A 72,089-nucleotide genomic window follows, 5' to 3' on the forward strand; every position below is an offset into this window, starting at 1 on the left:
ATTATCAGCGTTCATTATGTTTTTAGTCCAGCTTGCTAAAATGTGATTTCCTCGCTTGCTGGTTGCTCTAGGGGACTGAGTTTCTCCCCCCACACCGTTAGTTAGTGTGGGGGTTCTTGAAATCTCAGAGTGGATATTTTGTAAGGGTTTTTTACTGACCGCATAGATTCCCTTTTCTATTTTCTGCTATCTAGTATTAGTGGGCCTCATTTGCTGAATCTGCTTTCACCCCTGTGTATGTGCCTTCCTCTTACCTCACCGTTATTATTTGTTGGGGGCTTCTATATCTTTGGGGATTATTTCTCTGGAGGCAAGAGAGGTCTTTCTTTCTCTCTAGGGGTAGTTAGTTCCTCAGGCTGGCTCAAGACTTCTAGGATTTTTAGGCACGTTCACCGGCTACTTCTAGTGTGTTTGGATAGGTTCAGATTTGCGGTCAGTCCAGTTTGCCACCTCCCTAGAGCTTGTCCTATGTTTGTTACTTAGCTGGAGTAATTTGTGATCCTCAACCACTAAGGATCATAACAGGAACCCAAGGGATATTTTTAGCCAATCAGCCTGTTTTGGCTCAGGTATCACAAGGTCCTTGAGTTGATCCCATATTTGCCTACAGGTTGACCGCACAATGCCCGAAATTGTTGAGTGGCCAATCAAAAACTCCAGGTGTAGTCCTACAAACGACAATCCAGTGGTCAGGAAGCAGAAAGTGTAAAAAAATAAATATTAGGTAGGTTACAAGAGTTCACAAAAAAGATGAAGAAGCACAATCAGATTTTATATTTTCTAAAACATGATTAATGCTGTAAAATTCAAAATGTCCTTAGGGTGCTTAACTATAACATTTCACAAACTTTTTAAGATCTGCTTGTGACCTAATGTACACATATGCCTGAAGATACCTGCTAGAAACCAAAACATAAAAAAAAGATCATCAACATACAGTATGTGAGGGTGTTGAATACATACCGTAAGGTAAGGAGAAGATGCTCCTCTGCGGATATGGCTTTGTGCATCCTTGTGTCCTGATAGGTGATACCTGGACGTAATATCTCCAACAATATATCAAATGTAATGATCGTCATGCGACAGTAGAGATAGAATTTATCCGGATGTGCCCGCAGAGCTGTATAGAGCCTATGAAAATGGCCTTTAGTGAGGCGTTTAGTCAAAAGAGGATGCACCCACATTCTTCTTCTTCTCCTTCACGGATCGACAATCACAGGATATGGCTGGCCAAACCGAAGCGACAAGACCCAGTTAAACAAAACCCGCTGTGTTGGGCTGAAGTGCAGGAGGTCAGACATGGTGCAAACGTTACCACAACACACCAACAGATACACAACCACAAAATGGCCATATGGGAGGGTGCCACCTGTTGTAGAGGACTTAAATAGGGTTGCTGATTTAAATCAATTTCAGCCTCAAAAACCGTTAAATGTCCATTTTGTCAGGTTGCGTGAAAAATACGCATTACGGCTGTCATACGGATCACATACGCAACATTACATGCGCAAAATACGCCACCACACCTTGCATACGAATTACATACGGATCACTAGTTTTGGAATTTTGTGGCGTATTACGGCCATAAAATACGGACCATATTTCCCTACGCTGAGTGTGAGGCCGGCCAAAGGGTTAAGCTATGATCTAACTAACAAAAAAATGGCTATATACTCATTATATCTGTTTTACTTTCCTTGCAGAACAGGTAACAGATGGAATTATTGAATGTCTGTCTAGTTGCAGTCTTGCTTTGTTTTTTTTCAAAGTTTTATTAACATCCTGTGGACAAAATTGAGAATTTAATGGAAATAATTGGCAAAAAAATCCAATGAGCAATTAGCTTTTAACAATGTCTAAAAATTCAAAGAATAATAATAGTATAATGGAAACAGCTGTAAAGAGACTGTTAGAACAAGTAATTTTGCAATTTATCCCTCAATAAAAATGTATTCTGTTCCTTAAAATCTTTAGTTTATTCTGATGGTGTAAACTGCGACTTGTGAATTTTGCCCCTTGCTGACATTTGAAGTACTGGTGTGAACTGCAGAGCAGTCAACACAGTGAGTAGGATGCTCCCACTGTGTGAATCACTGGTGTGACAGGTCAGTTAGTGTATTTAAGCACTGGTGATTCTGGTGCTGTAGTGTTAGGCTGTCGTCACACTATCAGTATTTGGTCAGTATTTTACATCAGTATTTGGAAGCCAAAGCCAGGAGTGGCACAATTAGAGGAAAGTATAATAGAAACATATGCACCACTTCTGCATTTATCACCCACTCCTGGTTTTGGCTTACAAATACTGATGTAAAATACTGACCAAATACTGCTAGTGTGACGGCAGCCTTATACTGATGATGGCTCAGATACTATATTCATGCACTAGCTATGTTTCTGTTGATACATTCATGATGTGGTTGTGGTATCATGTACTGATGGTGGGCTGGTGCTGTATTTATTTACTGATGGTGGTTCTGATCCTGCACATGTGCAGCAATCCATAACTTGTGAGATGATGCGCTATATGGTTATATTGTTAGATTATTGTACCGTCTGACAAGATATGGATAACAACATCTGTAATCCATTACAAAATATCACACACTGCACAGTTAATAAATAAATATTTGGTAACATCAACGGTGCCAACTAGTGATGAGCGAATATACTCATTGCTTGGGTTTTCCCAAGCACGTACGGGTGATCTCCGAGTATTTATAACTGCTCGGAGATTTAGTTTTTGTCGCCCGCACGTGTATGATTTACGACTGTTAGCTAGCTTGATTACATGTGGAGATTCCCTAGCAACCATTTAACCCCCACATGTACTCAGGCTGGCTACCAGCTGTAAATCAAGCAGCTGAGTCAACAAAAACTAAATCTCCGAGCAGTCATAAATACTCGCAGACCACCCGAGCGTGCTTGGGAAAACCCGAGCAACAAGTATATTCGTTCATCACTAGTGCCAACCTTATTTCCAGTGATTTCATATATTTGTATATATGCATCGATAATAATGTTTAGCAAATTTTTACTCCTAAATTACACCTAAAGATAGTACATCTGAATAAGAAGAGGACATATAAAATATAATTCACCTAAGAACTGAAAAGTTATGAAACAGGAGATAATGTGAACTGAAAAAAACTGCACAGATAATTAATTGAATTTGCCTAAAATTTTACAAAAAACAAATTCTCATTCATCAGAATCTGAATTTCATTGTTAATTGCTTCTGAAAACACCAGTAAAATGATAAGTGGCCAATTGCCATTTTGTAAGATGACAGTAAGTGGTGAGAAAGTTTTTTGCAGCCAACTCTTTTCAGCACTTTCCATACTAGTCCCTTCACTTCAGGAACTCCAATTGACTATTTTATCTCCTGCCTTCTACCTTCCTTCTAGCCAGTCTTCTATTAACTATGCCCTATGTTGTCAGATGGAGTAAAAGGCACATCAATGACATGCATAAAGCCGCATGTAACCGTATCCACCGCAATGAACATCAGTGATGAGAATCATGGTCCATGAGATGATGTGGGCCCTAGTGAACGTAATACGTCAGAAATATGATAGAAAATAAAAGAACTCATTAGAAAACCAATGACAGCAGAAAAGGTACAAGGAGCACCAAAGAGAGGGGAACATAAGATTTTTTTTTACTCCTTATTATCTGCCCTAATAAAGTTTCTGGAAATTCATTCATCTCTACAAATAACACCTGGTGATCTATCATTGCAAATGCCAAACTCAGTTCTGCTTCATCTGTTATTATTCATAAATCTTACATAAAAATCTACACAAATTGACTATTATTCATGGGAATGCTATCATATATTAATCATAAAACACATTTTATTGTAGAAAATCTGTAAAGACGAAGACTACAATGGATCCCTGCCTGACACTGTATTATCCTGAACAAGCAATCAATCGCAAGATGTACCTGGAAGAATACTTCTCTCAAAGTGTTCCATTCTCAACTTTTAAGGAGTCTACAATTAACATGCAGAGATGTTTCTATAAAGCATTTAGCTCAGGTAAGTGAAGAAAACAGTATCTCACATAAAAATATATTAAATAGAGATAATATTTTTTTTATTTGAATTCCCCAGGTTTGGTCATTTTTTTCCCAAAAATGTAAGCTCTATACACTTCAACTGCCCTAAAAATGTATACAATACTCTGAGGTCTCCTAGGACTGTACCCAACCCATTGCTATCTTTTTAATTCCAACTGTCTTAGTAATGACAAAGTGGTGACCTCACCAAAGAAATGGATGGTAACAAGTAGTAATCAACAGTCCATTTAATAATACATTGCAATGACAGATTTTTCCCTTTTATTATTAAAAAATGGTCCAAAAAGATCTGTCTTAGTTATTTATTATCAGACAAATGTTTCTTTACAGAACACTGACTCAAGCTGATGGTGTCGCTGTCAGTGGTAACATCAGTCTGCTCGAGAGACTCATTTAGAGTTGAAATGGCAGAGTCTGCATTTTTGCAATGAAATAAAGGATTCATTTATCTACTAACTGGAGTGCTGTGAAACACTCTTTTTATATACCAGAGTTTCGAGCTTATGGGTCTAAGACTGACATAGCAAACACTCATCATTGCAGATCTTTGACTGCCCGACCTTTGTCATTTGGACCTGATTATGCGGAGCTGCTTTTTGTATCTTTACATCATCCTGTTGTGACTGAGATGACTGACGTCCTATATTTCAATGCATCCTACATTTCCTACTAATACTCTTACTGGAGACTAAGTAAAGTTATTGTGGCATATGGTTGGTGGTAGTACAACTGCGTGGATAGTTGGGGACAGAGGTGGGGCTTCTGTTCCTGCGGCTAGCGGCTACCACATTCTTAGCCATGATATGTTTTTTTCTTCTACAATACCTTGTCCATTACCTTTACCACTTTTCCCTTTAACATACATTTTGTACAATACTATCATTAATTTTTGATAATCTTTTCAACCCCAATAATTCAACCCTTGCCAAATTGGAAGTAAGAAATCCTAAACAGACAAGAACTTATACAGTAAGCAAACCATGGCAGCAGTCTGAAGTATTGATGTCACATCTACGGTTCATATATGATACTAGTAAAACAAGTGTGCAAAAATAGACATGCACAGCTAAATGTCTCTCATATAGAATAGAATGTGTGCTTTCAGCTCAGCTCTTAAATGCTCCGGTAGATCCATGGGAAGTACTCAGGTGAAAAATCCTGGTTGAAAAGGAACGGATAGGACTTGGAAAGTTAGTGAAATTCCCGCACTTGATTTCCACTGTGTATTGAAACAAAAACATTTATTGAAACATGTAAATTAAAATCATAGAAACATTAAAAAACAGGACATACTGGAGCAAAAACCTATGCCCTTTGAACAGGCATTTGTGTGTGGTTCTTATTCATGGCCATTTTTTAATCAAAGCATTTTTATTAACCACTTTACCCCCAAGGGTGGTTTGCATGTTAACGACCGGGCCAATTTTTATAATTCTGATCATTGTCTCTTTATGAGGTGATAACTCTAGAATGCTTCAATGGATCCCGGTGATTCTGAGACTGTTTTCTTGTTACATATTTTACTTTATGACAGCGATAAAATTTCTTCTATAGGATTTGTGCTTATTTGTGAATAAAAAACAGAAATTTGTCTAAATATTCCAACTTTGAATTTTCATGCCCGTAAATTACAGAGATATGTCACACAAAATACTTAACAAGTAACATTTCTCACATGTCTATTTTACATCTGCACAATTTTGGAACCCCAATTTTTTTTTGTTAGGAAGTTATAAGGATTAAAAGTTGACCAGCGATTTCTCATTTTTACAACACCATTTTTTTTTAGGGACCACATCACATCTGAAGTCCCTTTGAGGGGTCTAAATGATTGACGAAACCCAAAAGTGACACCATACTAAAAACTGCACCCCTCGAGGTGCTCAAAACAACATTCAAGAAGTTTATAAACCCTTCAGGTGCTTCATAGGAATTTTTGGAATGTTTAAAAAAAGGAACATTTCAGATCCAAATGTTTTTTATTTTCCCAGGAGTTGTTGTGCTCAAAAGTTGTTGTGCAAATTGTCCTGAGTACGCTGATACCCAATATGTGGGGGTAAACCCCTGTTTGGGCACATGGTAGAGCTCAGAAGGGAAGGAATGCCGTTTGACTTTTTCAACACAAAATTGGCTATAATTGATATCGGACGCCATGTCGTGTTTGGAGAGCCCCTGATGTGCCTAAATAGTGGAAACCCCCCACATGTTACCCCATTTTGGAAACTAGACCCCCTAACGTACTTACCTAAATGTGTGGTGAGCACTTTGAACCTCCAAGTGCTTCACAGAAGTTTATAACATAGAGCCGTGAAAATAAAAAATCATATTTTTTCCACAAAAATAATCTTTTCGCCCCCAATTTTTTATTTTCCCAAGGGTAACAGGGTAAATTGAACACTAAAAGTTGCTGTAACCCGAAATTTGTAATTTTTCTAAGGGCTAATAGAAATTTTTGTTTTACAACAAACTGAGGTACATTTTTTCCTGAGTGTGCCAATACCCTACATGTAATCTAGAAATATTTTTCAGGCACAGTGCAAAGCTCAGAAGGCAAGGATCGCCAGATTTTACTGTTATGATTTGCAGGTGCCATGACTCACTGGGAGAGCTCATGAGGTGCTAGAACAGCAGAATCCCCTATTAGTGACTCCACTTTACAAACTACACCTCTTAATGAATTCATCTAGGGGTGCAGTGATCATATTGACACCACGGGTGAGTCACAGAATTTTATACCATTGGGCAGTAAAGACAAAATAACTAAATTTTTACCAACAAAATTTTGTTTTAGCTAAATATTTTACATTTTCACACAAGAAGTGGGTAAAAATGGTACCACATTTTTCCCTACAATTTCTACTGAACGTGGCAATGCCCCATATGTGGATGTACAGTACTATTTAGCCATACAGAGAGACTCAGGAGGAACGGTACGCAATTTGCTTGCTGGAGCCCAGATTTTCCTAGAACAGTTTGCGGACTCCATATACATAGACCCTAATTGCTAGAAGAGCAGAATCCCTGTTCGTGACCCCATTTGGGAAACTATACCCCTTGGGAAGTTTATCTACAGGTGTAGTGATGATTTTGACTCCATGGGTATTTTTCAGAAACAAACAGCAATGAATGTTGCCGAGTGAAAATTGCAAATTGCCGTTGTAGTGAGCAGTACATTCTAGTGACCAGTACGTTGCAGTCACCAGTATGTTATGCCCAACCCTTGCTTCTGGAGGAATGCACCTGTAAGTTGGGTGGGCTCTCATCACTTCAGAAATGCCAAACGTGGACGCAATATGTGGTATACTGTGGGGCTCAGAGAGAGGTACATGCATTTGGATTTGGGAGCTGAGAATTTGCTGAATTTCTTTTGGCGGGTGAGGAGCCATTTTGCTTTTCCAGAGCCTTTGTGCTATCAGTAACGTGAAAGCCCCCTATATTTCCATTAACAGATGGCAGACCTGAGTGAGGGCTTGCTTTTTTTGTGGATTGAGTTGAAGCTTTCATTGGGAACATTTTGCATAATGTTTGGGATCACATTTATCCGTCACTCTACACTGAGTGACGTGATTCAGATGAAATCCCTGAGGTGACACCTAATTACACCAAAGCCATTGTTCTCCTGTATTGAAACAAACAAAAGCAATCATATCCCTCACCTGTCTGTCGTTCTGTCCTACGCTATAATCCATGTCTGTGGGATAAATAGTTTTCATCCTGGACGGTGCAAAGATGCAATCTTCCAAACTAAGAACCACTGGGGAATGAGCTGCTGCGGGCACAGCAACAGTGACTGGCGGTGACATCATCGAAGTTACCACCTGTCAGTGAGGCTGCGTTCACAGCCGGGCTGAACTGCGGTGACCTAGGTGAGATCCCGTGACCTCGGTGAGATGCCCACTAGCACTGTGAGCTAGCAGAGATCTCATCGAGGTCACTGCAGTTCAGCCCAGCTGTGAACGCAACCTCACTGACCTGTGGTAACCTCGATGATGGCACCACAGATCACTGATGCTGCGCTCACAGCAGCTCATTCTCTAGTGGTTCTCAGCCTGGATGGTCACATTCTGGCACCAACCAGGTTAAAAACTATTTCTCCCCCAGACATGGATTACGGCGTGGGACAGATTGATGGAGAGGTGAGGAATATGATTGCTTTTATTTTTTGTTTTATTGCAGGAAAACAAGGGCTTTGATGGAATTAGGTATTAGGTGAGCATAACTGTGTCTGTTATTTTTAAATAAAAATAAAAAAGTGTGTTTTATTTTATTTTTATAAAAAGTCTTTATTCTGGCTGTCTCTATATTTACCATACAACTATAGGATTAGTAATGGATAGGTGTCTTATAGACATCTCTCCTTTACTAAGCCATGGGCTTGATGACACCTGGAAATACAAAGGTGACACCAACACTACAAATATGAACCCCACTTGCCACCGCTACAGGGCAAATGTGAAGAGCCAGGCAAATCGCCAGAATTGATGCATCTAATATATGCACCTTTTCCGGGCAGCTGCAGGCTGCTATTTTTAGGAGGGGGGGGATCAAAATCCATGGCCCTTACCGGGCTAAGAATACCAGACACCAGCTGTCTGCTTTAGCAAGGCTGGTGGTCAAAACATGCGGGAGACTCCACGCCTTTTTTTTATTATGTCTTTAAATAATTTAAAAAAAAACAGTGTAGGGACCCCTCCATTCTTGGTAACCAACCTTGCTGATGCTGACAGCTGAGGGTTGCAGCCCCAGCTGTGAGTTTTGCCTGGCTGGCTATAGAAAATACAGGGGAACCAAAGCTGTTTTTTTCATTCATTTATTTATTTATTTTTAGCGCAGGCGGCAGCTGATAAATACCCCATCAACCGCTCCTGCTGTCACTGTTATTAGCTGCAACAGGGGTAAGCTGATGGGAGTAATTGTCCCATCAGCCACCACCTGCTGTCTCTTATCACTTAAATATAACTCTCATCATTCTCCCCTGTTTGTGTCGATCGCCTGCAAAGCAGGGGAGAATGATGAGAGCCATGTTAAGCAACCAATACCAGGGAGCAGCGCTTACTTTAAGCTTCTTCTTTGGCACCCGTCCATGTGGTACTGAAACAGCACACAGGTGGCACACGGATGCCACTTGTGTGCCACAAGTATTACACACACAGACACCGACATCTCCGGTACTGTTTTTTTCCGGTACCGGAAATATCAGGAGGTGTGAAAGATGCCTTTTTTCCATATTTTGGCCCACAGAGTCATGTGAATTCTTGTTTTCTGTGGGACGAGTTGAGATTTTCATTGTTACCATTTTCGGGCACATGACATTTTTTGATCACTTTCTATTCTGATTTTTGGGAGGCAGAATGAACAAAAAACAGCAATTCAGGAATTTCTTTTGAGGGAGTTTATGCCGTTCCATGTGTGGTAAAACTGTTTAGGCAGTTTTATTCTTCGGGTGAGTGCGATTACAGCGATACTTGATTTATATTTTTTTTATGTTTTGGCGCTTTTATACAATAAAAACCGTTTTATAGAAAAAAAAGAAAAATGTAATTAAAGGCAAGACAATTGCCCTGCAAATAAATGTGAATAGGGAAATTACTTAAAATAACATAGAATAAAAAATAAATAAATAATAATCTTGAACGAGGAGGCGGATGTCCAAGTTTAGGGAGAGGTTGAGGTGGAGATGGGCATGGCAGTGTATGTGGAAGAGGCGGATGCCAACAGCCTACACTGTCTAGTGTTTTTTTTTATTTTTTGGGGGTACTCTGAAAACAGTCTCTGTTGGGGGTACTCTGAAAACAGTCTCTGTTGGGGGCACTCTGCATACAGGCAGTGTAATAGTCTGCCAGGCATTTTCTATCTGTATGAAGGCCGTGTAATACTATGCACTTTTTTGGGGTGCAAAAAATGAGGAGAGCATCAAATAGAGAATATGACCATGATGCGGCTTCTCAGCAAAAAAAAAAATCTTTCCTCTTACCACTCCAGACGCATCCTATTTCTTCTTCTTTGCATCTCAAACCGGCCAGCGCATGGCAATGATGCCATGTGACGTGCACGCCCGACGTCTGCTGTTGGCCTATGATTGACTGGCGGCTGTTAACTATTGCAGTGCAGGATGCCGGTGGCTTTCTGTACAGCAATATATTTCAACTGTATGTACGTCCGAGGAAGCACATTCAGTTGAAAACTGCGAGTTAGGGAACCTGGTTGGGGCGATGCTTTTTGCCGTTTCGGGAAATCGGCTGTCATTTGAGCAATCGGTTCACCCCGAGCCGGAGAGAACTAGCCAAGTCTCTCCTTTGAATGTAAAGTTGAAACAAATGTATCTCAAAAACCTTCAAAGTAACAATAAAACTCAGTGAATGGATGCCATGATCGCTAGATCACCTTTTGAGCTACAAATTTCTTGTTAAAGCCAGGAGCTGAACCCAGAAAGTATATGAACCCCCTTCCTATAGAGCACCTTCCAACTTTACTTTGATGCAACTCCCTCTGCAAATAAATACTGGCCAAAAATGCTGTCATATGGATAATCCCAATAGATATATGGGCTATATCTTGTGGATACATGACTTTTCTGAAAGACTCTTGGCATAACCTGACAGCCAAAGTTAGAAAGACACTGGTCGACATGAGGAAAATATAGGTATTACATTGACTGGTGGAGAAAGTAGTTAAAAGTTTTTTGATTTGATCAACCATCTATCATGCTAGACCTTCTATAGTTTCATCGACAACAGGCAAAGTCAGAAAGGTAAATTTGATCACCATTATGAATTTTCAGATGAAGTTAGGTTTTTGTCTCTACAGTGGTAATAGGAGGCAATACAAATCCAAAATTACTAATTGAGCCAACATATACGACCTAAGACAAGGTTTTGTTAAATAAAGTAGAAAATTGTAAATATTTTAAACTAGAATTTTCTCTGTTCACAGGTTTGGTTAGTGGAAAAACCCTGATAGACATCAGTCTTGGTCCCATTATCATGCACCTTATTTCGGTCTGTGAGTTCTTACAAGAAATTCTAATGCTGAAACTGAATAATGCCTCCATTATGGAGCTTGAACTGTGGAAAAACAAAGATCCCAAGGCCTTTGACCGGACTCAAACTTCAAAACTCTTCATGGAGTTAAAACAGTTATGCAGGTCTAGTATTATGTACAATTTCTCGATTTTTTATTTTTTTTTGCAACAAATAGGTGAGCAATGAATAAGTTTTAGATGATGTTCTGGGGTCAGAGGCATTAAGCAGGACGAAGAAAGTATTCTTAAAAGAGTGGTCCAGCACCTAAAATATCTTTTCTAGTTATCTATCTTTACATCCTAACCATTTTTGTAATTACCTTTATTATAAAATACTTTAGACGTTTGCCTCTCTAGATAATTCCTAAGTATGATTTTTTGGTACTTCACTTCCTGTGATGTTTCATTTGAGAGGAGTCTCAAACAGGAAGTCACAGGATGCTGGGGCTGCAATCACTTCCCTGCAGTGTCTATCGCCTGTCCTGGAACAGAACCTCATCCGGAGACAGCGCTGCAGGTACTTACTTTAGTTTATATATATCATTTTTTTCACTACTTTCGATTTTGAAAAAGATGAATGATTTGATGATTTTAACTTTATTTTACATTGCTTTATGTAATTTTTAACTTTTTTAATATTACTTATTTGATGTCTTGTGCTATAAACTGTTAAAGATGAGATTTTCTCTCAAATCGAACCAACCTTAAGTATCGCAGTTCATAGGTACCTAGCATTGGGAGAAATAAATCAGAGAGACAGACTACAGGTTGTCTTTCCAAAATACCCTAGAGCCTTTATTGTCCAAGGGCCCTCTTTTATAGCCCAAAATCACGAGGAGCATAGATTACATAATAATTGGCAAAGAAAAGGATTATACAACAGCTTGTCACTTATGTCCTGGGATACAAGATGGATTTCACAAGAAGAATGCGGGGGGTGTTCTGCACATTCTCGTGGTTGACAATGATTTGGCAACAACAGTTGGGGTTATTCTGGTGAAGAGGATAAAAACAAGATACATATATCCTTGAAAGGACAAAAACACCCAATGTCCTGACAGCTTTCCGGGAATGACTGACCACTTGCTAATTAGAATGTTTGGTGTAACTAGACACGGGGAGATTAAGATGATAATGCAAGACTCTGTTGCCTATTATAGAAAAATGTATTTTCTGTATTTAAGCTTAACCATTTCTTTAACAATTCTCCTCTTTTTATCATCTAATCTACCTTGCCCTATCTGATCCCTTCCTTCCGTTAGGTCTGCAGGATGACCCTACTTCATGAAATGCACGGCTTATCCTATGCATATCATGGGATGCCAGTCCTGCTGTGCATCCATTCAGACCATGCCTGTTAATCAGACCTACTCTCCCTTTGACAGCCCTATCTATTATAGGAAGTACGAAATATGGGGAGATATATATGTATTATTAATATATTAATGTATATATACTTTAGATATAGATATATATTTTAGTGAAATAACTGTTTATTTAAGGCATGACCCTGACTGTATATAATGCAATGAGAAGACATTCAGTCCATGTTTTACCCGTTTCTGCCATTGCTTTCTGGATTTTTATTTTCAAAGTACCATTCAACCGCTCCACCTTACCGCTACTTTGTGGATGGTATGGATGGTACGGAGTGTGGAATGATTGCTCAATTCCTAGAGCTCCGGTAATTTCCTGATACACCTTTGATGTGAAGTGACTACCTCTGTCGCTTTCGATGACCTCTGGTACTCCAAAACTTCTGACAGTAATTTTTTTGCAACAGTGCGTGCATTGTGGAAAGCCGATGGTCTAGCAAAAAGGATGCTCACAAGATCTTATAAAGATTTCCTCACCAAATGAATTTTTTTCAATGAACTTTATATAAACAGTTATTTCACTAAAGATATGTTGAATCCGCATATATGAAGCAGCTGATAGTTATCACTAACCAGCATTCCATAGTCCTCGACGATCTCACCGCCTCACATGGAGGATTTTGTCAGGTGATAGGACCTGCATGCTGCCATTATATAGATCCTTCCGGACTAATGAGAGTCACCCATGACATAGAACAGGCAAGGCTGATCAAGGAAGGAGTGCGGAAAGCTAATTCACTCGAAGATTTGCCCTTCCCTGAGTGGCTCTCTTGGTTGATGCTTTGCACTGACGAGGGCCAACAGCCCGAAACACCATGTCTGCGAATTGAGATACTAATTTGGCTTTTATCCTAAGTCATATTGCACGACTCGTTAAAGGGTTGATTGTGACTTGTAGGATCGCTACTTCCAACAGGTGGCGCTATAGAGTTAAGTCCTCTTTTTCTCAGAAGAGGCAATTTGCATATTCTCTTGGTTGAATCCTTTAAACTGGTTCAAGGGAATAGGTGGCTGGGTATCTGGGGTGATGCACTTCCTCATCCAAGCTGTGTTCGTGATTCAGATTCTCGCGGTGATGATAAAGTTGTTCGTAATGTTGATTAAGAAAATTCTCAGTTCTAAATGCAAATGTTTTCCAGGTAAACGTGGAGTAAAGCTCGATATTGATTCAGAGACAAAGTATACTCAAGTGATGATGACTACCTTCATAACTGCACTCCAACGTGAATGCATCTTTTGCAACAAGCAAACATCTGTGGACTTGGCGGACTGTATGCATTGTGGAAAGCCGATGGTCTAGCAAAAAGGATGCTCACAAGATCTTATAAAGATTTCCTCACCAAATTAATTTTTTTAAATGAACTTTATATAAACAGTTATTTCACTAAAATATATATCTACTGTATATCTAAAGTATATACACATTAATATATTAACAATACATATATATCTCCCCATATTTAGTACTTCCTATAATAGATAGGGCTGTCAAAGGGAGAGTAGGTCTGATTAACAGGCATGGTCTGAATGGATGCACAGCAGGACTTGCATCCCATGATATGCATAGGATAAGCCGTGCATTTTATGAAGTAGGGTCATCCTGCAGACCTAACGGAAGGAAGGGATCAGATAGGGCAAGGTAGATTAGATGATAAAAAGAGGGGAATTGTTAAAGAAATGGTTAATCTTAAATACAGAAAATACATTTTTCTATAATAGGCAACAGAGTCTTGCGTTATCATCTTAATCTTCTCGTGTCTAGTTACACCAAACATTCTAATTAGCAAGTGGTCAGTCATTCCCAGAAAGCTGTCAGGACATTGGGTGTTTTTGTCCTTTCAAGGATATATGTATCTTGTTTTTATCCTCTTCACCAGAATAACCCCAACTGTTGTTGCCAAATCATTGTCAACCACGAGAATGTGCAGAACACCCCCCGCATTCTTCTTGTGAAATCCATCTTGTATCCCAGGACATAAGTGACAAGCTGTTGTATAATCCTTTTCTTTGCCAATTATTATGTAATCTATGCTCCTCGTGATTTTGGGCTATAAAAGAGGGCCCTTGGACAATAAAGGCTCTAGGGTATTTTGGAAAGACAACCTGTAGTGTGTCTCTCTAATTTATTTCTCCCAATTCTAGGTACCTATGAACTGCAATACCTGAGGTTGGTTCGATTTGAGAGAGATAAATCAGAGAGACAGACTACAGGTTGTAGTCTGTTGTAGGTTGTAGGTAGTTTACCATGCACCAGAGAAACAAGCATGAGAAGTGTGAAGGGATAGTACTTTCCTAGTTCCATTTCCTTAGTTCTTGTGGAATCTTTTACAGTGAGACGCGTGGATCCAGGCAGGCTTTCCTTCCAGCTTTATGAAGTTGGTGTGGTCAGCTGGGGGTCAAGGCTTTTTCTCAAATGCTTCCGCGTCACCACCCAGTCTCCAGGCTTGAGATCATGCGAGCCTGGCAGGGAGGAAGGATCTGGAATGGAACTAAAAACACAAGTATGAATTTGCCGCAATACTTGTTGCAATGCGCCAACATAAGCTGTCATATTTGAGTGAGAGACCTGCATTTGCTGAGAGAAGTACAACCCTGTTTTTGGAGGACCTCCGAAAAGAATCTCATATGGACTTAGACTAGCCTTTTTGGTTGGCGTGACCCTGGCTGTATATAATGCAATGGGAAGACATTCAGTCCTTGGTTTACCCGTTTCTGCCATTGCTTTCTGGATTTTTATTTTCAAAGTACCATTCAACCTCTCCACCTTACTGCTACTTTGCGGATGGTACGGAGTGTGGAATGATTGCTCAATTCCTAGAGCTCGGGTAATTTCCTGACACACCTGTGACGTGAAGTGACTACCTCTGTCGCTTTCGATGACCTCTGGTACTACAAATCTGCAAACAACTTCTGATAGTAATTTTTTTGCATCAGTGCGTGCATTGGCACAAGAACAGGGCCAAGCCTCTGGCTTGTTGGAGAACAAAACAATACATACTAGCACATATTCATAGGTGCCTACTCTGGGAAGCTGTATGAAATCAATTTGTATTTGCTGAAAAGGGTACAATGGCCTGGTGGTGCACTTTGGCGGCACCTTCACCGTTTTTCCCACATTGTGGCACGCACAGATCATGCATACCTGTATGAATTTGGCAGCAGCATAGTGGAAACCTGGAGCGACCCAACTAGCTTTTACCTGACTTACCATTGCATCTTTGGATTGATGCGTTATGCCATGAGAGAGAGAGAGCACATGATGGGGAACAATGCCCTTGGAAGGCAGTACTTACTGTCCGACCTCCACAGACCATCTTCTTCCTTCTCACATAGGTGCCTTTGCCATTCTTCTTTTTGTGGTGTAGAGGCCTGTTCTTGCAGGCTCTGAAGTAGTTGTAGGTCCATCCCCCCGGACACCTGCACAGTGTATATTTCTGCTGCAATACCAGCTCTATTATTGCCTTCAGCTTCTCTAGTGTGCTCATTAGTATGAGCCTGCACTTTGATTATTGCAACTCTCTTGGGCAGTTTCAGTGCTCTCAGAAGCTGAGCTACCAACTCTGCATTTTTAATGGGTCTACCAGAGGAACCAACAAACTGTCTGCTCTTCCATATGGGACCGTAATCATGGCAAATGCCAAAAGCATATCGGCTGTCCATAAAAATATTTGCTATCAGATGCTCAGCAATTATACACGCCTCAGCGAGTGCTTTCAATTCAGCTTCCTGAGCAGACATCCCAGGTGGCAGTGCTTCACTTTTGACTACTCCATGTTGGTCAACTACAGCATACCCCGTATGGGGTATCCCATCCTGATAAAATCGTGACCCATCTACATAGAGCTCTAGATCTGCATTAGGAATTGGTATCTCCTGCACATTGGCAAGTGGTTGTGTTTCTGCATCCATAAGCTCGAAGCAATTATGCTGAGCTTCAATTTCCTGGTCATTATCTGTATCAGGTAACAAAGTGGCTGGGTTTAGAACAGTACACCTTTTTATTGTCACATTTGGAGGTGTCAGCAAAGCCACTTCATACTTTGTCAGTCTGTTCATAGACAAATGCTTTGTTCTGGCTTGGAGCAGTAGCTCCTGAACAGAGTGTGGTACTAGAATCTCCAAAGGATTATCCAGTACCAAATCTGCAACTTTTTCTTTTAGTATCGCACATGCGGCAACATGTGGGTGCCCCCTTGGCCACTATTTCCAGATGAGCGGAATAGTATCCCAAAGGGTGATGTTTTCCCCCATGTTCTTGCGTTAGTACTCCTTTAGCATGTCCCCCCAATTCATGACAGTAAAAAAGAAAAGGGAGGTCATAATTTGGAATTCCTAGTGCTGGAGCTGAGAGAATGGCTCCCTTCAGGTCCCTGAAGCCCTTTTTGGCTTCTGGGGTCAGTTGGTACGGCTGCCCCTTGTTGCACGTGGACAACACATCAAAGACGGGCTGCATCAATTGAGATACAGCGGGAATCCACTCTCTACAATAGCCTATCAGCCCTAGGAATGTTGTTAGTGCAGCAATTGATGGGGGTTCCACCACTTGGCTGATTGTTATGATCCGGTGACTTTGGAGCCGCATGAACTTTCTCTGGAGTAGGTGGAAACTGTACTGACCGCAAAACCTGAACTAACACCACAACTAGAAGTAGCCGTGGGGTGTGCCTAACAAACCCTAGACACCTCGACACAGCCGGAGGACTAAATACCCCTATAGATGGAAATAGGAATACTACCTTGCCTCAGAACCCCAAAGGATAGGCAGCCCCCCATGAATATTGACTGTGAGTAGGAGAGGAAAGACACACGCAGGCAGAAAACAGGATTCAGCAAAAGAGGCCACTCTAGCTAAATAGGGAAAGATAGGACAGAATACTAAGTGGTCAGTATTAAAACCCTTCCAAAAATATCCACAGCAGATAATACAAAAAGTTCCACAATCTAACTAAAGACATGGAATGTATATCTGCCACTTCAGAGAATCCGACAAGACTGTGAAAATACTGACACAATCTAAGCTGGACAAAAAAACACTAAATAGCACAGAATTATTAAGCACACAGCATGTGTGCCAAAGAAACAAAACCAGACACTTATCTTTGCTGATTTGGCAGAAGGCAGAAGGAACCAAACCAGGACCAAAACCTCCCAACAACCATGGACAACTGGCAAGGAATAATGAATCCTGCACGCCTAAATACCCCAGTCAGAACTGCAATTAGCAGATACACCTGACCAGGACTGCAACTCAGGGACAACTGCATTACCACCTACAACCACCGGAGGGAGCCCAAAAGCAGAATTCACAACAGCTGATAGCCTTTTTCCTTTCTGGTGTTATGTGCTTTAGCTGAGATGAGATGCAGTGTCCCAAGAACGTGACTTTTTCCCCTGCTGTCTGCAGTTTATCTTTGGACCCTTTGCATCCCTCTTGATACAGAAAAATCAGTAGAGAAACTGTTTCATTTAAAGCAGACCTGTCTGCTTGGGGTACACAGTAGCAGGTCATCAACATATTGAAGTAACTGTACCTCACTATTTTCTGGGTGCCAAGAGAGCAAGATTCTCGCCTTTGCCTCGGAGAACAAAGAGGGAGATGTCGCACCCCCTTGAGGCAGGCATGTCCAACAATACTGTTTACCTGCATGAGTGAATGCAAACAGCAGTTGGCTTTCCTCGTCAATAGGCACTGTAGCGTGGCTAAAGGGCGTCTAATCGACGGGAGATATGTGTCACATAGATGGCTTACCGCTGTGATGTAACCATAGCTGTCGGTATGTGTGTCAGGACCTGTGGTGATGTCACAACCACATGTCTAATCATGTGATGGGTTCTGGGTGTGGTTTCAGGCTACTTAATGGAGGTGTGTTTGGCACATGGAGAGTGTTTGGGAATCTGTGAATGTGGACAGAGATCCCTGTGTCCAGGCAGGACACTACAGACAGGAGTCTGTGTGTGTGGAGGAGAAAGCCTCCACAGTGTGTTAAGGCCCCAGGATTGGGCCTGTGTGCTGAACATAGCACAGCTTGTGTGCCGTCAGGCTTGAGAAGAGCAGAGCTCTTCTATGGAGTTTTATGCTATATCGGCCTGATATACAGACTGTTTTCCTTTTTGTTGCTGCCTTAAATGGTTTATGGAGCGAATAAACCTACATGAACACTGAAGAGAATGTGCCTCCTGTTTCATCCTACGCATCTGAGCGAGTGAACCCCTACAGCACTGAGAAAAAGGCATTGCTCAGATCTATTACAGTAAAACATTTTGAATTGCTTGGAATTTGATTCAACAGAGTATGTGGGTGTCATGATTCCCAATGGCAGGGACATAGGCAAAAACAGGACTAGCTCTAGGAAGATGGAATCTAAGCTGACCGTGATGCTGAACCTAATGCACAACTACCAGTGGCCGGGGAACGTACCTGCGTTTTATCCCTAGACGTCTCGCACCAGCCGGAGATCTAGCTACCCCTACTAGAGGAAACACAGACCTGGCTTGCCTCCAGAGAAAACCCCAAAGTAATAGTAGCCCCCAACATATAATGACGGTTAGTTAAGAAGAAAACACATACGCAGTATGAATACAGGTTCAGCAAAGAGAGGCCCACTAACTAGATAGCAGAAAATACAAAAGTGGACTTCGCGGTCAACTCAAAACCCTACAAAATACCATCCTGAAATGACTTTAAACTCCGGTATCAACTCATGACACCGGAGTGGTCTTTTCAGTTCACTAGAGCTTCCAGCAGCAAGATTAATATAAATGCACGCTGGACAAAAGATACAAATGATCAAACTTATCTGACTCAGCAGACTTGGAGCAGGTAGCAAGTAACAGAGGAGCTCTGGTAACATTGATAGCCGGCAAGTAAATGAGTGAGAAGCCAGACTATATAGGAAACTCCCATTTCCTGATGGGAACAGGTGCACTGGAGATAGAAGACAGAAGTCAACCAGTACCACCAGTAGCCACCAGAGGGAGCCCACAAACAGAATTCACAACAGTACCCCCCCCTCGAGGAGGGGGCACCGAACCCTCATGAGAACCACCAGGGCGATCTGGACGAGCCCTATGAAAGGCGCGAACCAAATCAGAGGCATGAACATCAGAGGCAGTCACCCAAGAATTATCCTCCTGACCGTATCCCTTCCATTTAACCAAATATTGAAGTCTCCGTCTGGAAATGCGAGAGTCCAAAATCTTCTCCACAACATACTCCAATTCACCCTGCACCAGCACAGGAGCAGGAGGCTCAACAGAAGGAACAACCGGTATCTCGTACCTCCGCAACAAAGACCGATGGAAGACATTATGAATAGTGAAAGATGCCGGTAGGTCCAAACGAAACGATACAGGATTAAGAATCTCCAAAATCTTATAAGGACCTATGAACCGAGGTTTAAACTTAGGAGAAGAGACCCTCATAGGGACAAAACGAGAAGATAACCACACCAAGTCCCCAACGCGAAGACGATTACCAGCACGATGACGACGATTAGCAAACTGCTGAGTCTTCTCCTGGGACAACTTCAAGTTGTCCACCACATGACTCCAAATCTGGTGCAATCTATCCACCACAGTGTCCACTCCAGGACAATCCGAAGATTCCACCTGACCAGATGAAAAACGAGGGTGAAACCCCGAATTGCAGAAGAAAGGAGAAACCAGAGTGGCAGAACTAGCCCGATTATTAAGGGTAAACTCCGCCAACGGCAAAAAGGCGACCCAGTCATCCTGATCAGCAGACACAAAACACCTCAAATAAGTCTCCAAGGTCTGATTAGTACGCTCCGTCTGGCCATTCGTCTGAGGATGGAAAGCAGCCGAAAAAGACAAATCAATGCCCATCCTGGCACAGAACGCCCGCCAAAATCTAGACACAAATTGGGATCCCCTGTCAGAAACGATGTTTTCCGGGATTCCATGCAGACGAACCACATTTTGAAAAAATAGAGGAACCAACTCCGATGAAGAAGGCAACTTGGGCAAGGGTACCAAATGAACCATTTTAGAAAAACGGTCACACACCACCCAGATGACGGTCATTTTCTGAGAAACCGGGAGATCCGAAATAAAGTCCATAGAGATGTGTGTCCAAGGCCTCTTCGGAATAGGCAAGGGCAACAACAATCCACTAGCCCGAGAACAACAAGGCTTGGCCCGAGCACAAACATCACAAGACTGTACAAAAGTATGCACATCCCGAGACAGGGAAGGCCACCAGAAGGACCTGGCCACCAAATCTCTGGTACCAAAAATTCCAGGGTGGCCTGCCAACACAGAAGAATGAACTTCCAAGATGACTCTACTAGTCCACTCATCTGGAACAAACAGTCTCCCAGGCGGACAACGATCAGGCCTATCCACTTGAAACTCCTGCAAAGCACGTCGCAAGTCAGGAGAGACAGCAGACAATATCACCCCATCCTTAAGGATACCCGTAGGCTCAGAATCACCAGGGGAGTCAGGCTCAAAACTCCTAGAAAGGGCATCTGCCTTCACATTTTTTGAACCTGGTAGATATGAGACCACAAAATTAAACCGGGAGAAAAACAACGACCAGCGCGCCTGTCTAGGATTCAGACGCCTGGCTGACTCAAGGTAAATCAGATTCTTGTGATCAGTCAAGACCACCACCTGATGCCTAGCACCCTCAAGCCAATGACGCCACTCCTCAAAGGCCCACTTCATAGCCAAAAAGTTCCCGATTACCAACATCATAATTTCGCTCGGCGGGCGAAAATTTTCGAGAGAAGAACGCACATGGTCTCATCACCGAGCAATCAGAACCTCTCTGCGACAAAACCGCCCCCGCTCCGATCTCTGAAGCATCAACTTCAACCTGAAAAGGAAGTGAAACATCAGATTGGCGCAACACAGGAGCAGAAGAAAAGCGGTGCTTAAGCTCCCGAAAGGCCTCCACAGCCGCCGAGGACCAATTGGAAACATCAGCACCCTTCTTAGTCAAATCCGTTAGAGGCTTAACGACACTTGAAAAACCAGTTATAAATCGACGATAGAAATTAGCAAAGCCCAAGAATTTCTGAAGGCTCTTAAGAGAAGTCGGTTGTGTCCAATCACAAATAGCCCGAACCTTGACAGGATCCATCTCAATAGAAGAAGGGGAAAAAATATACCCCAAAAAAGAGATCTTCTGAACCCCAAAAATACACTTTGAACCCTTTACAAACAAAGAATTAGCCCGCAAAACCTGAAAAACCTTCCTGACCTGTTGAACATGCGACTCCCAGTCATCGGAAAAAATCAAAATATCATCCAGATACACAATCATAAATTTATCCAGATATTCACAGAAAATATTGTGCATAAAGGACTGAAAGACTGAAGGGGCATTAGAAAGACCAAAAGGCATTACCAGATACTCAAAATGGCCCTCGGGCGTATTAAATGCAGTTTTCCACTCATCTCCCTGCTTAATCCGCACCAAATTATACGCACCCCGAAGGTCAATCTTAGAGAACCACCTTGCCCCCTTAATACGAGCAAACAAATCAGTCAACAATGGCAAAGGATACTGATATTTGACTGTAATCTTATTCAACAGCCGATAATCAATACAAGGCCTCAGGGAACCATCTTTTTTACCCACGAAAAAAAAACCTGCTCCTAAAGGGGATGAGGATGGACGAATATGTCCCTTTTCCAAGGACTCCTTAATATACTCTCGCATAGCAGCATGCTCTGGCACAGACAGATTGAACAAACGACCCTTAGGAAATTTGCTGCCAGGAATCAAATCTATAGCACAATCGCAATCCCTGTGAGGAGGGAGCAAACTAAGTTTAGGCTCCTCAAAAACATCACAATAGTCAGACAAAAATGCCGGAACCTCAGAGGAAGTAGATGAAGCAATGGAAACCAAGGGTACTCCCCCATGAACCCCCTGACATCCCCAGCTTAATACGGACATTGTCTTCCAGTCAAGAACTGGGTTGTGAGTTTGTAACCATGGCAATCCAAGCACTAAAACATCATGCAAATTATGCAACACAAGGAATCGAATCACCTCCTGATGGTCTGGAGTCATACGCATAGTCACTTGTGTCCAGTATTGAGGTTTATTCCAAGCCAATGGTGTGGAGTCGATACCCTTCAAAGGAATAGGGACTTCCAGAGCCTCTAGACTAAACCCACAGCGCCTGGCAAAGGACCAATCCATAAGATTCAAGGCGGCGCCAGAGTCCACATAGGCATTCACATTAATAGATGATAACGAACAAATCAAAGTTACAGACAAAAGAAACTTAGACTGCAAGTTGCTAACTGCAGAAGACTTATCAACCCTTTTAGTGCGTTTAGAGCATGCTGATATAACATGAGCAGAATCGCCACAATAGAAACACAACCCATTTTTACGCCTATAATTCTGCCGTTCACTTCTGGACAGAATTCTATCACATTGCATATTCTCCGGTGCCTGCTCAGAAGACACCGCCAAATGGTGCACAGGTTTGCGCTCCCGCAAATGCCTATCAATCTGAATAGCCATTGTCATGGACTCATTCAGACCCGTGGGCGTAGGAAACCCCACCATGACATCTTTAACGGCGTCAGAGAGACCCTCTCTGAAATTCGCCGCCAGGGCGCACTCATTCCACTGAGTAAGCACAGACCATTTACGAAACTTTTGACAATATATTTCAGCTTCATCATGCCCTTGAGAGAGGGCTATCAAGGCCTTTTCAGCTTGAATCTCCAAATTCGGTTCCTCATAGAGCAACCCCAGCGCCAGAAAAAACGCATCCACATTGAGCAGCGCAGGATCCCCTGGTGCCAATGCAAATGCCCAATTCTGGGGGTCACCCCGCAGCAAGGAAATAACAATCTTAACCTGCTGAGCAGGGTTTCCAGCGGAGTGAGGTCTCAGAGAAAGATACAATTTACAATTGTGCTTGAAATTCAAAAAACGAGATCTATCTCCAGAAAAAAACTCTGGTATAGGAATTTTAGGTTCAGACATAGGAGCATGTATGACGAAATCTTGTATATTTTGAACCTTAGAAGCAAGATTATTCAGATTTGAAGCTAAACTCTGGATATCCATTTTTCAGCAGCTGAGATCTGAGCCATTCAGGGATTAAGAGGAGGGAAAGAAGCAGACTGCAATTATGGCTAAACAGACTTCAGAGTAAAAAAAAAAAAAGGTGTCAGAGACTTCTTTTCTCTCCTACTTCAGCCAATACTTAACACATTTGGCCGGCTATACTGTCATGATTCCCAATGGCAGGGACATAGGCAAAAACAGGACTAGCTCTAGGAAGATGGAATCTAAGCTGACCGTGATGCTGAACCTAATGCACAACTACCAGTGGCCGGGGAACGTACCTGCGTTTTATCCCTAGACGTCTCGCACCAGCCGGAGATCTAGCTACCCCTACTAGAGGAAACACAGACCTGGCTTGCCTCCAGAGAAAACCCCAAAGTAATAGTAGCCCCCAACATATAATGACGGTTAGTTAAGAAGAAAACACATACGCAGTATGAATACAGGTTCAGCAAAGAGAGGCCCACTAACTAGATAGCAGAAAATACAAAAGTGGACTTCGCGGTCAACTCAAAACCCTACAAAATACCATCCTGAAATGACTTTAAACTCCGGTATCAACTCATGACACCGGAGTGGTCTTTTCAGTTCACTAGAGCTTCCAGCAGCAAGATTAATATAAATGCACGCTGGACAAAAGATACAAATGATCAAACTTATCTGACTCAGCAGACTTGGAGCAGGTAGCAAGTAACAGAGGAGCTCTGGTAACATTGATAGCCGGCAAGTAAATGAGTGAGAAGCCAGACTATATAGGAAACTCCCATTTCCTGATGGGAACAGGTGCACTGGAGATAGAAGACAGAAGTCAACCAGTACCACCAGTAGCCACCAGAGGGAGCCCACAAACAGAATTCACAACAGTGGGTTTGGCACTATGGGTATGTTAATAATCATTAGTTTATTAATCTCTCTTAAATCATGTACCATGCGGTAAAACGCTGGCTGTCCTTCTATCTGCTTCTTTTTTTACCGGAAAAAGAGGTGTATTATATACGGATTTTCTCTCTGTCAAAATACCTGCCTTCAGGTACGTAGATACCTGAGTTGAGATGGCTTCCGTCTGTTCTCTGCTCAGATGATACTGCCGAATACGTACCGGTACTGTTCCTGGCTTTAATTTAATTGACACTGGTGATATTCTTAATAGTCCCACATCAGTTTTATCCTTTACCCATAGTGCTGGTGGCACTTGCTCAAGCATTTGTTGGACCTCCACATCTTGCTCAATTGGTAGGCTCTCGGCATCTAGCACAGTCATTGACATCATGGTGGAGAGTGCTTCCTCTGACAATGGGCCTGAAACAGTAATTCCTTTTTTCCCAAATTTAACAATTGCATGTATTGCATTTAAAATATCTGCCCCTATTAGATTTAAAGGGCATTTGTCTGAAATCAGTAATTGGCCGCACAGGTCTGTAGTACGTGCTATCCGCACCTTCATGGGCTCAGTTTCCTACAAAGGATGAGTTGTCCCTCCTGCTCCCATCCCTGGAATCATTTTTCCTGTCATGAATTGTTGTGGCATATCCTTTTTCCATATAATAGTACGGCTCACCCCCGTATCAATCAGGCAGTCTAATTGTTTCCCATCAGGAAGTTGTAATTGTGTGATAGCCATCGGACCATCCCGTGGGGGAACCACTATTACAGAAGTATGCCGGGGGCTGCCAAATTCCTAGTCTGAAATATTTCCTTCATCTGTCATTACCATCGAAACCTGGGTTTGGTCTGGTTTAGCTGCTTTACATCTGGGGCAATTTCTCTTAATATGCCCCCTTTGACCACAACCAAAGCAGAGTTCCTTCCTCTTACATTCCTCTGAGTCAGGCACCCCATCTCCTCTTCCCTGCCATCCTCCTCTGTTTTGTAACCCTGCTGCCTGCACTGCTGTCTTGACAGCGTTACTAAATGCATCTGGCGGTATATTTACCATAACTGGAGTTGGTTTCTGTTGTTTCTTTGCCTTTCTGTTATTAATCTGGTCTTCCACCCCTCTAAACATGGGAAGGGATTGGTCAAGTGTGGCATAGATGCATTCTGGTCTTACTCGCATAACCTCTGTCCGCAGGTCTTCCCTTTGTCCTGTCATAAACATATTTATAAGGAACCTATGGTCTGTAAACACTGTTGTACATCTGTCAATAGGCTCATACGCACCCTAGAATACCTCTGGTAATCCTGAAGCCAATTCCTCCGCCTTTTGCTTGGCTACCACGAGTAACCTAGCTAGAAACTGCCGTCCTGAGTCTCTAGTTTTCTTATTCTCCGGTACGGCCTGAATAACGGTATCTACTTGGACTTCTTTTACCTTTTCAACAAGTGGCACCCCGGCAGAAATGCGGCACAATGGTTCTAAATCGTTCCATGCTGCATCGTAGTTATCAGCTGCGCTTTCCATGGCTTTGTAAAAGCCAAGAGGATTTTTATATGGGTCTGGAAAGCTATTTGCCATGGCAAGCTGCTCGGATCTGCTCCATGGTTTATACCAAGTAGTGGTATCCACTTTTGCGTCTTCCCCCCCTTCTGGTGGTCTGCTTGTTTTCTGTGTTATGACAGGGAGGGCTATTGCTGTTTCATCCCTCGCAATGACAGGGAGAGCTATTGCTGTATCATCCCTCTCTGCCATAGCACAGAAGTCACATTGGGTTTTTCCCTTGTCATTTTGTCTGTTGCAGTTATCACAAATCCAGGTAGTTGACCTCATTGCCCTCTTTTCTCCCAGACTGTCCTGTGGACTGCTTACTGGGTGTAAGGGCACCATCTCTAGGGGCCCCACTCCTTCACAAGGTTGCCCATCTTTCACACACATCCATCCTTTGTCCCCTTTGGCTAGGACTATCTTTTATACGACCCTATTTTCATCTGGAGATGCAGCCTCTCCAGCCTCTCTTGGAGGCGGCGTAGGGGTAGTAATTAAGCGGAATTGGTTCTCACCTTGTTCAGGGGAGATTCCTTGTGTTTGAGGACTATTTATTGGAGTGGAGAAACTGTCAGGGGTCCCTCTCGGCAGCCCAGGATAGTAATTTGCGGATGAGTACAGAGGAGGGGATAAGTCTTGGGCTGGATAGCCTAACTGTACTTGCCCTGGTGTTTGCATCCACCCTCCTCCCATGGCTAATGTCCATGGGGCCGCCAGCGGCTGCCAAATCACTGGAGTCTGCATATTGCAGAGTCCAGGCATCGGGGCCGCCATTGGAGATGGAAATGAAGGGGAAGACATGAAACTTCCAGGCAAATAAGGTATTGTGATAGTCTCTGAAGTCGAATCCGGGGACTCAGCAGAACCAGAAAGCATACCTTTCCCACTTTCAGTCACACTCTTTGCTGAACTGCCGGAAGAGGGAGGAATTTGATCCCCCCCTGCTGCAGGACCAGAGGGCGCCGTCCGCTTTTTCTGCTCTAACTGACTCTGTAAGGGAGAGGACACTCGTGCCTGCAAGGGAGCCGAGGATCCTTTCACATACATTTTTCCTCTCATGTGTGCTTCATCGCTCTCATCCTCATCATTTTCTTCAGTATTCTAATATGGATCATGACGTTCAGAAGTTCTGATCCATGCAGCCACTTGCTCCTCATACCCATGCTTCTCAATCCACACAGCATGTTCCCTGCTGAACCGCTTCCATCTCTCAGCATCCAAACATCCATTCTTTGGCATTCCTGCCCTTTTCTAGAATCCTTGCTGCATTCTTCACAGCCTTTCTGCCATGCTCTAGACACACCAGGTCCTTCATTTTATATCTTGGATCCATATTCTGTCCTGACCTGGTAAATCTAGCACCCATAACAGCTGTCAAAGGTAGCGACCCCTATCTTCAGTCTTGTTATGTATTAACCGGAATCCACTGATCTGTCAGAATAGTCAGTGATTCCTATTTCCACGGCTATGAGCTGTACCGCAGCTCTCTGTTCTCCTCTGATGCTGACACAGATTCTCCTAAACAAGTAGATGTATATCACTATGAATAACACAGTTCTAAAAATCAGTGCTATATATTCTTCATACACCAATATCTGAGTCCCCACTGGACTCTGAATATGCCAGATCAATTCCTGAATCCATTCCCGAGATTCCAAAGTAATATTCATGCGTGACAATATCCTGCCACTGTGGCATATACCATATAGTATCTATGATGTATGTCCAACTTTTGGACAGTGCATGAGGTTGTGGGACTACGTGACAAGAGAACAGTCTATATAGCCTATTCCTCCATCTATACTGATGCGAAACTACAGGCATCAAATGCACTCCTTCCAAAAACCAGTTCACCACCCTTCCTACTCACTTCTCAACAAAAGTAACTGAACACAAACAGTTTTCACACGGCATACAGCATGTATATGAGGAGCATTGCCAATATCTTTTAATAACTCAGTTCTCTTTATTTTAGTCAATCTAGGTTCCTACAACTCTCAATGACACAACAAGACAATCACTAAAACTCTGTGTTCTACTTAAAAATGCTAACAGGCTCAACACACTCCTTCTTCCAGTTAGTGGGTCAACACGCTGTTTATTCTAACAGCCAGCATTACTCCAGTAAAACATGATAATGTAATCAATCAACAAATACAGAGCAAAAATTGCACTGAGGGTGAAATAAATGGAGCACGTATAACAAAGCATAGTGTGTTAGGGGTTGAGTTCCCGCCTCTGCACAGCAGGAATCTCGAGCCATCTTCGCTGCGGTCTCTCATTCTTCTCCTGCCACAGTGGAGCCGTCGGTCCCAGCGTCTCGCTCAGTCTGACTCTGTGCAAAGGGTTACTGCTGCTTTTCCAGCTTCTGCCATTGAAGCCAGCGCTGGGCAGCTGCGAGCAGATGCTTTTGGGACTAAGTCCTGCTTTTTCCCTTCTGAGCATGCCCAGGGTAAGATCTCTCATTGGAGATCGAGGGCCACATGCTTAGATACTGCAGCAAAACCCATTGGTTCTCCAGGAAGGTCCTGAAGTTCCTCAGCCTCTGTGGCAGCCTCTCATTGGTCCTTCTAGGAAGGTCCTGTACTTGCTGCAGCTATAAAAGGTTCGCATGGCCGCACGACCATGCGCTAGTATCAAATCTAAGTTATGTGCCTTGCGCCAGTGTGGTTACGTTTGTATGTGTTCAGGGACTCGGCTGAAATAAGCCCCTAGAATACCGGCACCTCCGGTGAGGAGATTCTGTGTATGGATTCAGGGCCCCGGCTGCGAACGCACCAAATAACATCTCTATATTTACTCGGTGCATTCCGCCAGCCCTAACAGAATACTGGCGCTAGGGTCTGGCTACTAAATGGCGGACGATCAGCGTTTACAGTGGTACATCCAGCAGCTGGAGGGTAGGTTGGCGGCTCTTGAGCACACAACCTCAGCTGTGGATGTTACCACAGTCGCTGTTCAGGCTGCAAGTGTAGCTGCAGCCAGTTTGTCCTCTGCCACCCCTGCTCCGACTTTATCCCGTCTTCCGCTTCCAGACAAGTTTGCTGGTGACAGTAAGCTATGTCAGGGATTCGTGAGTCAGTGCTCCATACATCTAGAGCTCCTGGCTGCACATTTGCCTATGGAACGGGTGAAAGTGGGATTTAATTTATCCCTTTTGTCGGGCAGGGTGTTGGAGTGGGCAACGCCGCTATGGGAGCATAATGATCGTGTGGTGCAGAGTGCTCCTCTCTTTCTGGATGCTCTGAAACAGGTCTTTTTGGGACCTCGTGTCACCCACAATACCACGCTCCAATTGTTAGCAATAACACAGGGCTCGACCATAGTCAGCCAGTTCGCCGTCCAATTCCAGACTCTGGTCTTTGAGCTGGAGTGGCCAGATAAAGTCCTTATTCCGGTGTTCTGGAAAGGACTGGCAGACCATGTGAAGGACGCATTGGCCACCAGGGAGATTCCCGCCACACTTGAGGAGCTCATTTCTATATCAACCCACATCAACATCCGTTTTAACGAGCGGAGGTTAGAGTGGACCCAGTGTAGGCAGAGGTTTCGGCTGGCTCCCACCTTCGCCAGACCTCTAGAATCCTCCGTTCAGGCGTCCAACTCCCATGAGGCCATGGAGATTTCTCGAGCGGGACCTAAGTCTCGGACCGCTCGAGTACCTGTGGTTTGTAGAAATTGCCAACAACAAGGACATTATGCAAATAAATATCCACGGCGGTCGGGTAAACGATCGCGTCTAGTAACCATTGGAGGAGGTTCACTAGACACAGCAGCGTTTTCTTCCAAGCTGTCCTTCAAAGGGACAATCATGTTAGGCTCATCCTCTCTAACAGTTGAACTTTGTGTGGATTCTGGAGCAGAGGGGAATTTCATGTCCTCTGCTTTTGCTCTGCGCCATGCAATACCTCTGATGATGCTCGCCAAACCGGTAACTGTTAGAGTAGTGAATGGGTCAACACTTCCTTCACAAATCACACACCAGACTGTCCCTTTCACTTTATCCATGTCCCCTTCCTATCAGGACATTATTTCCCTTCTTGTCCTTCCCGAGGGAATGGATGAGATTCTGCTGGGAATACCCTGGCTCCGTTTCCACTCCCCACATATTGAGTGGACCTCTGGGAGGATATTGGGTTGGAGTGAATCATGTAAGGGCAGATGTGTGAGAGAGCGCGTTCAGGTTTCCACCACCGAGATACCCGCAGATCTTTCTTCCCTTCCCAAATGCTATTGGTCCTATGCAGACGTCTTCTCCAAAAAGACTGCGGAGACCCTTCCGCCTCCCCATCCCTATGGCTGTCCTATTGATCTCTTGCCTGGAGCAGAACCTCCTCGGGGACGGGTCTATCCCCTCTCTCTCTGGAAACAGAGGCTGTGTCCCAATACATACAGGAACATTTGGCAAGAGGGTTCATTAGGAAGTCAGTGTCACCTTTAGGGGCGGGGTTCTTCTTCGTGCAGAAGAAGAACAGAGAATTACGTCCTTGCATAGATTGCAGGGGTCGTAACGCCATCACCATTAAGAATAAGTACCCGCTGCCCCTGATTTCTGAGCTCTTTGATAGGCTACGGGGAGCAAGGGTATTTACCAAATTAGATCTGCAGGGTGCTTATAACCTGATTCGCATCCGTGAGGGGGACAAATGAAAGATGGCGTTTAATACCAGGGATGGACACTATGAGTATCTGGTGATGCCCTTCGGCCTCTGTAATGCCCCAGCCATTTTCCAAGACTTTGTCAATGACATCTTCCGAGATATGCTCTCCACCTCGGTCGTAGTCTATCTGGATGATATTCTCATCTTTTCTCCAGATATTGACTCCCACTGGAGAGATGTTGGCAGAGTCTTCGACCTCTTATGGGCAAATTCCCTCTATGCAAAGTTGGAGAAGTGTATGTTTGAGCAGGAGTCTTTACCTTTCCTGGGCTATATCATCTCCGCCCAGGGATTGGCTATGGATCCTGCCAAACTACAGGCTGTGATGGGCTGGCAAGAACCCCATTCTCTTAAAGCGTTGCAGCGCTTTATGGGGTTCATTAATTACTATCGCCAGTTCATTCCCCACTTCTCAACTTTGGTAGCTCCCTTTGTAGCCCTCACCAAGAAGGGAGCAAATCTTAAATTGTGGTCTAAAGAGGTCTCCAGGGCCTTCTCTTCTATTAAGTCTCATTTTGCTAGCGCTCCCATCCTACATCGTCCCGATGTTGATAAGCCATTTATAATGGAGGTGGATGCCTCATCCGTTGGTGCAGGAGCAGTCCTCTTCCAAAAAGATGCTCAAGGTTGGAAGCATCCTTGCTTCTTCTCCAAGACCTTCACACCAGCAGAGAGAAATTATTCCATCGGGGACAGGGAGTTGCTAGCAATGAAGTTGGCTTTCTCGGAGTGGATACATCTTTTGGAGGGGGCTCGCTTTCCCTTTCATGTCTTCACAGACCAAAAAAATTGGCTATATTTACAAACAGCCCAGAGGCTAAATTCTCATCATGCCAGATGGTCCTTGTTCTTCTCCTGATTCCACTTCACCCTCCATTATCTCGCTGGGGAGAAGAACATTCGTGCTGACGCCCTCTCTCGCTCCGTTGTGTCATCTGAGGAGGAGGAAGGGGAACCTTGGCTTATTGTCCCTTCTGAGAGCCTGAGAACTGTAGCTCTGGTTTCACAAGAGTCTGTGCCTCCTGGCAAGACTTTTGTGCCCATTGATTTGTGACCGGAGGTTCTCTCTTGGGCTCATTCGTCCAGGGTGGGTGGACACTTTGGGACAAAGAGGACATCTGAGCTGCTGGCGAGGACATACTGGTGGCCACATATGGTCGGTGACGTCAGAGATTATATTCGGGCGTATGTCTCCTGCGCCAAAAATAAGTCTCCTCGACAGCGGCCAGCTGGGTTACTCTGTCCCTTGCCAGTGGCAGACAGGCCCTGGAAGATGGTCAGGATGGACTTTGTGGTGGGTTTGCCCAAGTCTCGTGGCTGTACCATCATTTGGGTTATCACCGATCATTTTTCAAAAATGGTGCATTTGGTGCCGCTTCCACAGCTACCTTCTGCATGGGCCTTGGCAGCGTTGTTCATAAAACACATCTTCTGCCTACACGGTATGCCTGACAAAATTGTCAGTGACCGGGGTCCCCAGTTTGCATCTCGATTCTGGAGAGAGCTTTGTCGTCTTCTCAGCATTGAGTTAAATCTCTCTTCCGCATATCACCCAGAGACGAATGGGTTGGTAGAGAGGGCCAACCAGACCTTGGTCACATAACTGCGACATTTTGTCTCAGCCAGGCAGGATGACTGGGCATCTTTGCTATCGTGGGTGGAGTTTGCGCTGAACAACGCCATAGCCGACTCCACTGGAAAAACCCCATTCCTCCTTAACTATGGTCAGCATCTGCGGGTACCTGTGCCTATGCCCGTGTATTCCGCCGACTCCAGGGTGGCAGACTGGGCTGTGGAGGCATGGGATATTTGGGGCCGCACTCAGGATGCCATTCGGGCCTCCAAGGAAAGAATGAGGTCCTCCGCCGATGCACATTGGTGCCCCACCCTGACCTTTGCTCCTGGCGACTTGGTGTGGCTCTCCGCCCATAACTGTTGTGAATTCTGTTTGTGGGCTCCCCCGGTGGTGTTTGATGGTAGTGCCACTTGTGTGCTTTCTGCTATCTCTGCTCACCTGTTGCCACCCATTAGGGGAGTTTCCTATTTAAGGCTGCTTGGCTGTTAGTCCTATGCCGGCCAACAATGTATCAGTAGCATTCTGTTGCATTCTCCTGCCTCAAGTTCCTGTTCAGCTAAGTTGAATTTTGTTTTCAGTTTATGCTAACTTCTTGTCCAGATTGCAGTAATGTGTCTCGCTGCAGCTGGAAGCTCTAGTGGACAGAAATTGCCACTCCAAGTGGCATGAGTTGTCACTGGAGTTTAAAGTAATTTCTGGATGGTGTTTTTGAGTAGTGTTTTAAGTTGACCGTGAAGTAACACTTTCCTGTCCTTCTGCTATCTAGAAAGCGGACCTCTCTATGCTAAACCTGCTGTTCATCCTACGTATGTCATTTCCTCTGAACTCACCGTCAATATCTGTGGGGGGCTGCTATCTCCTTTTGGGGTACATCTCTGGAGGTAAGACAGGCCTGTATATTCCTCTGATAGGGGTAGTTAGATCTCCGGCTGGCGCGTGGTGTCTAGGGCATCGTAGGAACACTCCCCGGCTGCTTCAAGGGTTGTGTGAGGTTCAGGTCACGGTCAACTTTAGTTTCCATCACCCGAGAGCTAGTCCGTTTTGTTATTTTTTATTTCCTTGCCATTGGGAAATCATGACACATAACATCAGGCTGCGAGTTGAGTCCACTAAGTATGCACCTCGCTACTTGGGCCCTTTCAAGGTCCTCAAACAGGTTAACCCTGTGGTCTACCGTTTAGCCCTTCTGCCACGCCTGGGTATCACCGACACCTTTCATGTGTCCCTCTTGAAACCCATATACATGTCCCGGTTTTCCGAGTCATCTGCCAGGACATCGGGTTCGTCTACGGACGATTATGAGGTGAACGCTATTTTGGGGTGCAAGGTGGTCTGTGGCAAAAAAATTTATTAGGTGGACTGGAAGGGTTATGCTCCTGAGGACAGGTCCTGGGAGCCTGCTGAGCACATTCAGGCTCTGCAACTCATTGCTGCCTTCGAGCGTGGCGGGGTCCAGGGTAGGGGGGCCCTGGGGGGTAATGTTAGGGGTCAAGTCCCTGCCTCTACACAAGGGGAATCTCGAGCCATCTCTGCTGCGGTCTCCCATTCTTCTCCTGCTGCAGTGGAGCCTGCTCAGCGGAGATGTCAGTCCCAGCGTCTCACTCAGTCTGACTCTGTGCAAAGGGTTACTGCTGCTTTTCCAGCTTCTGCCATTGAAGCCTGTGCTGGGCAGCGGCGAGAAGACGCTTTTGGGACTAAGTCCTGCTTTTTCCCTTCTGAGCATGCCCAGGGTAAGATCTCTCATTGGAGATCGAGGGTCACATGCTTAGATACTGCAGCAAAACCCATTGGTTCTCCAGGAAGGTCCTGAAGTTCCTCAGGCTCTGTGGCAGCCTCTCATTGATCCTTCTAGGAAGGTCCTGTACTTGCTGCAGCTATAAAAGGTTTGCATGGCCGCACAACCATGCGCTAGTATCAAATCTAAGTTATGTGCTTTGCGCCAGTGTGGTTACATTTGTATGTGTTCAGGGACCCAGCTGAAATAAGCCCCTAGAATACTGGCACCTCCGGTGAAAAGATTGTGTGTATGGATTCAGGGCCCCGGCTGAAATAAGCCCCTAGAATACCGGCTCCTCCGGTGAGGATATTGTATGTTTGCGTAACCACCAACTGCTATCTGCTCGGCAGTCGCTGTGTACTCCTGTGAGGTTAACAGGACACAGTGCTTTCATTAGGGGACTCTGTGAAGTAACAGAGTTCGCTTCTACCACCATATAGGGCCACCATTTGCCAGCAGCAGGTTCTCTCCTGCACGATGGACCACGGGCTGCGAACACAACAAATAACATCTCTCTATTTACTCGGTGCGCTCCGCCAGCACTAACATAGTGTAACTTTACTTTGACTGGACTCAAACTTCAAAACTCTTCATGGAGTTAAAACAGTTATGCAGGTCTAGTATGATGTACAATTTCTCGATTTTTTTTTTTTTGCAACAAACAGGTGAGCAATGAATAAGTTATAGATGATGTTCTGGGGTCAGAGGCATTAAGCAGGATGAAGAAAGTATTTTTAGAAAAATGGTCCAGCACATAAAATATCTTTTCTAGTTATCTATCTTTACATCCTAACCATTTTTGTAATTACCTTTATTATAAAATACTTTAGACGTTTGCCTCTCTAGATAATTCCTAAGTATGATTTTTTGGTACTTCACTTCCTGTGATGTTTCATTTGAGAGGAGTCTCAAACAGGAAGTCACAGGATGCTGGGGCTGCAATCACTTCCCTGCAGTGTCTATCGCCCCTCCTGGAACAGAACGTCATCAGGAGGCAGCGCTGCAAGTACTTACTTTAGTTTATATACAGTATATCATTTTTTCCACTACTTTTGATTTTGAAAAAGATGAATGATTTGACGATTTTAACTTTATTTTACATTGCTTTATGTAATTTTTTACTTTTTTCATATTACTTATTTGATCTCTTGTGCTATAAACTAACACACTTTAACATTGCATTATAGTAAATATATATTTAACTCTTTGTTGAACCCCAGTCCCAAGTGTCTGCTATTTGTAATCTATGGAAGCCTGTAGGGTACAAAATATGACTCTTGGAAAACCTCTTTAGCATTATCATTTTGTATACTGTGAATTTTTAAAAAGAAAAATCATGCATCCTTTTTGTTGTGTTTTTTTTATTTTCCTATCGCTAAAAAGTCATGTTCCATGTTATTTTAATTTTTATTGTATAAATCAATGGCAGCTGCTATGGGTTCAATTCTATAAAGATGGAGCGAGGGAGGACAAAAAGGCAGAGCTCCTTCCTCCTTCTCCCCCTTCTATCTACATAGAATCTTATCTGTTACTCCCAATGGTGGTGCATGGTGGATTTGTGAACCCTCTGTGCCATAGGACCAGGCCTGCCCAGGAAGGGGACTTTGGGAACAGGACTGGTTGCAATAGGACCAGGGGACAACATTCAGGCATGGGCCACATCGGGACCAGGTATTCTGGTTCAGGACACTGGCCGCACTGGAACCAGGGATTCGGGTTCTGGAAATTGGCCACACCAGGGCCAGTTGACCTCACAACTGCACTGGTAGAACTATCCAATGACTAGACTCATTGCTTGGAGGGAGTCTTTTATACATGATAACTCCTAGTAATTGGCTGTGATCCATCTTGCAGATGGACTCAGGTACTAAATGCCTCCCAGCTATTTGCTGGTGGCATTTTACTATGTGCACCCGCTGCCCCTTTAAGAATGGAGAAGCACTCACTAGACACACCTCCAGGAATTGCGGCGTACCCGAGCAGGGGACATGCCATCAGATGGTGACCAGGCAGCGGGGTCAGAGCAGTGAGTGTGCCAGTGTCCCTGCATGGAGGATGAAGGGAAATCAAGCAGGGGCGCTGGCAATAGTGTTGCATTGTGCTTCGCGTCTGCCATCTCCAATCTCAGTAATGGGAAAGTCTGTTTTCACTGAATACAGATTTTACCTCAGAATCGAGAATTTTGATAATGGCTGATCAATTCTGGCAGGGAAAGAAGCAGATTCCTCTGATAAGATATATCAAAAAATTGCTTAATTTCATGTGCGCCATTGATTTTTTAAATAAAAATGAAAATGAAGGTTAGTCTTGATTTTACTGACACAAACCGCTAATCTCACAAGAGAGTTTCTGCACATAAGATTGCAGGTGTAGCTGAATTGTCTGATGTCGTGAAATGTTTGTGTTTTACAGCGATGGGTGGGAAGAACAAGAGGAAATTCTGAGAGGAAAAATTAAGGAAATTTGAAAATTGAACCCCTGTAAACACAATCTTCCAAATTCACTGTAAAAATGTGACTGTGCCACGAGTGTGTGGGGTATGGAAGCGATCAGCAAAGACCACGAGGATTTCAGAAGAAACCTAAGGAAACTCAACAATTTAGTTAACGTAGGGGGACATCTGTTATGTTATGCAAATATTAATGCCTCCTATTTTAAAATTGGAAAAGACAAGTTTCACTTGTTACCCTGTGATGAAAGTTTCTATAGCAAAGTGATAAGTGAGGAAGGGTTTGAAATAAAACATTTTGAGAATCTGGAGAAATTAATGGCCACTGATTCTGTCAACCATGAGCAAGTGGTGTTCCCCAGAAAGTCAAGGAGGCCTAGAACTGGGGGAAGTCTTCACCATGAATTTATTTCTGGAGAGGTATCTGTTGCCTCTGGTATAAATTATGGTATAATAAATGTTAGTAATCAAGCAAAATGTGCTTAATCAAAGAAATATTAGGGTTATATATCGTTTATTTGCATTAACCCTTTCACTAGGTGTAGTCACTCACTATTAAGAATTTGTACTTTAATCCAAGAAATTGAACCCAATACACTCTCATACTAAAGCAAAATGTGTACGGCCAAAGTCTAATAATCATCTCAGAGGTTTTGTTGCACAGTGCGAGCACAGTGTACGCTACCAGGATTTTCCGGTGTTTGAAGCGAGCAGTCATCTGTCTGCAAGTAGGCGATTTCCATACTTCCAGCAACTTTCCGACTAGACGTGTCCGGCCTTGCTCAATTCACTTGAGTTGCGCATCTAGTCGACATGTGACCGCATGATTTCAAATAGTATAATTGCGGTCAAGCGACTGCCCGCTACCAGCACTGGGGAATCTTCACATCACACACACAGAAATGGCCGGAGCAAGGCCGCCCAACCCCCTCACCAAAGGCCTGAGCGGAGGACAGCATGACAGTGGGTTGGAGGTGGGTATTTAGGGTAATTAAGGGGAAGGTATTATGGAGAGGGGTATTATGGGGCTAGTTGGGGGAGGGGCCTGTCAGTTCCTGCTCTCTGATCCCTGAAGCAGCACTTACCATGTCGGCTGTGGACAGGGTCTTGGAGAGCCTCAGGGCTGCGGCTGCTTCGCACCCTGATGGCTGGTTGGAGGCGCAGTTGCCGGGATCCTCGGTGGGGGCGCGGTGGCGGTGGCTGCTTTACCGCCGGAGTGGCGTGCATGGTGATGCAGGCCCCCGGAAAGGCTGTCGCCCGATATGGCTCCCAGGGCCCTCCGCAGGTGCAGGAGCCCCTCCAGGGACCCCCCAGGCTGGGCGCCGGTGAGTAGCAGGGCCAGCAGGCCCCGGCCTGGGAGGAATCCTACCGCCAGGTGGGCCCCGTCGGTGGCTGCTAGGCCTCTGTCTCGTGGCAAGAGAAGGGCGGAGCCAGCGTGCACCGGGCAACAGGCAAGGCCCAGCAGTGCGGAGGCCGCAGCGGCGATGCTCCTGTCGCGTGGCCTGCCTCTTCAAGCCAGGACAGCGTGGGAGGCACAGTGTGGGCGGACGGCTCAGGGCAGGCATGTCTTGGGCCGGTTCAGTCACCGTTGGCAGGGAGTTATCCTGCACAGTTCAACCCCAGCAGCGGTGCATCTGCGGCGCCTGGGCTGGCGTCTAGCGTTCAGTGGGACTCGGCAGGTGCATCCGGATTGGCAAGCACTACAGATGGACGTGGATTGGCACCCCTTTTCTCCAGCGGCGGTACCAGACCGTTTGTCCGAGGGGCGAAGAGCACAGCAGGTTTCGCCGAGGCCGGAGTTCGGGCTGGAGGGACGTCTGGAGACCGGCATTCCGGCTGGAGGGGTCACAGCCTCCTCGCAGCCTGGTGAGTGTTTGTCTGTGTCTAGTCCATGTTTGCAAAATGTTTCCGTACCGTTTGCTGGTAGTACGCGGGGTAGTGTGTCCAGTGTGGAGGTGGTTCGTGGGTCTGCTTCTGAAGAAGGCGCAAGTGTGCGTGAAGTGTTAGATAACGTGCAGGCTTTGTTGGCTAGGTTAGATAGAGGTTTGTTTGAGCAGAGGCAGCTAGCGGCATTGGTAGCCCCTTGTGGGCCCTCAGTGGGTGTGGAGGCAACAGTGGCATCGCCGGCATCTCCGATTTCCGTGTCGGTTCTGACGGAAAAGGAGAAGGAATGCAGGGTTCATCTGGATGATAGGGCACACGGTGAGGTCTACGTCTGTTTTGAGGGTCCGTTGGGGGCCCATCTTAAAAAAGAGGTGAAAGAAAAGATTGGTAAGGATGAATATGTGGAGATATTTTCGTTGCTTCCTCTTGAGAAATTTCATTTGGATAAGGGCAAAAAAGAGGACAGCAAAAAAGAGGATGAGGAAAAACGGAGGTGGCGTCTGATACCGCAGACATTTTCGAATTGGCTTCAAGCGTTCACGATATTTGCCAGTGTGATTGCTCAGAAGGTGCCGGAGAACAGCGCAGGGTTATTTTGTTACATGGATTCCATAGGTGAAGCCTATCAGGTTTATGGGGGGCAGGCGTGGCTCAGGTATGATGAGCAAGTTAGACAGCGTAAGGCTATTCGATTCGCCATCAGGTGGGATCAGAAGGATATCGGTTTATGGTTAAGGGTCATGGCGCAGTATAAATTTGGGCATTCCTTTCATGGGGATCCGGAACCTCTGCTCAGTCTAACCAAGCTGGTGGGTCCGGTTCCTCAGCCCATTCGGGTAATTCGGGAGAGCGCAAGCCAGGATTGTGCTGGCAGTTCAATGAGGGTCAATGCAAATTCGGGGCCAACTGCAAATTTAAGCATCTTTGCTCCCATTGCAGTGGCTCCTCTCATGGAGCCGCAAAGTGTTTTGAAAAAGGGAAGCCCAAGTCCGGGGCTGGTAATACCCAAGGGGGTGACTCCGGTGAGTTTGGAAAAGATGGCCCCTTATCTAAGTAGATACCCTGATAAAGTAAAGGCGGAATTGATATTTGCAGGTTTTAAGGACAGTTTCGTGATTCCGGCGCCCAATTTTGTTGTACCACGAGGGGTTAAAAATTTACATTCAGCTTTATTGCACAGTGCGGTGGTCACTAAGAAATTAGGCAAGGAAGTGTCGTTGGGCCGTATGGCCGTTTGAGGTGGCACCGTGGTCTGATTTAGTGGTATCACCACTGGGTGTCGTGCCCAAGAAAGACCCTGGGAAATTTCATCTGATTCATCATTTATCCTATCCGCGGGGGTTGTTCGTTAATGATGGTATAGCACCGGAGCTTTGCTCTGTGGTATACCTGTCTTTTGATGAGGCAGTGTCTTGGGTTCATAAGTCCGGCAAAGGGGCGCTCTTACCTAAGACAAACATTGAATCAGCGTTTCGTTTGTTGCCGGTTCACCCATCCAGTGTTAGATTGTTAGATTGTTTTTGGAATGGGAGGTTTTTCATGGACAGGAGTTTACCGATGGGTTGTTCCCTATCCTGTGCATTATTTGAGTCTTTTAGTTCATTTTTGGAATGGGTCGTTCGTGATGTGTCCGGTTGTGATTCTGTCATTCATTACCTGGATGATTTCTTGTGCATCGGCCCAGCTGGGTCTGATCATTGTATCAGGTTGTTGAACGCGGTTCAGTGGGTGGCTAGTCTTTTCGGTGTTCCGTTAGCTCCTGGAAAAACGGAGGGCCCTGATACGTGTCTTTGTTTCTTGGGCATTGTTATTGACACAATACGGTGGGAGTTTAGGTTGCCGGAGGAAAAGGTGGAGGGTCTTTTGGCCGAAGTGACCAGGGCCTGTCGTTTGAAGAAATTGTCCTTGCGTGAGGTGCAGTCACTGTTGGGGAAGCTTAATTTTGCGTGTCGTGTTTTGCCCATGGGGAGAGTTTTTTCCAGACGGTTGGCTAGTGCCACGGCTGGTGTTCGGGCTCATCATTTCATCAGATTGTCTGCAGAGGTGAGGGAGGATTTGGTGGTTTGGAATACGTTTTTGTCAGATTATAATGGACGCTCCTTGATTATGGATGATTTGACGGACAGCGACACGTTGGAGTTGTTTACGGACGCCGCAGGTGGTATTGGTTTTGGAGCGTATTTTCGGGGGCAATGGTGTGCAGAGCAATGGGCTGAGGCTTGGATTGCTGCAGGTTTGGTCAGGAATATTACGTTACTAGAGATTTTTCCCATCCTGGTGGCGGTCCATTTATGGAAGAAGGACTTCCGTGACAAGCGTGTGCGCTTTAATTGTGATAATATGGGTGTTGTGTGCGCCATTAATGGGCTTACGGCGTCATCACCTCTGGTGGTGCGCGTTCTGAGGCAGTTGGTTTTAAAATGTTTAGCGCTAAATGCTCATGTAACGGCATCACATGTGCCGGGTTCTCGAAATTCCATTGCTGATTCCCTTTCTCGTTCACAGTTCGACCGTTTACGGTCCCTGGCTCCGGAAGAGGAGATCATCGGCTTGAAATGCCCTCCGGAGCTTTGGCAGGTGGTATTCGAGACGCTGAGGGTTTGATTAGGTTGTCGCTGGCTCCTAGGACTTGGGAGGCTTATCAGGCAGTGTGGTTGTCTTGGGAGGGTGTATTGGTGGCAGGGCGTTTTGGTACGAGTGCTCAGGATCAGGTAGGAGCGTTGTTATCCTGGTTAAGCGTGGGGGCATCTGAAGGGTGGTCGTTAGCAAAGGTGTCACGTACTATGGGGGCCCTAGCATTTGGTTTTAAATTAAGAGGGCAGGGAGATCTGTCCAAGGTCTTTTTGGTAAAACAGGCAGTAAAAGGTTTTCGTAGGTGTCGTGGTCTCGGAAATGCTAGGCGGCCGGTTTCTTTTGCTTTGTTGGAGCAATTGGGAGGGGTCTTGCCTTCGGTATGTTCGTCAGACTTTGAATGCCGTCTATTCATGTTGGCTTTTTCGTTTGCCTTTTTTGGGGCGCTTAGGCTGGGGGAACTGGTGTCGCCCAGTAAACACGTTTTAGGTAGTGTTGAGTGATACCTTCCGATACTCAAAGGTATCGGTATCGGATGGTATCGGCCGATATCCAAAAAATATCGGATATCGCCGATACCAATACCCGATACCAATGCAAGTCAATGGGACACAAGTATCGGAAGGTATCCTGGATGGTTCCCAGGGTCTGAAGGAGAGGAAACTCTCCTTCAGGCCCTGGGATCCATATTCATGTAAAAAATAAAGAATTAAAATAAAAAATATGGATATACTCACCCGTCCGGGTGACCGCTCATGTGACCGCTCATGCGACCAATCACAAGCTGCGACGTCATCGCAGGTCCTAAGCTCCTCATTCTTAGGAACGGAGGCTGCCGGTTACATCAGTAAGGTCCAGGGGCCCCCGGACGGGTGAGTATATCCATATTTTTTATTTTAATTCTTTATTTTTTACATAAATATGGATCCCAGGGCCTGAAGGAGAGTCTCCTCTCCTCCAGACCCTGGGAACCATGCACTGGGAACTTCCGATTTCCGATATCACAAAAATATCGGAACTCGATATCGGAATTCCGATACAGCAAATATCGGCCGATACCCGATACTTGCGGTATCGGAATGCTCAACACTAGTTTTGGGGGGCATTTTAGCGAAGGATGTGTTGCTGTCTTTTGATCGGGTGGAATTTTGGTTACATAAGTCGAAAACTGATCAGGAAGGTCGGGGTCAGAAGGTGGTACTGGGGAAGGTTGCTAGTTCGGCAATGTGTCCGGTGAATTGTTTGGCTAACTTTGGTAGGCTGGGGCCCAGTAGGGAGGGGGCTTTATTGTGTCCTGTCTTCAAGAAGGCGGGGCAATTATTGGGGTTGGACAATTCGTGTTTTGCATCTCACTCTTTTCAGATTGGGTCGGCAACCGAGGCCGCATTGGGCGGTTTGGGGGTTGAGTACATTCGCCAAATTGGTCGGTGGCAGTCACATAGGTATCGCAGATACGTTAGGCCGCATCGTGTAACCTTAGAATGTTAATGCCTTAGGAACTGCGAGTGCTTTTTGTTTGTTGGTTTGCTGAAGTGTTTTGTTTTGTTGTTTCAGGGTCTTTCCCGGTTTTGATGTGGATCTTCGGTCATTCATTCGTTCATTGGGGAGCTTTATGTGCCGACATGCGGAGAGAGGGTAGACAACTTGGTTTTGATCGAGCGGTGGCTGTGGTTCGGTGGCTTGGTTTCCGGGGAATTCTCTGGAACAGAGTTTTAAGGGAGGCGCACAACAGCATGAGTTTGGACAGGGCACCGGATATTTTGGTTTTGCACGCCGGGGGGAACGATTTGGGGGTGCGGCTTTCCGCGAGTTGGTTATAGACATCAAGCAGGATTTGTTGCGGCTGTGGGTGCTGTATCCCGGCCTATCCCGTTTCCCGTATCCTGTTGTTTGGTCGGAAATTGTGCCACGTACTCGTTGGCGGAACATGCGGTCTTGTGTAAAAATTAACAAGGCCAGGGTGAAGGTGAACAGGGCGGTGTCGTCCTTCATGTCCTGGGGGAGTAGCCATTCGGCATTTCAAACTGGAGAAGGTTGAAGGTGGTTTTTGGTTAGCTGATGGCGTGCATTTGAATGCGGTGGGCAGTGATCTTTGGGCTTTGGGCCTACAAGAGGGTGTTGAAATGGCCATGGCTTTTCAGTTTGGGGGGTCTCGGGCCTTTGAGGTGTTCATCGTTCATCAGGCCGTTGAGGTGTTGTGGCGGCTGGGGGGAGTCCTTTGAGTTGGTGGAAATTGGTTTGGGGGATCCATTGGCATATGGGTCCCCTGTTTTTTCGGAGTTTAACAGGTTTCGGATCTGGTGAATTGTGGTGGGCACTTTCGGCTATGGTGGCCGAATCCCCGGGAAGTTATCGTGAATAGTTAAACCTTTGAGTTTATTGGTGCTCCAGAGCCAGGGTGGTAACGGCTGGGAGTAATTCTGTGTTTACTGTTATGTTCACAGTTATGTTTTGGGGTATTCGCCAGATTCTTTGTAGCTTCAAGGACTCCTCCTAGTATGAGAGTAATATTTACATTGTGTGTAATTATTATTTATTTTGATGTGTTAAAATAAAAAGGCTGCTGTGGCCAAGTTATTCCAAAAGTAATTATTGTCATGTGTTCTTTGTGTGAGTTGGAGTTTGGATGGGGCAATGGTTGAAAATGGGGAGGTGGCCAAGATAAAGAATGTGTCCAGATATGTAATGGGCAATGTGCTGAATTTTATGACAAGTATCCATGTATTTAATGAGGGTGCTCTCAGTGGCAGTCATGTGAATAGTCCAGTGTCCCAATACTGAATGGGCTGCTATCTATGTCCCCTTCACAGCAGGAAATCTCAGCACTACTAAGCAGCCAAACAGCTACACGAATCCAGTTTTAGGGTCACTCACAGGCTGAGACCCTGATGTTGTACAGCGTGGTACTTAAACAATCTGTACCTACTGTAATTTCTATAAATCTACAGTGGGGAAAAAAGTATTTAGTCGGTCTCCTCCAAACACGACGAGTTTTGTTTCTACCGAACAGTTTGACTTTTGGTTTCATCAGACCATATGACATTCTCCCAATACTCTTCTGGATAACCCAAATGCTCTCTAGCAATCTTCAGAAGGGCCCGACATGTATTGGCTTAAGCAGGGTGACAGGTCTGGCACTGCAGGATCTGAGTCCATGGCGGCGTAGTGTGTTACTGATGGTAGCTTTTGTTACGGTGGTCCCAGCTCTATGCAGGTCATTCACTAGGTCCCCCCGTGTGGTTCTGGGATTTTTGCTAACCATACTTCTGATCATTTTGACCCCACAGGATGAGATCTTGTGTGGAACCCCAGATCAAGGGAGATTATTAGTGGTCTTGTATGTCTTCCATTTTCTTATTATTGCTCCCACAGTTGATTTCATGATCATCACACCAAGCTGCTTGCCTATTGCACATTGAGTCTTCCCAGCCTGGTGCAGGGCTTCAGTTTTGTTTCTGGTGTGCTTCGACAGCTCTTTGGTTTTCACCATAGTGGAGTTCAGAGTGTGACTGTTTGAGGTTGTGGACAGGTGTCTTTTATACTGATAACAAATTCAAACAGGTGCCATTACTACAGGTAGAGTGGAGGACAGAGGAGCCTCTTAAAGAAGAAGTTACAGGTCTGTGAGAGACAGAAATCTTGCATGTTTTTAGGTGACCAAATATTTTCCACCATAGTTTGCAAAATAAATCTTGCCAAATCAGACAAGGTGATTTTCTGGATTTGTTTTCTTATTTTGATTCTCATAAATGTGGTCTACCTATGATGTCAATTAAAGGCTTCTCTCATCTTTTTAAGTGGGAGAACTTGCACAATTGGTGGCTGACTAAATACCTTTTTCCTTATTGTACCTACTAGTGTGCCTGTCTAAACCAACCACTTGTCACCTATTAACACCCTGGGAACTAGGACAATTATATGAATGTAATGTTCGGGCTCACCTGTGGTACAGCACAACAGTTTACAATGTTACAATCAATTACGTGCTGTGTCAGCAGCTAGGCGTGGATTAGGATTCTTCATTATGGAACAAACAGGAAACATGGCATTGATTTTGTTGATAAACGTGGCCTGAAACAGTCAGTATGCCGATCTCACTACAGGCTCTTTTTCAGCTTTGAACATATTGATGCTAGAATGTAGTGAGGTGGTGCAGTGGGCCTCAGTTTCCTTATAGACCTGGGTCTGCTCTGGATAAATAATTGGGGCATACAGATGGATGCGAGGTCCCTCCAGCAAGTAAACAGTACTGTTGATGACTGTCACTTAACTCCTCAGTAGTGTCCAACACCTATCAAGTTAGGTCCTGGATTTTTCCAACTTTCAGTAGCATTCCTGGAAAAAATCTCCTCACATCTGGAAATGTTCTATTCATTGACAAAATCAGCTTCACTCTGCCGCTGCTCATGTCTTGGTGGGATGCTTCTATGAAAGGATGTCATTGGATTCCCCTCCAACACATCCTGTTCCTGTTCTGAATAACTGCAGACTGCCCTTAAAGTGAACCTGTCAGCAGGATTGTGCACAGTAACCTACAGACAGTGTCAGGTTGGTGCCATTATACTGATTAAAATAATACCTGGGTTAGGAAACTGTCTTATAGTCGCTGTTTAATCTTTATTTGCAGTTTTCAATTAAAGCGCTTCTTTGGGAAGGGTCTATGAGTACAAACACTTCTTTCAGCGTTTTTTCAGTGGTTTTCACCCATGGACTTGAATAGGTAGTGAATTTAGGTATTGAATAGGTAGTGTACCATAGAATCGACTATCTTTTTGCTCCTAGATCTTTATTATCCAATATACAACAAACAGACATAGTTCCTTCAATATTCTCAGACCACTCCTATGTTATAGTTGACTTAATTTTATCCAAATAATTCTCCACATACAGATTTTGGCAACTAAATGACTCCTTACTAGATAATCCTTCCACCAAAACTCGTATAAGTAAAGCTATCCAAAAATATTTTGAACTTAATAATAACGCTGAGACTTCGCCCTTAATATTATGGGAAGCCCACAAATCAGTGATACGAGGAGAACTCATATCCATTGCATCCTACTTCAACAGAATAAAAAGCAAAGAACTAGATTCTCTCCATGGAGAAATAACCAGCCTAGAAACTCAACACAAAAAAACATTAGCTTCACAAACTCTCCTAGAGCTTACGGCCAAGAGACAAAAATTAAAAGACCTCCTTAGAGTACAATCAGCTAAGTTCAATGCTTCGTGGAGATATCGCCTATTTGTTCATGGAGGCAAAGCTTCTAATAATAATTAAGAAGAGACAGGCACGCACCTTTATACATACTATTAAAACCAAAGATGGCTCTAGAACCCAAAATTATTCCCAGATAGAGAAAGAATTTTTACAATATTACAAATCCCTATACCAATTACACCCAGGTGAAGGAGGGGAGACAGATATTCAAAGAAGGCAAGACATCCAAGCATTTTAAAAAAATCTAAATCTTCCAACCTTATGTATCACCCAGCAACAACAACTCACCAAACCATTCACTCTTTTGGAGCTCCAGTCCACCCTGTCGAATTGCCCAAAGGGAAAGGCCCCATGTCCAGACGGTTTTTCAGCACTCTATTACAAATCTAATTCTGTAATACTGCTTCCCCATCTCTTTAACATGTGTAATGCTCTTCAGAGAGGTGAAAGGGTGCCACGCCAACTTCTGGAAGCCAGAATCTCACTAATTTACAAAGAAGGGAAAGATCCGGAACAATATGGCAGTTACAGGCCTATTTCTTTGTTGAATACGGATCTTAAGTTATATGCGAGATTGATGGTCAACAGAATTGCAGTCGTGCTGCCTCACTTAATCTCCTTAAGCCAAACTGGTTTTGTGAAGGGGAGAGAGGGGAAGGACAACACATTTAAGATTTTACATCTCATGCAATATGCAAAAATAAGAAATACCCCTTTAGCCCTAATGAGTATGGATGATGAGAAAGCATTCGACAGGGTGGACTGGCTCTTCCTACCAGAAACTTTATTAAGATTTGGCTTTCCTCACCTTCCATAGCTGCAATCATGGGCATGTACTCTGAGCCCACAGCAAGAATCAGGCTAAATGGCTCCCTTATGGATTCGTTCCAAATTCTAAATGGAACGAGACAAGGCTGTCCACTGTCTCTGCTACTTTTTGTCATGACACTTGAACTGCTCCTACAAGCTATCCAACAATGTGATGAAATTGAAGGCATATGAATTCAGGGCACCCACTGCAAAACAGCTGCATTTGCAGATGACCTCTTGTTGGTAATATCTAAACCCTTGAGGAGCATTCCGGCCAGGATGGAAATCTTGGAGTACTACTGCAAACTCTCCAATTTTAAAATAAATTAAACAAAATCAGAGATGTTAAACCTAGGCCTGTCTAATACTATAGTAGATATGCTCAAATCTGCATTCCCCCTCCCATGGCAATCTAAAAGTCTAACGTACCTAGGTATCCAGCTAAGTGTATCCAATAAAGATCTTTTTGCGCTTAATTTCAATCATCTACTACAACCACTAGCCTTCGATCTTGGAAAGATGCCTTTCTATCCTGGATAGGTAGGAAGAACATTCTAAAAAGTCTGATACTTCCAAAATTTATATACGCCTTTAACATGCCTCCAATTCAAATTCCCACCTCCTTTTTATCTAAAATTCAGCCTCTTTTTTTTCAAATACATTTGGCAAAAATGTAAACCACGTATTAACTCTAAATCCCTCACCTTACCAAAGGACATGGGTGGGATGGGAGCCCTGGACATTGTTAAATACTATCAGACAGCTCATCTATCTAGAACAATTTACTGGATCAGGAACACAGAAAATAAACCGTGGCTGGACATAGAAGAAGCAACGTCCCCTACACCCCTGGGCTCTGCACTACTAGGTCACAATAAAGACCCGACTTTAACGGACCGCAAAAATATACACACACTAGCTACAATAAAAATTTGGAAAAAACTTGGCAGTATCTTAGCACCTCCTTTCTCCCCATTAACTAAAGTCACTGACCTAATAGATTCCTTTCCTACTTGCGCCTCACACATCCTGATTGATCAGTTATTTGAAGAGGGGGAGCTGCTTCCACTGCAAGCATTGCACAAAATCCCTGGGCTGTTGAGCCTCAACGTCCTGCAATATGGAAAACTTTTCCATCTTTTTTGCCAACGAAACTGCCAGATTGAGCTAAGTAGACCTTTAACTCCCTACGAGGTTTTATGTGCCAGATCGAAGACCCTGACCAAAATTCTCTCAACAATTTATCAATCCCTAATCAAAATAGATGTACCCATTGGGAAAAAGACATAGGCACCTCTTTCTCCGAACTTCAGATTAAACATATTTATAGGAACTCTCATGGTCCTTTAAACTGTGTACGTAGTCAGGAAAACTCTTTCAAAATTATCACCAGGTGGTACATCACGCCAAAACGGATGCACAGATGGCACAAGACCTCAACTATCAACTATTGGAGATGTGGAGCTAATGATGGTAGCTATTTACACATCTGGTGGTCATGCCTGTTGATTTGCACTTTCTGGAGGGAGGTATCCTCGATTATACAATACCTATCGGGAAAACATGTCATTTTGAATCCGGAAACTGTTTTTTTTTTTAAATCTTCCAATGTGGCCTAATCATAGATATGCCTCTACGTTAGCTCAGTTCATTATGGCGGCTGGGAAATCTCGGATTTCGTCAAACTGGAACACAGCGTCCATACCCTCTACTCAACAACTTTACTACAAAATTGAGCAGTTATACCACGTAGAGGAATTGGCAGAAAAGGTCAATCATACCTCTACAAATTTTCTTAACATCTGGACGCCCTGGTCCCTTCTCAGGACGCAGTCATCCTTTTTTGCAGCTATGTCAGCAGGACTGGTTAGCATCCCAAGGTACTATCACCTTACCTCTCCCCACTAGTCCATCCCCTCTTTTCTATCCCTGCTCTCTCTACAAACCCACTCTCACTACATCTCTACTGTTCGCTACTTCTACTCTGTTGTTTAAGAATATTACAACAAGATTGAAAGTAACTGTATTCATATAACTTTGGTAATATTGTTTTATAAGATAAATATATGACATTCATATTACCTGTAATGCAATTAATTTACTACACTCTGTTACGGTTCTTTTTCATCAATATATATGTAATTTGTTATTACTTAATAAAAAGAACATTGAAAGAATAATAGAGAGACAATTTTAAAAAAGTTTGTGGAGAAGAAGAGATTACATAACTTTAGAGATTAATTTCTGAGAAATGTGCATATGTAAGCAGGTTGGTTGATTGTACAGTACAGACAAGACCAGGCGGGAGACAACAGTCAAACTATTTATTTCTCAAAAGCGAGCGGGAAATGGTTAATGATAACAAACTATAAGTTGCATAGAACATACAGTCAAGGCCAAAAGTATTGACACCCCTGCAATTCTGTCAGATAATACTCAGTTTCTTCCTGAAAATGATTGCAAACACAAATTATTTGGTATTATTACCTTCATTTAATTTGTCTTAAATGAAAAAACACAAAAAGAATTGTCCTAAAGCCAAATTGGATATAATTCCACACCAAACATAAAAAAGGGGGTGGACAAAAGTATTGGCACCGTTTGAAAAATCATGTGATGCTTCTCTAATTTTCGTAATTAACAGCACCTGTAACTTACCTGTGGCACCTGTCATGTCGAACGCTGTTCAGACCAGGTCATTCGACAGACAGCTGTAATTCCGCTTTTGACCACTATGCGCTCACTGGCGTTGGCTAGATTTTATCTAGCTGGTCCGGGGTTAATTTACCTGGTGCTCAGATTGGAAGCTGGGCCATGCCCACTGCCTTTAAATAGTTATCCTGAACATTGGGCGTCGCCGATTATAGCTTCTGTCTTGTGCGTTGTTATCTCGGTCTGGAGTGGTGAGCTAGTAGTTGGAGTATCATTGCTGGTGGTGTATTTCCCTTTGTCTTATTTACTCCTTCCTATATTTGTATTTATTTTGCCCTGTGCACTTATTGTGTATTCCTGAGTGACTGCGACGTGGTGTATATTTTTTCCGTTATCCTTGTCTGTGCTAACTGTGGGTATTGGTGTATAATCGTTTCACTGGGTGGCGGGCAGTGGTTTCAGCCTAGGGTTGAAACAGGAGACAGGGTGAGGTTCGAGGCCTAGACATGCACACCATCAGTGTAAACTCTAGGTAGAGGGTCAGTCAGGATTTCCCTAGTCTGAGGGAAATTGCAGGGGCCCGGGTTATTTGCTCTTGCCCACCTAGTCTTCCCGTGACATTATAATCGGCCTTTAAAACAAAAAAAAAGGGATTTCCTTTTTTTGTTGTTGTTTTGTCATGGATCCCATTACTTCCATAACCCGCCAGTTGGAGGCGCTGTCCCTACAGGTCACTGAGTTGAGGGGGCAGTGCAGCAACAAGGACTAGCAGTATCTAATGTGCAAGCTGGAGCGACAGGTAGAGTTGCTGAGCCTAAGTTTCCTTTGCCTGAAAAATTTGCTGGGGAACGCAGTAAATTTGTTTCTTTTCGTGAAGCTTGCAATCTATATTTCCATATGTGCCCGATCTCCTCGGGTAATGAGGCTCAGCGTGTGGGCCTGGTGTTGTCATTGTTAAGCGGGGATCCCCAAGCATGGGCGTTTTCTTTGCCATCTGATTCTGCTGCATTTGACTCTGTGGAGAGTTTTTTTTCCTTTTTAGGAAATATTTATGATGAACCTGACAGGATGGCTCTAGCAGAATCTAAGATATGCACTATTCGCCAGGGGGAGCGAGTTGCAGAGGATTACTGTTCAGAATTTCATCGCTGGGTGATCGATACACAGTTGAATGATCCAGCGCTGCAGAGTCAGTTTATTCATGGGGTTTCTGGAAGGGTTAAAAAAGCCCTTCTGATGTACAAGACTCCTACTTCTCTAGACTCCGCTATGAGTCTGGTTGTCCGCATTGATCGCCGTTTGCTTCAGGGGGAGCATGAGTCATCGCCTATGGGAGAGGGTTTAGGTTCACGTGAGGTTGCTGCAGGTGAGCCCACGGAGCCTGTGCAAATCGCAGGGGTGTCACATGTGAAGCGTTGAGCCCCTGAGCTCAGGAAGCAGGGAGCCTGTTTTTACTGTGGTAAAACTGGTCATTTTATTAACATCTGTCCTCTGCTATCTAAGAAAAATGCAATGGCGGAAAACTTCTAAGCTCAGAGGGTGTGGAGGAGACCAATCTGAGCTTATGTATATCCTCCATGGTGGTTTCTCAATGCATGCTCCCTGCTAAGGTTATTATCGCTGGCAGTGAGCTGCCAATTACTGTTTTTGTGGATAGTGATTCAGCCACAAATCTCATTGATTTGTTTTAGGATTGAAAAACTGCCTCATCCTATCCGCGTGGTCACCATCAATGCAGCTCCTCTCTCACAGGGGGAGATTACTGAATTTGTGGCTGAGGTGAAACTCCACATTGGGGTTTTACATTCTGAGCAGGTTACATGTAAGGTGCTCAGGAATCTTCCTGCTCAGGTGGTTTTGGGTTTTCCATGGTTGTCTATGCACAACCCGGTAATTGACTGGAAAACTCAGGACATAGTTCAGTGGAGCGAGTTCTGCCAGGAGAATTGCCTGGCCACATGTGTGTCTGCTGTGACTTCAAGCGTTCCGGAGTCACTTCTGGAGTTTGTGGATGTGTTCTCTGAGAAGGGTTGTTCAGAGTTGCCGCCACATCGTCCCTATGACTGTACTATCAGGTTTAAACCAGGGGCCAAATTGCCTAAAGCAAGGATGTTTAACATCTCCGGTCCGGAGAGACAAGCGTTAAAGGATTACATTGCTGAAAGTTTGAGCAAAGGGCACATCAGGCCTTCATCCTCGCCTGTGGCAGCAGGGTTCTTCTTCGTAAAGAAGAAAGATGGCAGATTACGCCCGTGTTTGGATTTCAGGGAGTTGAACCAGATTACGGTTCGTGATCCATATCCTATGCCACTGATACTGGATTTGTTCAACCAGGTGGCAGGTGCTAATTGGTTTACCAAGCTTGACCTCAGGGGGGCGTACAACCTCATAAGAGTCCGTCAAGGTGATGAGTGGAAGACGGCTTTTAATACCCCTGAGGGTCATTTAGAAAATTTGGTGATGCCATTTGGGTTGACTAACGCACCTGCAGTGTTTCAACATTTCATAAATGATATGTTCTCGCATGTTTTGGGGAAATTCGTTATTGTGTACCTAGATGACATCCTCATATATTCTTGCGACCGTGATACTCATTTAGATCATGTCAGACAGGTGTTACAGCTTCTCAGAGAGAATAAGCTATATGCGAAACTGGAGAAATGTGTTTTCAGTACAGGAGTTGCCTTTCTTGGGCTATATTGTGTCTGCTTCAGGGTTTAAAATGGACGCCGCTAAGGTGCAAGCGGTGTTGCATTGGGAACGGCCTGATAACCTAAAAGCACTTCAGCGGTTCCTTGGGTTTTCTAACTACTATAGGAAGTTTATCAAGGATTTTTCTATCATTGCTAAACCGCTAACTGACATGACTAAAAAGGGTACCAATTTCTCCGTTTGGCCTGAGGCTGCTGTGTGCGCATTTGAATCTCTTAAAAACAGGTTTGTTTCGGCTCCCATTCTGGTGCAGCCAGATGTATCAAAACCTTTTGTTGTAGAATTCGATGCGTCTGAGGTTGGTGTGGGGGCGGTGCTGTCACAAGGCTCATCCTTGAGTGGTTTGCGTCCATGCGCCTATTTTTCCAAGAAACTGTCGCCCGCCGAACGTAACTACGATATCGGCAACAGAGAGTTGTTGGCAATCAAATTGACCTTTGAGGAATGGCGACACTTCTTGGAGGGGTCGATTCATCAGGTCACTGTTATTACCGACCATAAGAATTTGCTTTATTTGGAGTCTGCCAAGCATCTGTCTCCCAGGCAGGCTCGCTGGACATTGTTTTTCACGCGGTTCAACTTTGTTGTCACTTACAGACCTGGTTCTAAAAACACTAAGGCAGATGCTTTGTCCAGGTGTTTTCCGGGGGGGAGAGCCTCGGGAAGATCCAGTACCCATCCTCCAAAAGGGTGTTGTGGTTTCGGCTCTCACTACCGAGGTTGAGGCTGAGATTGCCAAGGCCCAGGAGGAGGTACCATCTGAGCTTCCCGTCAACAAAACGTTTGTACCGCTTCATCTCCGCTTAAAGGTTTTGGCGGAGCATCATGATGCTGTCTTGGCTGGCCATCCAGGGGTTAGGGGTACCTTGGAGTTGGTGTCACGTCGGTTTTGGTGGCCCAAGCTCTGACAGGACGTGGTCTCATACGTGTCAGCTTGCACCACGTGCGCCAGGACTAAGACGCCTCGCTCCCATCCTGTTGGCACACTACTTCCTCTTGAGGTACCTAGTAAGCCATGGACGGAAATCTCCATGGATTTTATCACTGACTTGCCCTCCTCAGCTGGGAACACTGTCATCTTGGTGATTGTTGATCGGTTCTCAAAAATGTTGCACTATGTGTCTTTGCCTTCATTGCCTAACGCTAAGACTCTGACTCAGGTATTTGTGCAGGAGGTAGTCAGACTTCATGGGGTTCCGTCTGACATCGTTTCTGATAGGGGGTCTCAGTTTGTGGCAAAATTTTGGAAAGCATTTTGTTCACGGCTGGGGATCAAGTTGTCTCATTCTTCGGCGTTTCACCCTCAGTCTAATGGTCAGACCAAGCGTATGAACCAAAATTTGGAACAGTACTTATGCTGCTTTGTTTCGGATAACCAGGAGGAGTGGTCAAAGTTTCTTCCTTTGGCTGAGTTTGCCATCAATAATCACTGCCAGGAGTCATCTGGGGAGTCTCCGTTTTTTTGTGTTTACGGACTTCATCCTCAATTTTGTACTTTGAGTCAGGGGGGCTCTTCCGGCGTCCCGGAGGAAGACCAGTTAGGAGCACAATTATCATCAGTCTGGAGGAGATTTAACCAGCGCCTGTTGAGTGTGGGTGCTAGGTACAAACGTATGGCTGACAGTAGGCGTGTGCCAGGTCCGGACCTGAGTGTGGATGACTGGGTGTGGTTATCCACAAAAAACATAAGACTCAAAATACCATCCCCTAAATTGGGTCCACGGTTTATTGGTCCATTTAGGGTCACCGCCGTCATTAACCCAGTAGCGTACCGATTGGAGCTTCCTATGGTGTATAAGATACACAGCGTGTTCCACAGGTCTCTTTTAAAGAAGGTGGTGGGTTCCATGGACGCGGCGCCTATGCCACCTCCAGTGTTGGTGGATGGTAATTTGGAATTTGAAGTCTCCAAGGTGGTTGACCAGGTCGTTCGACAGACAGCGGTAATTCCGCTTTTGACCACTATGCGCTCATTGGCGTTGGCTAGATTTTATCTAGCTGGTCCGGGGTTAATTTACCTGGTGCTCGGATTGGAAGCTGTGCTATGCCCACTGCCTTTAAATAGTTCTCCTGAACATTGGGCGTCGCCGATTATAGCTTCTGTCTTGTACGTTGTTATCTCTGTCTGGAGTGGTGAGCTAGTAGTTGGAGTATCGTTGCTGGTGGTGTATTTCCCTTTGTCTTATTTACTCCTTCCTATATTTGTATTTATTTTGCCCTGTGCACTTATTGTGTATTCCTTAGTGACTGCGGCGTGGTGTATATTTTTTCCGTTATCCTTGTCTGTGCTAACTGTGGGTATTGGTGTATAATCGTTTCGCTGGGTGGCGGGCTGTGGTTTCAGCCTAGGGTTGAAACAGGAGACAGGGTGAGGTTCGAGGCCTAGACATGCACACCATCAGTGTAAACTCTAGGTAGAGGGTCAGTCGGGATTTCCCTAGTCTGAGGGAAATTGCAGGGGCCTGGGTTATTTGCTCTTGCCCACCTAGTCTTCCCGTGACAGCACCTAACAGGTGTTGGCAATAACTAAAGCACACTTGCAGCAAGTTGACATGGATTAAAGTTGACTCAACCTCTGTCATGTGTCCTTGTGTGTACCACATTGAGCATGGAGAAAAGAAAGAAGACCAAAGAACTGTCTGAGGACTTGAGAAACCAAATTGTGAGGAAGCATGAGCAATCTCAAGGCTACAAGTCCATCTCGAAAGACCTGATTGTTCCTGTGTCTACTGTGCGCAGTGTCATCAAGAAGTTTAAAGCCCATGGCACTGTGGCTAACCTCCCTAGATGTGGACGGAAAAGAAAAATTGACAAGAGATTTCAATGCAAGATTGTGTGGATGTTGGATAAAGAAACTCGACTAACATCCAAACAAGTTCAAGCTGCCCTGCAGTCCGAGGGTACAACAGTGTCAACCCGTACTATCCGTCGGCGTCTGAATGAAAAGGGACTGTATGGTAGGAGACCCAGGAAGACCCCACTTCTTACCCCGAGACATAAAAAAACCAGGCTGTAGTTTGCCAAAGCTTACCTGAAAAAGCCTAAAACCTTTTGGAAGAATGTTCTCTGTCAGATGAGACAAAAGTAGAGCTTTTTGGGCAAAGGCATCAACATAGAGTTTACAGGAGAAAAAAAGAGGCATTCAAAGAAAAGAACACGGTCCCTACAGTCAAACAGGGCGGAGGTTCCCTGATGTTTTGGGGTTGCTTTGCTGCCTCTGACACTGGACTGCTTGACTGTGTGCATGGCATTATGAAGTCTGAAGACTACCAACAAATTTTGAAGCATAATGTAGGGCCCAGTGTGAGAAAGCTGGGTCTCCCTCAGAGGTCATGGGTCTTCCAGCAGGACAATGACCCAAAACACACTTCAAAAACACTAGAAAATGGTTTGAGAGAAAGCACTGGAGACTTCTAAGGTGGCCAGCAATGAGTTTAGACCTGAATCCCATAGAACACCTGTGGAGAGATCTAAAAATGGCAGTTTGGAGAAGGCACCCTTCAAATATTAGGGAACTGGAGCAGTTTGCCAAAGAAGAATGGTCTAAAATTCCAGCAGAGCATTGTAAGAAACTCATTGATCGTTACCGGAAGCGGTTGGTTACAGTTATTTTGGCTAAAGGTTGTGCAACCAAGTATTAGGCTGAGGGTGCCAATACTTTTGTCTGGCCCATTTTTGGAGTTTTGTGTGAAATGATCAATGTTTTGCTTTTTGCTTCATTCTTTTTTGTGTTTTTTCATTTAAGACAAATTAAATGAAGATAATAATACCGAAGAATTTGTGTTTGCAATCATTTTCAGGAAGAAACTGAGTATTATCTGACAGAATTGCAGGGGTGTCAATACTTTTGGCCATGACTGTACAATAGATTATACAATATGTTACATAGCGTAGCAGGTCATCTGGCTCATTTTTACTATTATAACAGTCCTTGTTTGTAGTCTGGCAACTGCCTAGCAAGGATAAGCGTCACAGTAATATACAAGATAATATTCATAGGTATCAATGCAAAGCTTCCCTTCTTGATCACAGGATCTAGCGGGGGTCTCCGTTATTCCTGCTAAGCCACAAGTCCTTCTAACAAAGTCTAGCAGGCCTCTCTGGATCTCTCTCGCATCAGCCGGCCCCCATCTCACCTGCTGCTCTACCCCGGCCCAAATCCTGTACCTCACATAAATGCTGGAAGCAATGGTCCAACTCACTCACGTCTCCTGTTCACCACCACAGGCGTCAGTTGGTTACACAGAGAACACAGACGTGTGTATTTGTGGATCGGGATAAAAAGAAAAGCCCAAGATTAAATTATATGTTTAATCACACTAGATAAAACACTATATACACAATGGATATACATATACAGTGTCGGACTGGGATGCCAAGGGCCCACCAGTAACATTTACTTTGGGGGGGGCACTTTTAACCTACATACAAATATTACACTACCCTCAATCACAAACTTGCCTACATCTCTATGTAATAAACTGGGTAGTTTGATTAATGAATTATGAGATGAGATTTTTTTCTCTACACAGTGAATTATAAGTGAATTATGCCAAGTACTGCCCATTCAGTGGAGTTGGGGTCCAGATCTGCACAGGGGCCCACCAGGGGATTCCCCTGTTACCCTATGGGCCAGTCGGAGCCTGTACATATACAGTGTACAATGGTTAGATATGCAGATACAGGTGGTAGTACACAAAATATAAGCAGATGAAACATAAGTCAGTTATCAGCTTGACGTTAGGCCTTTGGAGCTAGACCACATGGTAGGTGTGACCTCCCTTGGCAGAGAACAAAGACCCAAAGCCATCGTAAAAGCACTCAACCCCTTGGTCAATCACTCCCCTCCCCAGCCCCTGGTTGGTCCTAGTCTCTCACCCTTGAGTTTTTGGTAGCTGAAACTCCAAAACCTATGATGAATAATAGCTTTTCTAAGGAAGGTCATTGGGTAATAGTTTTGTTACCATCAGATCCAGCCTGGGCCCTATTACGCTTGGACACCAAACACAGCCTTGCTACCTGGCTTCTACTAGCTGTTCTATGTATCAGACTACCCCTGGGTGCTAGAATGGGTTGAGACTACCTCCCTACCCATGCCCTCCACTCTGCTAATGACCTAAGAGTAATATCTTCAATAATCCGAACCTCCCACTCCAGTCTCCAAGACTTCTCGTGTGCTGCACCAATTTTTTAGAATGCACTATCCAGGACACTTTGATTAGTCTCCAATACCCACAGTTTTAAGCATGCCCTAAAAATGCATTTCTTTAGACTGGCCTACCGCCTCAACACACTTATCTAACTTTCTGTGTTTTGCCCATACAAAATTATCTTCAAAGCCAGAACCCTCATCTCATCTGTTCACACAACCTACGAGCACTTAAGGTACCTTCACACTAAGCGACTTTGCAGCGAGAACGATGACGATCCGTGACGTTGCAGCATCTTGGATAGCGATCTCGTTGTGTTTGACACGCAGCAGTGATCTGGATCCCGCTGTGATATCGCTGGTCGGAGCTAGAAGTCCAGAACTTTGTTTTGTCGTCAGATTACCCGCTGTCATCGCTGGATCGGCGTGTGTGACGCCGATCCAGCGATGTGTTCACTTGTAACCAGGGTAAATATCGGGTTACTAAGCGTAGGGCCGTTCCCCTGATCATTGGTCGCTGGAGAGAGCTGTCTGTGTGACAGCTCCCCAGCGACCACACAACGACTTACCAACGATCACGGCCAGGTCGTATCGCTGGTCTTGATCGTTGGTAAGTCTTTTAGTGTAACGGTACCTTTACACCCGATTTACCTCATTGATGGCTGGACCATACAACAAAAGCAATTGTTACCATCCAACTTTCGTGTCTCCCCTATTTCCTCATAGATTGTAAGCTTGCGAGCAGGGCCCTCACTCCTCTTGGTATCCGTTTATCTATGTGTTATTGTTATGCTGTAATGTCTTTAATTGTCTGTACAAGTCACCTATAAAATGTAAAGTGCTGCGAAATATGTTGGAGCTATAGAAATTATTATTATTATTATTATTATTATTATTATTGTTAATAATTTGATTTGATCTAATCATTATAATGTTGATATAAAATATAAGAATGCACTAGCACTTTACCTATTTTAAATGAGGAGATACCTATCTCATTTAGCTCCTCACCATAGCTTGTTGCATTTTTAATAAATCAGGTTATTAACGAATATGAATTAAAAGTTATGTTTTATTAGGATATTTATTTAGGGGCCTCTAGTTACCTATGGCAATATGTGTATTATAGTGTTATAATGTTACTTTAACCCCTCAATAGTATTGAGTAGGGTTGAGCTAAACGGGTCGTTCATTTTCATAAGTCGCCGACTTTTGGCAAAGTCGGCGTCTCATGAAACCCGACCCCGATCCCTGTGGGGGTCGGCCATGCGGTACGCGATCTTGGCGGCAAAGTCGCGTGTCGTATGACGCGTCTAGCGCCATTTTTTCAGCCAATGAATGAGTGTGGGCAGAGTGATGACATAGGTCTTAGGGGAGTGAACACCTATCGTCATGTTCTCGCTTGTGCGCAGTAGGGATTTGGAATGTGCAATACGAAATTTTCTGGGAGGAGGAGGAGGAGGAAAAAAAAAAAATATATATATATTAAATTCCTTCATCGGGTTTCGTGTTTCGGCCGAAACCCGACTTTTAACGGTGGTCGGCCGATTTCACTCGACTCGACTTTTAAGGCAGTCGGGTTTCACAAAACCCGACTCGACCCTAAAAAACTAAAGGTCGCTCAACCATAGTATTGAGTTTTGTGTTGCATCTAATGGATGCACCTTCTCGGAGGCGGTTTGAGAGCTGGTCTTATTAGTCTGGGAAGGGAACAATATCCATGGCCCTAAACAGCCTAATAATATCAGCCCCGGTGATTATTCCCTAATTAATATCAGCCCCCAGCTGTCTGCTTAGCCTTAGTTGGTTATGAAAATTAGGGGGGGACCCCACTTCATTTTTGGGGGGTTCCTCCATTTTTAATAGCGAGCAAAGGTAAAGCAGACAGCTGGGGGCTGATATTAATTAGGGAATAATTATCACTATGAGGCAGATGATTTATAATTAAGATTGTGTCAGTTGGACATATGATTGATGCGTCGCCTCCATCTATAAATCACGACCTCTTTCAGCCAATCGTGCCAACCTTAAAAGGTTTGTCCCTTTTCAGAAAATCATGGTCCTTGGTTTGTTGCTCAGAGCAGGGCGTTCAGTCTACACTAGTAAAGCTTCTGAGCTCACTTATTGGTTTTAGTGCTGCAGCCAGTGCCTGACCCTGAGACCAGCGGACTCACCTGTGTACCAGGGAATGGTGAGTAAAGTGCGGTTTGTTTTTTTATAAAAAATTATGGCCGAGGACCAAGATTTTCTGAAGGAGGAAAACAGTTATAAAGTGTGAGAACTGGTGCAGTTTTGTTTCAGTTCATTTGAGGGATCTTTGTTTTTCATCTTCTGATGAGAAATAGCTGAGGGGTCATTCCCTAGAAGGGTCAGCTCAGGCTTCTCAGGTGTGTTCCTCTATACAAAATGTAAGATCTCCCATGATATTACACTTCAAAATTGCTTGAAAATTTTCACCTGAAGTCAAGATCATTTATTTGAAGCTATTAAACGAAATTCTGCTTAGACATGATTTTCTGTCTGTATCACTTGATCTGCTCCTGGCATCTACAGTAAGGATAGGACAGGCAGTCAGGCAGGCGGTGCATAGAACATACAATAGATTATACAATATGTTACATAGCGTAGTAGGTCATCTGGCTCATTTTTACTATTATAACAGTCCTTGTTTGTAGTCTGGCAACTGCCTAGCAAGGATAAGCGTCACAGTAATATACAAGATAATATTCATAGGTATCAATGCAAAGCTTCCCTTCTTGATCACAGGATCTAGCGGGGGTCTCCGTTATTCCTGCTAAGCCACAAGTCCTTCTAACAAAGTCTAGCAGGGCTCTCTGGGTCTCTCTCGCATCAGCCGGCCCCGATCTCGCCTGCTGCTCTACCCCGGCCCAAATCCTGTACCTCACATAAATGCTGGAAGCAATGGTCCAACTCACTCACGTCTCCTGTTCACCACCACAGGCGTCAGTTAGTTGCACAGAGAACACAGACGTGTGTATTTGTGGATCGGGATAAAAAGAAAAGGCCAAGGTTAAATTATATATTTAATCACACTAGATAAAACACTATATACACAATGGATATACATATACAGTGTCGGACTGAGATGCCAAGGGCCCACCAGTAGCATTTACTTTGGGGGGGGGGGGCACTTTTAACCTACATACAAATATTACACTACCCTCAATCACAAACTTTCCTATATCTCTATGTAATAATAAACTGGGTAGTTTGATTAATGAATTATGAGATGGGATTTTTTCTCTACACAGTGAATTATAAGTGAATTATGCCAAGTACTGCCCATTCAGTGGAGTTGGGGTCCAGATCTGCACAGGGGCCCACCAGGGGATTCCCCTGTTACCCTATGGGCCAGTCCGAGCCTGTACATATACAATTTACAATGGTTAGATATGCAGATACAGGTGGTAGTACACAAAATATAAGCAGATGAAACATAAGTCAGTTATCAGCTTGACATTAGGCCTTTGGAGCTAGACCGCATGGGAGGTGTGACCTCCCTTGGCAGAGAACAAAGACCCAAAGTTATCATAAAAGCACTCAACCCCTTGGTCAATCACTCCTCTCCCCAGCCCCTGGTTGGTCCTAGTCTCTCACCCTTGAGTTTTTGGTAGCTGAAACTCCAAAACCCATGATGAATAATAGCTTCTCTAAGGAAGGTCATTGGGTGATAGTTTTGTTACCATCAGATCCAGCCTGGGCCCTATTACGCTTGGACACCAAACACAGCCTTGCTACCTGGCTTCTACTAGCTGTTCTATGTATCAATCTACCCCGGGGTGCTAGAATGGCTTGAGACTACCTCCCTACCCATGCCCTCCACTCTGCTAATGACCTAAGAGTAACATCTTCAATAATCCGAACCTCCCACTCCAGTCTCCAAGACTTCTCGTGTGCTGCACCAATTCTTTTGAATGCACTATCCAGGACACTTTGAATAGTCTCCAATATCCACAGTTTTAAGCATGCCCTAAAAAGGCATTTCTTTAGACTGGCCTACCGCCTCAACACATTTATCTAACTTTCCTTGTTTTGCCCATACAAAATTTTCTTCAAAACCAGAACCCTCATCTCATCTGTTCACACAACCTACGAGCACTTACACCCGATTTACTACATTGATGGCTGGACCATACAACAAAAGCAATTGTTACCATCCACCTTTCGTGTCTCCCCTATTTCCTCATAGATTGTAAGCTTGCGAGCAGGGCCCTCACTCCTCTTGGTATCTGTGTATCTATGTGTTATTGTTATGCTGTAATGTCTTTTATTGTCTGTACAAGTCACCTATAAAATGTAAAGTGCTGCGGAATATGTTGGACTATAGAAATTAATATTATTATTAATCTGATATGATCTAATCATTATAATGTTGATATAAAATATAAGAATGCACTAGCACTTTACCTATTTTAAATGAGGAGATACCTATCTCATTTAGCTCCTCACCATAGCTTGTTGCATTTTTAATAAATAAGGTTATTAACGAATATGAATTAAAAGATATGTTTTAGTAGGTTATTTATTTAGGGGCCTCTAGATACCTATGGCAATTTGTGTATTATAGTGTTATAATGTTACTTTAACCCCTCAATAGTATTGAGTTTTGTGTTGCATCTAATGGATGCACCTTCTCGGAGGCGGTTGAGAGCTGGCCTTATTAGTCTCGGAAGGGAACAATATCCATGGCCCTAAACAGCCTAATAATATCAGCCCCGATGATTATTCCCTAATTAATATCAGCCCCCAGCTGTCTGCTTAGCCTTAGCTGGTTATTAAAATTAGGGGGGCCCTCGTCATTTTTGGGGGGTTCCTCCATTTTTAATAGTGAGCAAAGGTAAAGCAGACAGCTGGGGGCTGATATTAAGGAATAATCATCACTATGAGGCAGATGATTTATAATTAAGATTGTGTCAGTTAGACTTACGATTGATGCATCGCCTCCATCTATAAATCACGACCTCTTTCAACCAATCGTGCCAACCTTAAAAGGGTTGTCCCTTTTCCGAAAATCATGGCCCTTGGTTTGTTGCTCAGAGCAGGGCGTTCAGTCAGCTGCTGAGCTCACTTATTGGTTTTAGTGCTGCAGCCAGTACCTGACCCTGAGACCAGCGGACTCACCTGTGTACCAGGGAATGGTGAGTAAAGTGCTGTTTGTTTTTTTTATAATAAATTATGGCCGAGGACCAAGATTTTCTGAAGGAGGAAAACAGTTATAAAGCGTGAGAACTGGTGCAGTTTTGTTTCAGTACATTTGCGGGATCTTTGTTTTTCATCTTCTGATGTGAAATAGCTGAGGGGTCATTCCCTAGAAGGGTCAGCTCAGGCTTCTCAGGTGTGTACCTCTATACAAAATGTAAGATTTCACATTATATTACACTTTAAAATTGCCTGAAAATTTTCACCTGAAGTCAAGATTATTTATTTGAAGCTATTAAAAGAAAAGCTGCTTAGACATCATTTTCTGTCCGTATCACTGATCTGCTCCTGGCATCTACAGTAAGGATAGGACAGGCAGTCAGGCAGGCAGTGTCCTGTCTTCTACATACCATTCTGATCGGTCTCATTAATCACTGACGCCCCATATTTGATTGCTCGCCAAATGACACATCACTGCCTTCAGCTTCTCCCTATATATAATCCGTTAGTTTCTTGGAGGAGTTCAGCTGCTGTTCTTTTATTCATCCAGCAAGATTTGTCAGGAGCCATCTTCTGAGATCGGACAGCCACTGCGGTAATGACATACATATGATAAAGGGAATCTGTCGGCAGGATTTCACACTAGAAACTATTCATATATGCATGTTCTCTTTCAAAGACGAGTCCAGCAATGCCTTTCCAAGGCCAGTTCATTCATCCATTATTGATTATTTGAATTAATATGCAAAAGAGTCTTTAGATTGGAGGCCTCTGTCACTCCAGATCTATTCCCAAGCATCCTTCATTCAAACGCTGATTTCTCAGTAACAGATGAATGGACTGGCGACAAATAGATATTGTTGGACTTGTCTTTGAAAAAGCTACAAGCCCCTATAAATAGTTTGGGGTGTGAAATCCTGGAGACACATTCCCTTTATTGATTTTTTATACCTTTGTGAATTATTTTGTATTAATGGCTTTACGTGTGTTTTTGTTCTATTTGCTGATTTCTGGTTCTGTTGTCTTAACCTCATAGTATTCTACATGTAAATAGGTATTTGTATCTGTGGTTTCTTCTTCAACCTGATAAAGTGGGGGCTGATAGTAAGCTGTGGATGCTTCCCTTCTGATTATAGGGGAACTATAAGCACGGAATGACTGTTCAAACCAAGCACCCAGTGATCCCTTGGTGTGGCCAAATATTTATGGGCACCTTCCTATTTTCTTGTTTTCTCCTCTTTTTGGCTTTATACACAGAAGACAAATGAATGGGAAGGTTACACTTTTTGGGTCCACTGACAGACAACCTTTAAGGGTTAGTGTATGACCTCAATCACAAGCATAAAAGTAGTACACTAATCATACAGTGTTTACTTTCTGTACAGAACAGGTAACAGGTGGATTTCCGCATTTCTGTCTTGTCTCAGTCTTGCTTTTCCTTTTGCAAAATTTTACAAAAATTTTGTGGATAAAATTGACAATGCAATGGGAATGATTGACAAAAAAAACAACAAATTCTAAGCTTTAAACAATGCATAAAAATACTTATAAATCCATCACTTTTAAAACAATAAAGGGGCTGTCTCATCTGGTGTTAATGGGGACAATTGTAAAGCGATTGTAGACACAAGCAACTTTGCTATTTATCCCTGATTAAAAATCCTGTTTCCAAGAACACATCGATCTTTTAGTTCATAGTATATTATTTATTGTCAAGGTTACCGGCGACCTGTGCAGTTTATGTTGCTGGTGTAAACTGTGGTGCTATGTCAAATGTCAAGTCCCCATTTTTGATGCAGGCTCAGGAGCTGAGCCTGCATCATATACAGCATATGCTGACTATGTGACACAGCCAACATTTGCCTTTAGCAGCAGAGATGAACTTTGCCCTCTGTTGTAAGCCCCTTAAATCTCGCTGTCAATGTCGGATACAATCCATTGGCCATACTATGACATGATCGCGAGCTGCCAATGGCTTACCATGGTAGTCTGGGGTATGTTGAAGGCTCTATGCCTGCATGACTGCACTACTGTGAAAGAATACAGCAGCCTCTGTGTTCTAAGATTTTTTTCATGTTTTTGTGTGGTATGACTATCTGAATTAGGCTGGGGCTACACTTGGGAGTGTGATGCGAGAAACTCGCATCAATACCCGGCACTGCCGCCAGCACTTGGGACCGGAGTGTGCGGCTGCATAGAAATACATGCGGCCGCATGCTCCGGTCCCGAGTGCCTGTGGCAGTGCCAGGTACTGATGAGAGAGACTCATGCGAGTTTCTCGCATCACACTCACATAGGCAAATGGCAAATTTCTGATATTTTTTATAAAGAAACACTAAACATAGCAACCTAAATGAATCACTCGCATAAACTATAATGTATAGAAAAAAAATCTCAAAAATGTGGCCTGCTCATTAAGGAGTTAACATATTTATTCTCCAAGATTAAACCGAAGATAGTACAACGAGACCCATATAAGACAAGAACATTTTAAATAAAATTGTACTAAGAATTGACTAGTTATAACATAATAGATAATGTGAGCCAGAAGAAAAACATATTTTATACTTTAAGGGTTAATGCTTTTCTGCTATAATGGGTAGGTGAAAACTTTCAAAATTAAATTAAGTCTGTCAAAGTCTAAAAATCACTTGATGGCCATGCGTAGAGGTCATAACGCAGGGAGAAGGAAGAAGGAGGAGGGAGGTGGGCTGTATCCATCATCTGTTGTCACTGGTGGATCCTGTGCCAACATTGCAGACAGCTCAAGCTGAAAAGTGACAGAACATCTGCTGACTAATGTATTTTATAGGGTCTATAAAATCATCTGACTTAAAAAAAATGCCACAAACGGCACTTTTTAAACATTAGAAATAAAAAAATATATACTATCTAAAATGCTTATAAAACCCCCATTAAGCTCTTGAAATGTATAATTTTCTCTTACAAGGACTTTAAAATGATGAAGCATTCTTTTTACAGTGTATATAGTGATGGCAGTTCAATGAAACTGCACAGATAACTAGAGACAGGTGAATCGAATTTGCCTAGAATAAAAAAAAAAACAGATTTACCAGAATCTGAATTATATTACAAATCGATTCAGACAACTCCAGGAGAATGGAAAGTGGCCGACTGCCAATTTTTTCAATTTATAGTGGGTCAAGAAGGGGTGAAAAAAAATCTTACCTTAACCTCCGCTCCTCAAATTGACTTTTTCTATCTCCTGTCTTCTATCTTCCTTTTGGCCAGTCTTCCATTAACCATGCCTGATGATGTCAGGTAGAGTGCAACGTTTGTTAAAGGGTTTGTCCACTACCAGAACAACCCCTTCTTAAAGTAAATATTATGCCCCGATGAAATAATAGAGCTTATACTCACCTCCCACGCCAGAGCCGTTCATGCGGTGTCATCGCTTTGAGGCCCGATGCCCAATCAGCACTGGTGTTACTTTCCCCGCCTTCCGACAAACTGAACATGAAGGAGAAGTCGGTGGGTCCAGCTCATCCCTGGCTTCCTCTTCTTGTTCAGTTTGTCAGAATTTTCTACCTCTGATTTGAATGAATCTGCCATAATCAAGTTTCAGGAAATTTACTCATCTCTACAAATAATATATGGTGATCTATCATGGTGAGTGCCAAACTCAGTTCTGCTTCATCTGCAATTCTTCATAAGTCCTATATAAAAATCTACACAAATTGGGTATTTATTATGGGAAAGCCGTCATGTAATAATAATACACATTTTGTTCTAGAAAATCTAACACAAAGATGACTACAATGGATCCATGTCTGACGCTGTATTATCCTAAATATGAAATCAATCCCAAGACGTACCTGGAAGAATACTTCTCTCAACATGTTCCATTCTCTACATTTAAGGAGTCTACGATTAACATGCAGAGATGTTTCTATAAAGCATTTAAATCAGGTATGTGAAGGAAACAGTAACTCACATGCAAGTGTATTCAATAGAGGTGATCAACTTCTTTCAAAATAAATTTGATCTGTAGCTGTTGTTTAGAATATATAACTATATATATATATATATATATATATATATATGTATATATATATATATATATATATATATATATTATTGCGTGCTGCGCCAGCTCTCTGGAATGCACTTCCCCAGACGATCAGACTGATACCTAGCCCCGACCTATTCAAGCGCGCTCTAAAAACCCATCTCTTCTAACAAGCCTACCACATCAACTACTCAGTAAACTAACTTTGCCCTGTTCTCTCCTTCCAAATATTATTCTGAATCTGCGCCCTACTATTCATCTGTCTCCACACCCTCCATGCACATGATAACTGCACTTGATACTTGACTATTGCACTTAAACACACGGGCTGATGACCGGATCATGCAGCTTAATATGAAAATCCCTATTTATTATAATTGCCAGACCTGAAATAACAAGCACTTTTCACCTATTGTGTCCCCCCATTTCCTTGTAGATTCTAAGCTTGCGAGCAGGCACCTCACTCCTAATGTCACTGTTTAAATTGTCTTAACTTGTATTGAATTTGTCTGTATATGTCCCCGTTTAATTGTACAGTGCTGCAGAATATGTTGGCGCTATATAAATAAAGATTATTATTATTATTATTTGTGTATATATATACAGTGGGGCAAAAAAGTATTTAGTCAGTCAGCAATAGTGCAAGTTCCACCACTTAAAAAGATGAGAGGCGTCTGTAATTTACATCATAGGTAGACCTCAACTATGGGAGACAAACTGAGAAAAAAAAATCCAGAAAATCACATTGTCTGTTTTTTTATCATTTTATTTGCATATTATGGTGGAAAATAAGTATTTGGTCAGAAACAAACAATCAAGATTTCTGGCTCTCACAGACCTGTAACTTCTTCTTTAAGAGTCTCCTCTTTCCTCCACTCATTACCTGTAGTAATGGCACCTGTTTAAACTTGTTATCAGTATAAAAAGACACCTGTGCACACCCTCAAACAGTCTGACTCCAAACTCCACTATGGTGAAGACCAAAGAGCTGTCAAAGGACACCAGAAACAAAATTATAGCCCTGCACCAGGCTGGGAAGACTGAATCTGCAATAGCCAACCAGCTTGGAGTGAAGAAATCAACAGTGGGAGCAATAATTAGAAAATGGAAGACATACAAGACCACTGATAATCTCCCTCGATCTGGGGCTCCATGCAAAATCCCACCCCGTGGGGTCAGAATGATCACAAGAACGGTGAGCAAAAATCCCAGAACCACGCGGGGGGACCTAGTGAATGAACTGCAGAGAGCTGGGACCAATGTAACAAGGCCTACCATAAGTAACACACTACGCCACCATGGACTCAGATCCTGCAGTGCCAGACGTGTCCCACTGCTTAAGCCAGTACATGTCCGGACCCGTCTGAAGTTTGTCAGAGAGCATTGGGATGATCCAGAGGAGTTTTGGGAGAATGTCCTATGGTCTGATGAAACCAAACTGGAACTGTTTGGTAGAAACACAACTTGTCGTGTTTGGAGGAAAAAGAATACTGCGTTGCATCCATCAAACACCATACCTACTGTAAAGCATGGTGGTGGAAACATCATGCTTTGGGGCTGTTTCTCTGCAAAGGGGCCAGGACGACTGATCCGGGTACATGAAAGAATGAATGGGGCCATGTATCGTGAGATTTTGAGTGCAAACCTCCTTCCATCAGCAAGGGCATTGAAGATGAAACGTGGCTGGGTCTTTCAACATGACAATGATCCAAAGCACACCGCCAGGGCAACGAAGGAGTGGCTTCGTAAGAAGCATTTCAAGGTCCTGGAGTGGCCTAGCCAGTCTCCAGATCTCAACCCTATAGAAAACCTTTGGAGGGAGTTGAAAGTCCGTGTTGCCAAGCGAAAAGCCAAAAACATCACTGCTCTAGAGGAGATCTGCATGGAGGAATGGGCCAACATACCAACAACAGTGTGTGGCAACCTTGTGAAGACTTACAGAAAACGTTTGACCTCTGTCATTGCCAACAAAGGATATATTACAAAGTATTGAGATGAAATTTTGTTTCTGACCAAATACTTATTTTCCACCATAATATGCAAATAAAATGATAAAAAAACAGACAATGTGATTTTCTGGATTTTTTTTTCTCAGTTTGTCTCCCATAGTTGAGGTCTACCTATGATGTAAATTACAGACGCCTCTCATCTTTTTAAGTGGTGGAACTTGCACTATTGCTGACTGACTAAATACTTTTTTGCCCCATTGTATATATATATATATATATATATATATATATATATATATATAGCATAAACCAAGATGTAGCAAAGCAAATACAGCCCTCTGGGCAAAAACAGGAAGACAAAATGAAATGGTGGCAGAAGACACAGTCCTTCTGAGTGCGGGGCTCCTCCTGCTTACCGCTAGCCGAACACACACGGTTTAGGTTTTGGCATACAACACATGCATGAACACTGTCCTGGAGTGCTTCCTCTCCAGGCACACTGAACTGCCTTTGGAAGCCAAATACTTAAGCCCCAGACCATGTGACTCCACTATCATTTGATTGATGATTGTGAAATCACAAAGGTCTTGTCAGGAAACAGTGGTGTAAGCGCTGCAGATGGAGATAAGGTGGACATTCTCTCACTCGCTATATGAATGTCCGCATAAAACCAGCCCATTTCTGCAACTTTAGATTAAGCCTCACAACAGTTTAGTGTGCTGGAGGAAAATACTGTGCCTTTATATTACTGATGCAAGACCACGCCACCCCATCAGCACAAAGCCACAGCAACAATGGCCGCCACACAGCACCAGCAGCAAAATGAAAGGAGCACTTAAACTAGCAGGAGACTGCAAAGTAAGGGGTCTAGCCCATTTTGGCTCTCAGTGAAGAGCTGGAGGAAGGTGAGTTTAAGTGCTCCTTTTATTTTTGTGCTGGTGCTGTGTGGCGGCCATTGTTGCCGTGGCTTTGTGCTGGTGGGGCGGCGCGGTCTGGAGTCATGGGGGCTCAGTCTTGCAGCATGGGTGCTGTGGGGCAACAGGCCGTCTGCCCTGCTGGTGCATTGCCGATGTGGCGGTGGTCGCCGCACGGCTCCGCTCCGTTAGGTCAGTAGGACCCATACGAGGTTTGCCGAGACGTGGCAGTGGGATTCATACAGTCTGATCAGAATTTTAAACTGAAAACCTCATGTTCAGTAATATAAATTTTTGCCTAGCGGCTTTAGATCAACGTATGATTTTTGGAGGTGCGGTTCATGCTCTTTTTTCACAAAGCATGTTAATATTAATATTGAGCAGAATTAATTTCAGCCTATTGGTTCAGCCCTCCACAACAGTAATGGTTTTTCATGTGTCACCTTGGTAAAATTAATTTCCCACCCCTGCTGTATTTTGTAGAGCACCATGTTATGTACACCAGAGCACCTGTGTGTTAATCACATGATCTATCATGGGGATCATGTGACATGTCATGTGATACATAGAGTGCTGGGGGGCCATGCCTTCTTAACTGCCCAGGATGCTGGTTACTTTTTATCCACTCCGGGCTGCAATACCCTTTTTCATATTGAAGGGTTTGGTGCTTATGAATGTAAGCCTGGTATCATGTGCACTAGTCTTCTTCCTATTTGTGATTTGCAGAAGACGAATATTGTTCGAATTTGCCATGACCTGCAAATTTCATAAAATTCTTCTTACATTTTATTTTCATTGAATCAATTTGATCGTCTCAAGTATTTAACCGTCACCCCATTCTTATTCTTAAATGAATTGATAGGTTCACCAATTGTTCCCCTTCAATGAGCAAATCTAGAAGATCTGAGGCGCCTGGATTAGTTAGCAAAAAATTAAATCTACAAAACCGTTTCCAGTTCTGCTAATCTTGTGAACTTCATTAAGGCAAATAATTAGTAGAATGATCTTCTGATACGTCTTTCATACTATTGAGAAGATTATGTTTTTCAGGACCTACAGAATTATAGGCCACATAAGATTCTTAAAATATAAAGTTGTTCCAAATGTATCTCAAAAACCTTCAAAGAAACAATGAGACTCAGAGAATGGATGCCAGGATCACGAGATCACTAGTTCACTTTATGATCTGCAATGATGAATTCCTATCTTAGTGCTTTTCCATCTTCCCTTTAATGCAACATACTCTGTCAATAGATTCTGGCCAAAAATACTGCCATGTGGCTATTCCCAGTAGAGAAATGGTCTATATTTTATGGATACATGACTATTCTGAAAAACTCTTGGCATAACCTGACAGCCGCAGTTAGAGACTGGTCAACATGAGAAAAAATGTAGGTATTCCATGGACTGGTGGAGAAAACAGTCACAATTTTGTTGATCTTTGTCACTTTGGTAGACCTTTTATAGTTTCGTCGACAACAGTGAAAACCGAAAAGGTAAAATGTAATCACAATTGTGAATTTTCAGACTAGTCTGTTTTTTGTCTCCATAGTAGTAATAGGAAGCAATAAAAATCTAAAATAATTAATAGAGCCAAAATATTCTACCTAAGATAGATGACGTATTGTAGAGTAATGTGGAAAATTGTAAACATTTAAAACTTAAATTTTCTCTGTTCACAGGTTTGGCTAGTGGAAAAACCCTGATAGACATCTGTCAGGGTCCCATTATCATGCATCTTATGTCGGTCTGTGAGTTCTTCGATGAAATTTCAATACTAAAAGTTAATGATGCCTCCAGAAAAGAGTTTGAACTGTGGAAAAACAAAGATTCCAAGGCCTTTGACTGGACTCAAACTTCAAAACTCTTTATGGAGTTAAAACAATTAAGCAGGTCCAGTATGAAGCATAATTTCTTTCTCTGTGGTTTATGTTTGACAACTTGATAACGGAACATACAGATGGGCAAAGAATGAGTTATTGATGTATTCTGGGGGGTCAGTTTATGCACAATAAGGTTCCAGGTCTAGTCTAGTTGAATTGTCTGATTTTGTGAAATGTTTGTATTTTACAGTGATGGGTGGGAAAAAGAAGAAGAAATTCTAAGAGGAAAAATAAAGGAGATTTTAAAATTGGACCTCTGCAATGACGACCTTCTGAATTCACTGCCAAAATATGACTGTGCCACAAGTGTATGGGGTTTGGAAACGTTCAGCAAGGACCATGAGGATTACAGAAGAAATCTAAGAAAGCTCAACAAATTAATAAAAATTGGGGGATATCTGTTACTTTATGCCTGTATTAATGCTTCCTATTTTAAAATTGGAAACAACAAATTTCACATGTTATCCTGTGATGAAAGTTTCTATAGGAAGGTGATAAATGAGGAAGGGTTTGAAATTAAGAATTATGAAAATCTGGATAAATTAATGAGCTCTGGCGCTGTAGACCATGAGAGAGTGGTGTTCATCGTCACCCAGAAAGTCAGGGAGGCCTAGGACTGGGGGGAAGTCATCGCCATGATTGCATTTATGTAGAGGTATCTGCTACTTCTGTCATTTGCATTAACCCTTTCTCTATGTGCAGTTACTCAATATTAAGAATTTTTATTTCA

The 72,089-nt window shown here is 43.6% G+C and overlaps 2 protein-coding genes across 2 annotated transcripts in view; both read left to right on the plus strand.

Annotated features, from left to right (window-relative positions):
* The first annotated feature begins 3,869 nt into the window (after window positions 1–3,869).
* LOC143792980 (indolethylamine N-methyltransferase-like) lies at window positions 3,870–36,746 on the plus strand. Its single transcript, XM_077279519.1, has 3 exons — window positions 3,870–4,039; window positions 11,014–11,224; window positions 36,388–36,746. The coding sequence occupies exons 1-3, from the start codon at window positions 3,889–3,891 to the stop codon at window positions 36,440–36,442; spliced, it is 417 nt and encodes a 138-aa protein (XP_077135634.1). The 5' UTR covers window positions 3,870–3,888; the 3' UTR covers window positions 36,443–36,746.
* A 26,296-nt stretch (window positions 36,747–63,042) lies between these two features.
* Window positions 63,043–72,089, plus strand: part of LOC143793362 (nicotinamide N-methyltransferase-like) — a 10,863-nt gene continuing 1,816 nt past the window's right edge. The window contains exons 1-4 of the mRNA XM_077280272.1: window positions 63,043–63,178; window positions 66,338–66,513; window positions 71,159–71,369; window positions 71,550–72,089. The exon at window positions 71,550–72,089 is cut by the window's right edge and continues 1,816 nt beyond it. Of these exons, the coding sequence (XP_077136387.1) occupies window positions 66,354–66,513; window positions 71,159–71,369; window positions 71,550–71,973 (795 nt within the window). The 5' untranslated portion in view covers window positions 63,043–63,178; window positions 66,338–66,353 and the 3' untranslated portion in view covers window positions 71,974–72,089. The remainder of the gene's footprint in view (window positions 63,179–66,337; window positions 66,514–71,158; window positions 71,370–71,549) is intronic.

Source organism: Ranitomeya variabilis, chromosome 1 (assembly GCF_051348905.1).
Source record: "Ranitomeya variabilis isolate aRanVar5 chromosome 1, aRanVar5.hap1, whole genome shotgun sequence".
In the NCBI taxonomy this organism is placed as follows: Eukaryota; Metazoa; Chordata; class Amphibia; order Anura; family Dendrobatidae; genus Ranitomeya; species Ranitomeya variabilis.

Coding starts and splice junctions, on each gene's coding strand:
- LOC143792980 (XM_077279519.1), top strand. CDS start 3,889: ATGGATCCCTGCCTGACACTGTATTATCCTGAACAAGCAATCAATCGC. Junction 4,040..11,013: donor CTATAAAGCATTTAGCTCAG/GTAAGTGAAGAA, acceptor CTCTGTTCACAG/GTTTGGTTAGTGGAAAAACC. Junction 11,225..36,387: donor GAGTTAAAACAGTTATGCAG/GTCTAGTATTAT, acceptor TGTGTTTTACAG/CGATGGGTGGGAAGAACAAG.